The sequence below is a fragment of the Salvelinus namaycush genome, chromosome 22, assembly GCF_016432855.1.
Source record: "Salvelinus namaycush isolate Seneca chromosome 22, SaNama_1.0, whole genome shotgun sequence".
In the NCBI taxonomy this organism is placed as follows: Eukaryota; Metazoa; Chordata; class Actinopteri; order Salmoniformes; family Salmonidae; genus Salvelinus; species Salvelinus namaycush.
Genome location: NC_052328.1, coordinates 436238 through 508326, shown reverse-complemented (window position 1 = coordinate 508326; position 72089 = coordinate 436238). Strand labels below are relative to the sequence as shown.

Below are 72089 nucleotides of genomic sequence, written 5' to 3'. Positions count from 1 at the left end.
TCAGTACAGAGAGAGAACAGAGAGAACAGAGTGTCTCAGTACAGAGAGAGAACAGAGAGAACAGAGAGAACAGTGTCTCAGTACAGAGAGAGAACAGTGTCTCAGTACAGAGAGAACAGAGAGAACAGAGTGTCTCAGTATAGAGAGAGAACAGAGAGAACAGAGAGAACAGAGTGTCTCAGTACAGAGAGAGAACAGAGAGAACAGAGAGTCTCAGTACAGAGAGAACAGAGAGAACAGAGTGTCTCAGTACAGAGAGAGAACAGAGAGAACAGAGAGTCTCAGTACAGAGAGAACAGAGAGAACAGAGTGTCTCAGTACAGAGAGAACAGAGAGAACAGAGTGTCTCAGTACAGAGAGAGAACAGAGAGAACAGTGTCTCAGTACAGAGAGAACAGAGAGAACAGAGTGTCTCAGTACAGAGAGAGAACAGAGAGAACAGAGTGTCTCAGTACAGAGAGAGAACAGAGAGAACAGAGTGTCTCAGTACAGAGAGAACAGAGAGAACAGAGTGTCTCAGTACAGAGAGAGAACAGAGAGAACAGAGAGAACAGAGAGAACAGAGAGAACAGAGAGAACAGAGTCAGGGATATCTTTCCTTTCATCAAAAGAAGCATAAGGCACTATGCACCTTAATAGCTGACTTGAGATTACATGAAGTCCTGAACCACTCTACTGTGTCTACTTCCCAAATGGAACCCTATTCCATACAAAGTGCACTACATTTTACCAGAGCCCTATGGACCCTGGTCAAAAGTAGTGCACTATTTAGAAAATACGGCGACATTTATGAAGCAGCCTGTTTCTACTTACCAGGCGGAGGCAATTTCCCCCTGCTCTTCTCCCCTGTTCTGTCCCTGTCAGGGCTTGGGGAGAGCTAAGATAACACCCAGCTATTACAGACAGTCAAATTATATTTGTTTCTAGTGGCAGGATAATGATGTTGCTGAGGCAGCCAGGGTAGATATATTCTAGAGAATTGCCTAATAGCGCGGCCGTGGGGGATGAAATTGTTTTTCGATAAAATGTAATAGGACATTTCAAATGGGAAATCTGCAGTTGTTCCATCCATTTTTTGACATATAAATGAATGATATGTATCCACTGACTCTTGGAGAACACAACTTTTAAATACCCCATGAGTTTAGTTCCACTGTCGTGCCCTATCAGAACCAGTCAAAACTTTGGACACACTTACTCATTACAGGGTTTTTCTACATTGTAGAATAATAGTGAAGACATCAAAACTATGAAATAACACCTATGGAATCATGTAGTAATGAAAACAGTATTAAACAAATCAAAATATATTTTATATTTGAGATTCTTCAAAGTAGCCACCCTATTGCCTTGATGACAGCTTTGCACACACTTGGCATTCTCTCAACCAGCTTCATGAGGTAGTCACCTGGAATGCATTTCAATTAACAGGTGTGCCTTGTTAAAAGTTAATTTGTGCCATTCAGTTGTGTTGTGACAAGGTAAGGGTGGTATACAGAAGACAGCCCTATTGGGTAAAATACCAGGTCCACATTATGGCAAGAACAGCTCACATAAGAGAAACATGAAGGTCAGTCAATCTGGAAAAGTTCCAGAACTTTTAAAGTTTCTTCAAGTGCAGTTGCAAAAAACATCAAGTGATATTATGAAACTGGCTCTCATGAGGACCGCCACAGGAAAGGAAGACTCTGCTGCAGAGGATAAGTTCCTTAGAGTTACCAGCCTCAGAAATTGCAGCCCAAATAAAATGTTCACGTAACAGACACATCTCAACATCAACTGCTCAGAGGAGACTGTGTGAATCAGGCCTTCATGGACCAATTGCTTCAAAGAAACCACTGCTAAAGGACAACAATAATAATAAGAGACTTGTTTGGGAAAAGAAACAAGCGCAATTGACATTAGACCGGTGGAAATCTGTCCTTTGGTCTGAAGAGTCCAAATGTTTGATTTTTGGTTCCAACCGCCTTGTCTTTATGAGACGCAGAGTAGGTGAACAGATGATCGTGGCATGTGTGGTTCCCACCATGAAGCATGGAGGAGGAGGTGTGATGGTGTGGGGGTGCTTTGCTGGTGACACACTGTGATTCATTTAGAATTCAAGGAACACGTAACGAGCATGGCTACCACAACATTCTGCAGCGATATGTCATCCCATCTGGTTTTGGACTATCATTTGTTATTCAACAGGACAATGACCCAACACACCTCCAGGTTGTGTAAGATCTATTTGTCCAAGAAGGAGAGTGATGGAGTGCTGCATCAGATGACCTGCCCTCTACAATCACCCACCTCAACCCAATTGAGATGGTTTGGGATGAGTCTGACTGCAGAGTGAAGGAAAAGCAGCCAACAAGTGCTCAGCATATGTGGGAACTCCTTCAAGATTGTTGGAAAGCATTCTTTTTCATTTATTTTATTTTATTTCACTTTTATTTAACCAGGTAGGCTAGTTGAGAACAAGTTCTAATTTGCAACTGCGACCTGGCCAAGATAAAGCAAAGCAGTTTGACACATACAACAACACAGAGCTTCGTGGAATAAACAAACATACAATCAATAATACAGTAGAATAATACAGTAGAAAAATCAATATACAGCATGTGCAAATGAGGTAGGATAAGAGAGGTAAGGCAATAAATAGGCCATGGTGGCAAAGTAACTACAATATAGCAATTAAACACTGGAATGGTAGGATGTGCAGAAGATGAATGTGCAAGCATTCCAGGTGAAGCTGGTTGAGAGAATGCCAAGAGTGTGCAAAGCTGTCATCAAGGCAAAGTGTGTCTACTTTGAAGTATCTCAAATCTCAAATATATTTTGATTTGTTTAAAAAAAATTGGTTACTACATGATTTCATACAGTATGTGTTATTTCATAGTTTTGTTGTCTTCACTATTATTCTACAATGTAGTAAATAGTAAAAACTTTTGACTGGTACCGTATGACTCTATGGACGTATAATGGCCTCTCTCTATGGACGTATAATGGCCTCTCTCTCTATGGACGTATAATGGCCTCTCTCTCTATGGACGTATAATGGTCTCGCTCTCTCTCTCTCTCTCTCTCTCTCTCTCTCTCTCTCTCTCTCTCTCTCTCTCTCTCTCTCTCTCTCTCTCTCTCTCTCTCTCTCTATATATATATATATATATATATATATATGTATATACATATGAACTTATAATGGTCTCTCTCTCTATGGACTTATAATGGTCTCTCTCTCTCTCTCTCTCTCTCTCTCTCTCTCTCTCTCTCTCCTCTCGCTCTCCTCTCGCTCTCTCTCGCTCTCTCTCGCTCTCTCTCGCTCTCTCTCGCTCTCTCTCTCTCTCTCTCTCTCTCTCTCTCTCTCTCTCTCTATATATATATATATATATATATGAACTTATAATGGTCTCTCTCTCTACGGCCATATAATGGTCTCTCTCTCTGGGCTTATAATGGTCAGTAAATTGTGTTGTTAATGCAGGTCACATAGACTACTGTCATACGTTACATTGTAACTACTGTATACAGCAATAACATGTGCTTAATACCTCAGACAATGTATCATTATTGTAAGTAACAAAACGAGGTTAACAATCTGAATTGAAGTTATTGGCGTCCCAAATACCAACCTATTCCCTATATAGTGCACTACTTTTGACCAGAGCCCTATGGGGCACGACGTCATTTTATCTTCCCCCAGTAAGTGATATCTTTCCCCCAGTGAGTGATATCTTTCCCCAAGTGAGTGATATCTTTCCCCTAGTAAGTGACATATTTCCCCCAGTGAGTGATCTCTTTCCCCTAGTGAGTGATATCTTTCCCCTAGTGAGTGATATATTTCCCCCAGTGAGTGATATATTTCCCACAGTGAGTGATATATTTCCCCTGGTGAGTGATATCTTTCCCCTGGCGAGTGATATATTTCGCTGAGTGAGTGATATATTTCCCCCAGTGAGTGATATCTTTCCCCTGGCGAGTGATATATTTCGCTGAGTGAGTGATATATTTCCCCCAGTACGTGACATATTTCCCCTGGTGAGTGATATCTTTCCCCTGGTGAGTGATATCTTTCCCCCGGTGAGTGATATCTTTCCCCTAGTGAGTGATATATTTCCCCCAGTGAGTGATATCTTTTGCCCTAGTGAGTAATCTCTTTCCCCCAGTGAGGGATATATTTCGCCTGGTGAGTGATATCTTTCCCCTGGTGAGCGATATCTTTCCCCAGTGAGTGATATCTTTCCCCTAGTGAGTGATTTCTTTCCCCCACTGAGTGATAGCCTTCCCCCAGTGATGGATAACCTTTCCACCTGTGAGTGATACCTTTCCACCTGTGAGTGATACCTTTCCCGAGTGAGTGATATATTTCCCCCAGTGAGTGATATATTTCCCCCAGTGAGTGATAACTTTCCCCAAGTGATATATTTCCCCCAGTGAGTGTTACCTTTCCCCAGTGAGTGATATCTTTCCCCAGTGAGTGATATCTTTCCCCCAGTGAGTGATATCTTTCCCCTAGTGAGTGATCTCTTTCCCCCAGTGAGTGATATCTTTCCCCTAGTGAGTGATTTATTTCCCCCACTGCGTGATAGCCTTCCCCCAGTGATGGATAACCTTTCCACCTGTGAGTGATACCTTTCCACCTGTGAGTGATACCTTTCCCGAGTGAGTGATTATTTCCCCCAGTGAGTGATATATTTCCCCCAGTGATATCTTTCCCCCAGTGAGTGATATCTTTCCCCCAGTAAGTGACATCTTTTCCCCAGTGAGTGACATCTTTCCCCTAGTGAGTGACATATTTCCCCCAGTGAGTGATATTTTCCCCCTAGTGAGTGATTTCTTTCCCCCACTGAGTGATAGCCTTCCCCCAGTGATGGATAACCTTTCCACCTGTGAGTGATACCTTTCCACCTGTGAGTGATACCTTTCCAGAGTGAGTGATATATTTCCCCCAGTGAGTGATAACTTTCCCCAAGTGATATATTTCCCCCAGTGAGTGTTACCTTTCCCCAGTGAGTGATATATTTCCCCAGTGAGTGATATCTTTCCCCCAGTGAGTGATATCTTTCCCCTAGTGAGTGATATCTTCCCCCAGTGAGTGATATCTTTCCCCTAGTGAGTGATTTTTCCCCCCCACTGAGTGATAGCCTTCCCCCAGTGATGGATAACCTTTCCACCTCTGAGTGATACCTTTCCACCTGTGAGTGAAACCTTTCCAGAGTGAGTGATTATTTCCCCCAGTGAGTGATATATTTCCCCCAGTGAGTGATACCTTTCCCCGAGTGATATATTTCCCCCAGCGAGTGTTACCTTTCCCCAGTGAGTGATATATTTCCCCAGTGAGTGATTATTTCCCCCCAGTGAGTGATATATTTCCCTCCTTCTCTTCACCCCTTTCTATATTTATTAATTCCTATGAAGTCGTATTTTGGGGCTTTGAAGTAGAGACTACGCTCCAACTCCCCTGTTAAAATCTCATCAACACCTTCTCCCCTCCCCCTCTCTCGCTCGCCCCCCCCCCTCTCTCTCTCTCTCTCTCCCTCTCGCTCGCTCTCTCTCTCACGCTCTCTCTCTCTCGCTCTCTCTCTCCTCTCTCTCACGCTCTCTCTCTCCTCTCTCTCTCGCTCTCTCTCTCATTGATCAGGTTAAAGAAGATGTTCCAAGCACTGACCATGCAACCCAGCCAGACTCATATCCCTAGTGGTAGCATGTCATTGATCAGGTTAAAGAAGATGTTCCAAGCACTGACCATGCAACCCAGCCAGACTCATATCCCTAGTGGTAGCATGTCATTGATCAGGTTAAAGAAGATGTTCCAAGCACTGACCATGCAACCCAGCCAGACTCATATCCCTAGTGGTAGCATGTCATTGATCAGGTTAAAGAAGATGTTCCAAGCACTGACCATGCAACCCAGCCAGACTCATATCCCTAGTGGTAGCATGTCATTGATCAGGTTAAAGAAGATGTTCCAAGCACTGACCATGCAACCCAGCCAGACTCATATCCCTAGTGGTAGCATGTCATTGATCAGGTTAAAGAAGATGTTCCAAGCACTGACCATGCAACCCAGCCAGACTCATATCCCTAGTGGTAGCATGTCATTGTCAGTCCCTGTATGTGTTGCCTTCTCCTTAATGCATGTCCTGAATATTGTGTTCAGACAGACTGACACAATAAATGCATGCAGGGCATTCTATAGATAGATGTAAACTGTAGATAGATGTAAACTATAAATATGTGTACTCTATAGATAGATGTAAACTATAGAAATATGTAAACCATAGAAATATGTACAGTATAGATATATGTAAAGTATAGAAATATGTACTCTATAGATAGATGTACAGTATAGATATATGTAAAGTATAGATAGATGTACTCTATAGATATATGTAAAGTATAGATATATGTAAAGTATAGATAGATGTACTCTATAGATATATGTAAAGTATAGATATATGTAAACTATAGATAGATGTAAACTATAGATAGATGTAAACTATAGGGTTTGGATACGTTTGAATTGTCACCGTGGGAACAACATCTTCTATGTACTTCCTGATTAACTCAGTCACCGAGTAAGTGTATACATTGACATTATTCTCAGAATCAAGCCTGTGTGATCAAAGCAATCTTGAAGCCTAGATTCCAATTGGTCAGACCAACGTTGAACAGTCCTCACCACTGAATCTTCCTGCTTAAGTTTCTGCCTACAGGTGGGGAGGAGCAGAACGGAGGCGTGATCTGATTTGCCGAAGGGAGGGCGGGGGAGGGCCTTTGAGCCACCCCGGAAGGGAGAAAAGCAATGACCCAGAGTGTTCGAGCACAAGTAGCACAGGAGATGTGTTCATCAAATTTCAGGAACAATGTCCTCAGATGTATGTTATTATTAAAGTCCGCAGCTACAATATGCAGTTTCCAGTTTGCAGAAAGTCCAGTGTAGTTCCTTGAATGCCGTCGTGGTGTCGGTTTGAGGGGAAATATAGATGGCAGTGACGATGACCGAAGAAAATTATCTCGGGAGGTAATGCAATCGGCATTTCATGATGAGGTATTCCAGATCGGAAGAACAAAAGGACTTGAGTTCCTGCAAGTTACCACAATCACACCATGATTTGTAAATCATGAATCATACTCCTCCACCTTACTTTTTCCCATAGAGTTCATTCTTCCTGTCCACACGATGGACAGTGAACCCCGCTGGCTGAATGGATGGGGACAATATATCTGTAGAGAGCCATGATCCCGTAAAACATAATATGTTACAGTCCCTAATGTGTCTCTGGAAGGAGATCCTCGCCCTGAGCTGATCTACTTTATTGTCCAGGGACTGAACGTTAGCGAGTAGTATACTCGGAAGCGGTGGATGCTATGAACGCCGCCAGAGTCTGACTAGGGGCCCGTTTTTTCTTCCTCTTCTCCAGCATCAGCGTTTTGGTGCAGACCCTGGTATAAATAGTGCTGCCTTGGGAAGTTCAAAAATACGATCCAGTTCAGGGAAGTCACATTTCTGGTTGAAATTCTGGTGACTGATCGCCAATCTAATATTCAAAAGTTATTTTAGGCTGTAGGAAATAATACATGAAACATTCTGAGTAAATAATGTAAGAAATAACACACACAAAAAAAACACTGCAAAGTTGGCCAGGAGCTAGAAACAGGGTGACCGTGCCCGCCGGCACCATCTTGTATTGGTCTAAGTGATGCTCATGCATAAGGGAAACATTTTAGGACAACCTCATCAAGCCTCATCCCTACTCAAGAAGGGGTGAGGCTGAGGTTGTCCTAAAATGTACGCCATAATTGAAAACATTTTGCAGACCCAGAGGTCACCCTGCACTCTGTTTCAGCGAGAGATAAATAAGGTCCTGTCTCTTTATAGAGAAAGAGATCTCATTATTATTTTGCGCAGTGATAATGGCAGTAATTGTATTCCTTAATTCACAGCACCATTAGGATAACCAACGTCTGGCTGCGTCCATAATGGCACACTATTCACTATACACACTATAACGCACTACTTTTGACCATAACATATGCATTTTAATGGCAAGCATAGATGTGATAAATCCTGATCAGATAGTGATTGGATCATCTTGATGGGATAATGACAACCACATGTTAGTACCAGGTATAAACAGGGCTAGAGATACACTTCTAGGGTCAATCCTTAGATTATATGTGAAATGCATTGTCAATCGTATTGTGGTTATGAAGATGATATGGGATGGGATGGCTCCAAAAGATCCTTTCTTGTTCTCCATCTAATTATGAAAGCTATTGTGTCATTGAGAAGAACCCACCTGACCGAAAAGGTCCATTTTAGAAGGGTTTTAATTAATCAAACTCACAATCCACAAACATTGCATGTTTAATTGAAAATAAATAAATGAGAAAACATATAACACACATTTTAAGACACTGTTTTGTACAGTAAACTATATTATCTGTAAAACCCAATGTTCAGAACCAAATGAAACAGTCCTTTAGAATCTTCACACAACGTCTTCGACCTGTTACAGAGAATGCACTACGTATGACTTTTACATTAATGACGGTTTCAATGACAAATAAGCAACTTTAACTTATCCTTTTACATCATAAGAAGAACCCACATCATAATAAACACAACATCATTTTTTTTTAGGGAGGGGGGGCCGGACATTTTACAAAATCCATCAATACACAATTACCATCCATTGATTCTCACAGATGCTGTGGAGAATCTTGTTTGAAATAGGTAAAAAATACCAATTGCTCTGCAGGGTTGTTTTCTGTATAATGTACATGATGTCTTTTATAATTGTGAATGGGCTGTGTGATTGTGTACACACATTGATATCTACATACAGGTCATGTGATAACACCAAATAAATACAGAAATAATGCTCAATTCATGTTTGTCACTGTGACTCAAAACATGTGAAATGTTGAATTTCAAAATATACAGTAGCTTCAATATGAAACAGTATTCGATCTCTGAGAGTTATCTGGATTTCCTGCTTAGCATGTGGAGCCAAGCCGTCTCTGACGCAGCTGACTGTAAAATCTGGAGAAGAGTTGGAGTTTGCAAGGCTAATGACTGTCGGCTGCTTTCTCCCCTTTTAGACTGATTCCACAGGGATCCTGATTGCTGTTCCTTTGTTTCTTTATGTTCCCCATGAAACTGCAGTCTCATTTATCAGACCGCTCTATCCAGTCATAGTATTCTGTATTCTGAGAGGCCTATTTCACAGCCTGATGCCTCCTCATACCTCCTCTTCTCATGTTCCTCAGCCTCATACCTTCTCATCTGATCTTCCTCAGCCTCATACCTCCTCTTCTCATCCTCCTCAGCCTCATGCTTCCTCATTCCATGTTCCTCAGCCTCATACTGTACCTCCTCATCTCATCTTCCTCAGCCTCATACCTCCTCATCTCATGTTCCTCAGCCTCATGCTTCCTCATCTCATCTTCCTCAGCCTCATGCTTCCTCATTCCATGTTCCTCAGCCTCATATTGTACCTCCTCAACTCATCTTCCTCAGCCTCATGCTTCCTCATCTCATCTTCCTCAGCCTCATACTTCCTCATTGCATGTTCCTCAGCCTCATACTGTACCTCCTCATCTCATGTTCCTCAGCATCATGTTTCCTCATCTCATCTTCCTCAGCCTCATACCTTCTCAACTCATCTTCCTCAGCCTCATGCTTCCTCATCTCATCTTCCTCAGCCTCATACTTCCTCATGCCATGTTCCTCAGCCTCATACTGTACCTCCTCATCTCATATTCCTCAGCCTCATGCATCCTCATATCATCTTCCTTGGCCTCATACCTCCCCTTCTCATCTTCCTCAGCCTCATACCTCCTCAACTCATCTTCCTCAGCCTCATACCTTCTCAACTCATCTTCCTCAGCCGCATGCTTCCTCATCTCATCTTCCTCAGCCTCATGCTTCCTCATCTCATGTTCCTCAGCCTCATGCTTCCTCATATCATCTTCCTCAGCCTCATACCTTCTCAGCCTCATGCTTCCTCATCTCATCCTCCTCAGCCTCATGCTTCCTCATCTCATCCTCCTCGGCCTCATACTTCCTCAGTTCATCTTCCTCAGCCTCATACCTCCTCATCTCATCTTCCTCAGCCTCATACCTCCTCATCTCATCTTCCTCAGCCTCATGCTTCCTCATCTCATCTTCCTCAGCCTCATACCTCCTCATCTCATCTTCCTCAGCCTCATGCTTCCTCAGTTCATCTTCCTCAGCCTCATACCTCCTCATCTCATCTTCCTCAGCCTCATGCGGTTCTCTTTATCTCTCTTCTTTAGCGCATTGATGAACTGGTTGAAGAAGTGCTCTTGGTCTTTCTTCTTCAGCACTTGCTTGAAGCGCTGGTCGCGGCCGTACTTATCAGAAAACTCTTTGAAAGTTGACCTGGCAATAGAGAAAAGAAGAGATCATCCTAGAGAAAGGTGTGGGAGGGAGGGAGGGAGGGTGGATGGATGGATGGATGGAGGGAGGGAGGGAGGGAGGGAGGGAGGGAGGGAGGGAGGGAGGGAGGGAGGGAGGGAGGGAGGGAGGGAGGGAGGGAGGGAGGGAGGGTGGGATGGAGGGATGGAGTAACAACAACGAGGCTATATACAGGGGGTACCGGTACTGAGTCAGTGTGCGGGTGTACAGGTTAGAGGTAATTTATACATGTAAGTATACATATGGAAGCATGTAGTAACCCAAAAAAAGTGTTAAATAAATCAAAATATATTTTATATTTGAGATTCTTCAAAGTAGCTTTGCCTTGACGACATCTCTGTACACTCTTGACAAAGCATTAGACCGGTGGAAGTCTGTTCACCGTGTCTTTGTAAGACGCAGAGTGTGGTTCCCACCGTAAAGAATGGAAGAGCAGGTGTGATGGTGTGGGGGTGCTTTGCTGGTGACACGCTCAGTGATTTATTTAGAATTCAAGGAACACATAACCAGCATGTCTGCCACAACATTCTGCAGAAATATGCCATCCCATCTAGTTGCGCTTAGTGGGACTATCATTTGTTTTTCAACAGGATAATGACCCAACACACCTCCAGCCTGAGTAAGGGCTATTTGACCAAGAAGGAAAGTAATGGAGTGCTGCATCAGATGACCTGGCCTCCACAATCACTTGACCTCAACCCAATTGAGATGGTTTGGGATGAGTTGGACCGCAGAGTGAATGAATAGCAGCCAACATGTGCTCAGCATATGTGGGAACTCTTTCAAGACGGTCGGAAAAGCATTCCAGGTGAAGCTGGTTGAGAGAATGCCAAGAGTGTGCAAAGCTGTCATCAAGTCAAAGGGTGTCTCCTTTGAAGAATTTAAAATATAAAATATATTTTGATTTGGTTACTACAGTGTACATGATTCTATATGTGTTATTTCATAGCTGTGATGTTTTCACTATTATTCCACAATGTAGAAAATAGTAAAAAATAAGGAAAAACCAACGAGTATGTGGGTCCAAACTTTTAGTATGAAGCTATTTTGTATAAAGCGATTATGAAGCTTAGTTGAATAGTTAAATCCCCTACTGTACTTGCAATTCTATCACACAGTTAGCTTCAGGTTTTACCTGGATGTGATTTTCGACTCCTCTAGAAGTTTTCTATACTGGTCTTTTGCTTGCAGCAGTTTGCTCTGCTTCTCCTTGTGTTCTTCCTTCATCCTCACTTTGACAAACTGGTCAAACACCTGGAGATGAGGAACACGGTTACGATTGGCACAAGAAAATGACTTTGAAGATCCTTTCCGAGACAAAGACGACGGCTGTGTCCTAATCCTCTTTACTGTCGACTTAACTCTCACATTCACTGACAGGATAAATCAAATCAAATCTTATTGGTCGCATACACATATTTATCAGATGTTATTGCGGGTGTAGCAAAATGCTTGTGTTTCTAGCTCCAACAGTGCAGTAATTTCTAACAATTCACAACAATACACACACATCTAAAAGTAAAAGAATGGAATTAAGAAATAGATAAATATTAGTACAAGCAATGTCAGAGTCCGGAGTATAAATATATACATATATACATGTGCATATATATATATATATATATGCAGTATATGTGATGGGATGTATAGATATTATGGACAGTATGTGGATAGAATATGTAGTATATCTGAAGAATACTTGGATAGAATACTATATGTACAGCAATAGTTGAATAGGATGGACTTGACTAGAACACTGTATATACATATGAAATGGGTAAAACAGTATGTAAACATTACTAAAGTGACCAGTGTTCCATGTTTATGTACATAGGGCAATGCGGCAGGTAGCCTAGTGGTTAGAGCGTTGGACAAGTCACCAAAAGGTTGCAAGATCAAATCCCAGACCTGAAAAGGTACAAATCTCTCATTCTGCCCCTGAACAAGGCAGTTAACTGACTGTTCCTAGGCTGTCATTGAAAGGAAGAATTTGTTCTTAACTGACTTGCCTAGTTAAATAAAGGTAAAATGCAACATGACAAAAACCTCAACAATTCATCCCAAAGGTTTTTTGTGGAGTTTTACTAACATAATGCTTTCACCAAGGACAGGACACAAATGACAGTAATCATATATTGGGAGCACATCCATTAGGGGTGTGCTGACCTGACTGTACTCGTATTCCTAATCGGATCCATAAATTGGCACTTGAAAGTCGGATCGGATTTGGCTAAGTAGATGTTATCAAAACACCTATCTCCCTGCATGTTTAGAGACCAAACAACTGCAGATTAGGAGCAGAGGGCTTTGTGTCTGTGTCCTCAACTTGCAGATGAGGTCTTGCTTTGTATGGTTTTGTTTTTGGCTTTCTCATTTGCCTAGTTGACACACACTACCTTTTCATCAAGGTCTATGTACAACATAAACGTTTGCGGTCACTCAGTTAGAATGAACATCGGAGGTTCATATTTATTCCCTACCCTTGGCCCGCTTGTTAGATATTATGCACATTGATAGCTTGCTATATATTATGCACATTGATAGCTTGTTAGATATTATGCACATTGATAGCTTGTTAGATATTATGCACATTGATAGCTTGCTAGATATTATGCACATTGATAGCTTGCTAGATATTATGTACATTGATAGCTTGCTAGATATTATGCACAATGATAGCTTGCTAGATATTATGCACAATGATAGCTTGCTAGATATTATGCACAATGATAGCTTGTTAGATATTATGCACAATGATAGCTTGTTAGATATTATGCACATTGATAGCTTGCTAGATATTATGCACATTGATAGCTTGCTAGATATTATGCACATTGATAGCTTGCTAGATATTATGCACATTGATAGCATGCTATATATTATGAACATTGATAGCTTGCTAGATATTATGCACAATGATAGCTTGCTAGATATTATGCACATTGATAGCTTGTTAGATATTATGCACATTGATAGCTTGCTAGATATTATGCACATTGATAGCATGCTATATATTATGCACATTGATAGCTTGCTAGATATTATGCACAATGATAGCTTGCTAGATATTATGCACATTGATAGCTTGCTATATATTATGCACATTGATAGCTTGCTAGATATTATGCACAATGATAGCTTGCTAGATATTATGCACATTGATAGCTTGCTAGATATTATGCACAATGATAGCTTGCTAGATATTATGCACATTGATAGCTTGTTAGATATTATGCACATTGATAGCTTGCTAGATATTATGCACATTGATAGCATGCTATATATTATGCACATTGATAGCTTGCTAGATATTATGCACAATGATAGCTTGCTAGATATTATGCACATTGATAGCTTATTAGATATTATGCACATTGATAGCTTGCTAGATATTATGCACATTGATAGCTTGCTAGCTAGCAAATGTCCTCGCCATTGTGATTTATCACAGTAGCAGACAAACAGGAGGCAGTAGCAATCTAAAATGATCAGACCCAAACATGAGAGGAAGAGAAGTGATTGGCTGAAATTATGAAGCGAAGCAGTAGACAGAGGAACACTGCTTCCCTTTATCCAATCAGAACGGCAGGATCAACGTACATCCCACCCCCTTCTCTTTACAGACAAGCAAACTAGCCAATTGACTTATTTAGACCACATAGCACCTTGCACTAGATTGAAAGATGCGCACTGCCATCCCACATGTGTTATTTTGGGGGTAGGGGGGGGGGGGGGGGGGGGGGGGGGTCATGGATAATTACAAAATCAAAATTGGATCATAATCGTATCAGGAAACTTGCCCGTTAGGTGTTTGTATTGTCTTACTTCGCGGGACACCCCTAATATCCATGCTGTCTTGTACTTTAAAGGTAAATTGGATTGGTCATTTTTGAGTCAACCTCATTCACAATCTGTCAATCATGACCAATTAATCAATCATGACCAATTAATCAATCATCAGTCATTATTTAATCATAGCAAATTACAAAAAAATAAAATCAATCATGACCAATTAACAAATCATGACCAACCGATAAATCAATCATGGCCAATTAACCAATCATGACCAACCGATAAATCAATCATGGCCAATTAACCAATCATAACAAACCAATAAATCAATCATGACCAATTAACCAATCATGACCAACCGATAAATCAATTATGACCAATTAACCAATCATGACCAACCGATAAATCAATCATGACCAAATTAACCAATCATGACCAACCGATAAATCAATCATGACCAATTAACCAATTATGACCAACCGATAAATCAATCATGACCAATTAACCAATCATGAGCATTTAAAGGAGGACAACCAGCAGAGTTCACCTGTTTCCTCTCCTCTGCAGAGTTTAGCAGAAGATACCGTGGATCAAACACGATCTTGTGCAGTTCTTTCTCCCATGTAGAAAACGCTGAAACCTGAAGAGACGAGAAAACGTATTCAAGAAAACATTCAGTACATCCAACCTGTTACATGATGTAGGTCTTTCCGTCGTACATCCAACCTGTTACATGATGTAGGTCTTTCCGTCGTTCATCCAACCTGTTACATGATGTAGGTCTTTCCATCATACATCCAACCTGTTACATGATGTAGGTCTTTCCATCATACATCCAACCTGTTACATGATGTAGGTCTTTCTATCATTCATCCAACCTGTTACATGATGTAGGTCTTTCCATCATACATCCAACCTGTTACATGATGTAGGTCTTTCCATCGTTCATCCAACCTGTTACATGATGTAGGTCTTTCCATCATACATCCAACCTGTTACATGATGTAGGTCTTTCCATCATACATCCAACCTGTTACATGATGTAGGTCTTTCTATCGTTCATCCGACCTGTTACATGATGTAGGTCTTTCCATCATACATCCAACCTGTTACATGATGTAGGTCTTGCGTCATTCATCCAACCTGTTACATGATGTAGGTCTTTCTATCGTTCATCCAACCTGTAACATGATGTAGGTCTTTCTATCGTTCATCCAACCTGTAACATGATGTAGGTCTTTCTATCGTTCATCCGACCTGTTACATGATGTAGGTCTTGCGTCATTCATCCAACCTGTTACATGATGTAGGTCTTTCCATCATTCATCCAACCTGTAACATTTTTTTTTATTTATTTATCCGTTATTTTACCAGGTAAGTTGACTGAGAACACGTTCTCATTTGCAGCAACGACCTGGGGAATAGTTACAGGGGAGAGGAGGGGGATGAATGAGCCAATTGTAAACTGGGGATTATTAGGTGACCGTGATGGTTGAGGGCCAGATTGGGAATTTAGCCAGGATACCGGGGTTCACACCCCTACTCTTACGACAAGTGCCATGGGATCTTTAATGACCTCAGAGAGTCAGGACACCCGTTTAACGTCCCATCCGAAAGACGGCACCCTACACAGAGCAGTGTCCCCAATCACTGCCCTGGGGTATTGGGATCTTTGTTTAGACCAGAGGAAAGAGTGCCTCCTACTGGCCCTCCAACACCACTTCCAGCAGCATCTGGTCTCCCATCCAGGGACTGACCAGGATCAACCCTGCTTAGCTTCAGAAGCAAGCCAGCAGTGGTATGCAGGGTGGTATGCTGCTGGCAAATGATGTAGGTCTTTCTATCGTTCATCCAACCTGTTACATGATGTAGGTCTTTCTATCATTCATCCAACCTGTTACATGATGTAGGTCTTTCCATCATTCATCCAACCTGTTACATGATGTAGGTCTTTCCATCATTCATCCAACCTGTTACACGATGTAGGTCTTTCCATCATTCATCCAACCTGTTACATGATGTAGGTCTTTCCGTCATAAATCCAACCTGTTACATGATGTAGGTCTTTCTATCGTTCATCCAACCTGGTACATGATGTAGGTCTTTCTATCGTTCATCCAACCTGTTACATGATGTAGGTCTTTCCATCATACATCCAACCTGTTACATGATGTAGGTCTTTCCATCATACATCCAACCTGTTACATGATGTAGGTCTTTCCGTCATAAATCCAACCTGTTACATGATGTAGGTCTTTCTATCGTTCATCCAACCTGTTACATGATGTAGGTCTTTCCATCATACATCCAACCTGTTACATGATGTAGGTCTTTCCATCGTTCATCCAACCTGTTACATGATGTAGGTCTTTCTATCATTCATCCAACCTGTTAAATGATGTAGGTCTTTCCGTCATTCATCCAACCTGTTACATGATGTAGGTCTTTCCATCATTCATCCAACCTGTTACATGATGTAGGTCTTTCCATCATACATCCAACCTGTTACATGATGTAGGTCTTTCCATCATTCATCCAACCTGTTACATGATGTAGGTCTTTCCATCATTCATCCAACCTGTTACACGATGTAGGTCTTTCCATCATACATCCGACCTGTTACATGATGTAGGTCTTTCTATCGTTCATCCAACCTGTTACATGATGTAGGTCTTTCCATCATACATCCAACCTGTTACATGATGTAGGTCTTTCCATCGTTCATCCAACCTGGTACATGATGTAGGTCTTTCTATCATTCATCCAACCTGTTACGTGATGTAGGTCTTTCCATCATACATCCAACCTGTTACATGATGTAGGTCTTTCTGTCATTCATCCAACCTGTTACGTGATGTAGGTCTTTCCATCATACATCCAACCTGTTACATGATGTAGGTCTTTCCATCGTTCATCCAACCTGGTACATGATGTAGGTCTTTCTGTCATTCATCCAACCTGTTACATGATGTAGGTCTTTCTATCATTCATCCAACCTGTTACATGATGTAGGTCTTTCCATCATTTAGTGTTTTTGCTGCCTTTGCAGTTGCTGGTCTCTGTGTGCCTTGATGATTAGTTGCAATACAGGGATTTGAGTCCCCATATTGCCACTTTGAAAAGTATGGTTTAAATTCCTTTCTCATGGTTAACTGTTAGAGTCTAGGTCCGTCTCTGTGGCAGCCCAAATCATATATTTTTTTCACCAATTGGTCTTTTGACCAATCAGATCACGTCTGAAAAAGATCTGATGTGATTGGTCAAAAGACCAAATAGTGGATAAGAAATATCAGAATTGGGCTGCCTGTCTAAACGCAGCCTAAGTGCATTTGATTTGATATTCCGTTCAATATGCCTTTACCCCTCTTTCAAGGAGCATGTCCCTGAAGTGTGTGATGCGTAGTCCTAAGGGTAGAACAGTCCGATGGGGAGGAGTGTCACATGTGTCTGCGCCTGCCCTCTCTCTCAGGTCCTCATTACCATCCGCCGGTTCCTCCAGTCTGAGGAGGACAGAAACATAGAATCAGTTGTAGGATGTATCTCAAAGGGAACCCTATTCCCTATATAGTGCACTACTCTTGACCAGGGTCCATAAAGTTTTGGTCAAAACTAGGGTACTGTACTGTGCAGTGGTATTTGCACAGTAAAGTATTGTTTTTTAGTTTTAATACAAAAAAGTACTTCAAAATCGGATTATTATTCTGTAGAGAAGTATCATTGTAATGTTAAACTATGAGTATGGTTAAGATGGGGTTGGGGAAACTTTCTGATACTCACTTGTTCCTCTTGGTTTTTAAATAATACTCATCTTCATCATCAGCAGCATCATCGTCATCAGCAGACGGAGAGTTAGAACCGTCCTCTGCTGAGATAACGGACACACAGACAGAAGAGTTAGAACCGTCCTCTGCTGAGATAACGGACACACAGACAGAAGAGTTAGAACCGTCCTCTGCTGAGATAATGGACACACAGACAGAAGAGTTAGAACCGTCCTCTGCTGAGATAACGGACACACAGACAGAAGAGTTAGAACCGCCCTCTGCTGAGATAACGGACACACATACAGAAGAGTTAGAACCGTCCCCTGCTGAGATAACGGACACACAGACAGAAGAGTTAGAACCGTCCTCTGCTGAGATAACGGACACACAGACAGAAGAGTTAGAGCCGTCCACTGCTGAGATAACGGACACACAGACAGAAGAGTTAGACCCGTCCTCTGCTGAGATAACGGACACACAGACAGAAGAGTTAGAACCGTCCTCTGCTGACATAACGGACACACAGACAGAAGAGTTAGAACCGTCCTCTGCTGAGATAACGGACACACAGACAGAAGAGTTAGAACCGTCCACTGCTGAGATAACGGACACACAGACAGAAGAGTTAGAGCCGTCCACTGCTGAGATAACGGACACACAGACAGAAGAGTTAGAGCCGTCCACTGCTGAGATAACGGACACACAGACAGAAGAGTTAGAGCCGTCCTCTACTGAGATAACGGACACACAGACAGAAGAGTTAGAACCGTCCTCTGCTGAGATAACGGACACACAGACAGAAGAGTTAGAACCGTCCTCTGCTGAGATAACGGACACACAGACAGAAGAGTTAGAACCGTCCTCTGCTGAGATAACGGACACACAGACAGAAGAGTTAGAACCGTCCTCTGCTGAGATAACGGACACACAGACAGAAGAGTTAGAGCCGTCCACTGCTGAGGTAACGGACACACAGACAGAAGAGTTAGAACCGCCCTCTGCTGAGATAACGGACACAAAGACAGAAGAGTTAGAGCCGTCCACTGCTGAGATAACGGACACAAAGACAGAAGAGTTAGAGCCGTCCACTGCTGAGATAACGGACACACAGACAGAAGAGTTAGAGCCGTCCTCTGCTGAGATAACGGACACACAGACAGAAGAGTTAGAACCATCGTCTGCTGAGGTAACGGACACACAGACAGAAGCATAGCACACATCCTTTTTTGAGTGGACTCCAACAGACGCATAGTGTAACAAACATCCCTTTCAATGGACTCCGACTTCATATAACTGGTCATTAAAAACCACTTTGAGAGAACCTATCAGACTAGAGTAGCATTGCTGCTCATCGTCTTATCAGCCACAAGTCAACGTTCAGTTCATTGGGGTTGTCCACATATTTACCAAAGTTAATTTGCCAGACATGCTTTGTTGGAACAGTGTGGTTCAGGTAGAAGGTCATCGATACATAATCAGCTGGTAACTGCAATAAGGCTAAATCAATAAAGACCAACCAACCTCTGGGAAATCTAGTCCGGGGAGATAATATCATCGCTGACAAGATCCAATGTAATTCAATATTTACAGAGCCAGTCACACACAGGACTTACAAATGATCTATTCTATTAGAACACAAAGGAGATGGTGTGCATCCCGAATGGGACCCTAATACCTATATAGTTCACTTCGTTGGACCAGGGCCCATAGGGAACAGGGTGCCATTGGACCAGGGCCCATAGGGAATAGGGTGCCATTGGACCAGGGCCCATAGGGAATAGGGTGTCATTGGACCAGGGCCCATAGGGAATAAGGTGCCATTGGACCAGGGCCCATAGGGAATAGGGTGCCATTGGACCAGGGCCCATAGGGAATAGGGTGCCATTGGACCAGGGCCCATAGGGAACAGGGTGCCATTGGACCAGGGCCCATAGGGAATAGGGTGCCATTGGACCAGGGCCCATAGGGAATAGGGTGCCATTGGACCAGGGCCCATAGGGAATAGGGTGCCATTGGACCAGGGCCCATAGGGAATAGGGTGCCATTGGACCAGGGCCCATAGGGAATAGGGTGCCATTGGACCAGGGCCCATAGGGAATAGGGTGCCATTGGACCAGGGCCCATAGGGAATAGGGTGCCATTGGGAATGCAACCATGAGATGGTTTCACATCCTAAAGGTTCCACGTTCCATTCATGATCATCTCCTTCAATTAACACAGACATCATGATCCTCTGGTAGTCTGGGATCGACAGGTAATGGAACTGACATACTGTACATAGGATCTAGTATATCAGGCCATTTCATTGGCTTCCGTATTATCAGATCATTAAAAAACATGTTTATTAACATCATTAGGAAAATAGCGGACTGATAATGAGCTTTTCAGTTCCATCTGAAGCCACGGCCTGGTAAATACCCGCTTTTAAATTAAGGAGAGTTCTAACTAGGCCAACTAAACGGAGGGATGAAGACAAGCCAATGGGGAAGAATTACCACAAACTTACTGGACAAAGAATCCTTTTTGCGTTTATGTGGAGGATCTTCTATAATCCTGTTGAGATCCTCTCCACGGTCCTTCAGATCTACTGGCTGATCCCAAACAGAGAGTTGTATCGTTGGGTTGAAGAAAAATACTCTGTCGTCCCCCGTCCACACCACACACCTGAGGAGAAATGATCATAATAACGTAAGGATGAGAGTTGAATTAGTAATGCATGTCCGGTTCCCTACTGGTGTGTGTCAACGCAAGATAGCTGAGATGGTGTTTGCCTGTCAAGATGAAACGTGTGTTTTGTAGACTAGAGAGCCAGTATGCTGCCTCTGTCAGGTCTTAACTTTCCTTAAAGTTGATGCTCCACTCTCTGAACCCTTCAAACATCACACTGCAACAATAATAATAACATTCTAAACACACATCTGGGGAGAAGGCAGGCAGAACCAGAAGTATTGCATGAAATGATGAACACAGTATTACAGGAAATTATCTGGGGAGAAGGGGTCAGAACCAGAAGTATTGCATGACATGATGAACACAGTATTACAGGAAATGATCTGGGGAGAAGGGGGGTAGAACCAGAAGTATTGCATGACATGATGAACACAGTATTACAGGAAATGATCTGGGGAGAAGGGGTCAGAACCAGAAGTATTGCATGACATGATGAACACAGTATTACAGGAAATGATCTGGGGAGAAGGGGCCAGAACCAGAAGTATTCCATGACGAACACAGTATTACAGGAAATGATCTGAGGAGAAGGGGGGCAGAACCAGAAGGGGGCACCCGCTGGACCTACCCACTGGGGCTACCTACTGGGGCTACCCGCTGGACCTACCCGCTGGACCTACCCGCTGGGGCTACCCGCTGGACCTACCCGCTGGGGCTACCTGCTGGACCTACCCGCTGGACCTACCCACTGGACCTACCCGCTGGACCTACCCGCTGGACCTACCCACTGGGGCTACCCGCTGGACCTACCCGCTGGACCTACCCGCTGGACCTACCCGCTGGGGCTACCCGCTGGGGCTACCCGCTGGACCTACCCGCTGGGGCTACCCGCTGGACCTACCCGCTGGACCTACCCGCTGGGGCTACCCGCTGGACCTACCCGCTGGACCTACCCGCTGGGGCTACCCGCTGGACCTACCCGCTGGACCTACCCGCTGGGGCTACCCGCTGGACCTACCCGCTGGGGCTACCTGCTGGACCTACCCGCTGGACCTACCCACTGGGGATACCCGCTGGACCTACCCACTGGGACTACCCACTGGACCTACCCGCTGGACCTACCCACTGGACCTACCCGCTGGGGCTACCCGCTGGACCTACCCGCTGGGGCTACCTGCTGGACCTACCCGCTAGGGCTACACGCTGGGGCTACACGCTGGGGCTACACGCTGGGGCTACACGCTGGGGCTACACGCTGGACCTACCCACTGGGGCTACACGCTGGACCTACCCGCTGGACCTACCCGCTGGGGCTACCCGCTGGACCTACCCGCTGGGGCTACCCGCTGGACCTACACGCTGGACCTACACACTGGGGCTACATGCTGGACCTACCCGCTGGGGCTACCCGCTGGACCTACCCGCTGGGGCTACCCGCTGGACCTACACGCTGGACCTACACACTGGGGCTACACGCTGGACCTACACACTGGGGCTACCCACTGGACCTACACGCTGGACCTACACACTGGGGCTACACGCTGGACCTACACACTGGGGCTACCCACTGGACCTACACGCTGGACCTACACACTGGGGCTACCCACTGGACCTACACGCTGGACCTACACACTGGGGCTACACGCTGGACCTACACACTGGGGCTACATGCTGGACCTACACACTGGACCTACACGCTGGGGCTACCCACTGGACCTACACACTGGGGCTACATGCTGGACCTACACACTGGACCTACACGCTGGGGCTACCCACTGGACCTACACACTGGGGCTACATGCTGGACCTACACACTGGGGCTACCCACTGGACCTACACGCTGGACCTACACACTGGGGCTACCCACTGGACCTACACGCTGGACCTACACACTGGGGCTACACGCTGGACCTACACACTGGGGCTACATGCTGGACCTACACACTGGACCTACACGCTGGGGCTACCCACTGGACCTACACGCTGGGGCTACCCACTGGACCTACACACTGGGGCTACATGCTGGACCTACACACTGGACCTACACGCTGGGGCTACCCACTGGACCTACACACTGGGGCTACATGCTGGACCTACACACTGGGGCTACACGCTGGACCTACACACTGGGGCTACCCACTGGACCTACACACTGGGGCTACATGCTGGACCTACACACTGGACCTACACGCTGGGGCTACCCACTGGACCTACACACTGGGGCTACATGCTGGACCTACACACTGGACCTACACGCTGGACCTACACACTGGGGCTACCCACTGGACCTACACGCTGGACCTACACACTGGGGCTACACGCTGGACCTACACACTGGGGCTACCCACTGGACCTACACGCTGGACCTACACACTGGGGCTACCCACTGGACCTACACGCTGGACCTACACACTGGGGCTACACGCTGGACCTACACACTGGGGCTACATGCTGGACCTACACACTGGACCTACACGCTGGGGCTACCCACTGGACCTACACACTGGGGCTACATGCTGGACCTACACACTGGGGCTACCCACTGGACCTACACGCTGGACCTACACACTGGGGCTACACGCTGGACCTACACACTGGGGCTACCCGCTGGACCTACACACTGGGGCTACACGCTGGACCTACACACTGGGGCTACACGCTGGACCTTCACACTGGGGCTACATGCTGGACCTACACACTGGGGCTACATGCTGGACCTACACGCTGGACCTACACACTGGACCTACCCACTGGACCTACACGCTGGGGCTACCCACTGGACCTACACACTGGGGCTACATGCTGGACCTACACGCTGGACCTACACACTGGACCTACACGCTGGACCTACCCACTGGCGCTACCCGCTGGACCTACACGCTGGGGCTACACACTGGACCTACACGCTGGACCTACCCACTGGACCTACACGCTGGGGCTACCCGCTGGACCTACCCGCTGGGGCTACCCGCTGGACCTACACGCTGGACCTACACACTGGGGCTACACGCTGGACCTACACACTGGGGCTACCCACTGGACCTACACGCTGGACCTACACACTGGGGCTACACGCTGGACCTACACACTGGGGCTACCCACTGGACCTACACGCTGGACCTACACACTGGGGCTACCCACTGGACCTACACGCTGGACCTACACACTGGGGCTACACGCTGGACCTACACACTGGGGCTACATGCTGGACCTACACACTGGACCTACACGCTGGGGCTACCCACTGGACCTACACACTGGGGCTACATGCTGGACCTACACACTGGACCTACACGCTGGGGCTACCCACTGGACCTACACACTGGGGCTACATGCTGGACCTACACACTGGGGCTACCCACTGGACCTACACGCTGGACCTACACACTGGGGCTACCCACTGGACCTACACGCTGGACCTACACACTGGGGCTACACGCTGGACCTACACACTGGGGCTACATGCTGGACCTACACACTGGACCTACACGCTGGGGCTACCCACTGGACCTACACACTGGGGCTACATGCTGGACCTACACACTGGACCTACACGCTGGGGCTACCCACTGGACCTACACACTGGGGCTACATGCTGGACCTACACACTGGGGCTACACGCTGGACCTACACACTGGGGCTACCCACTGGACCTACACACTGGGGCTACATGCTGGACCTACACACTGGACCTACACGCTGGGGCTACCCACTGGACCTACACACTGGGGCTACATGCTGGACCTACACACTGGACCTACACGCTGGACCTACACACTGGGGCTACCCACTGGACCTACACGCTGGACCTACACACTGGGGCTACACGCTGGACCTACACACTGGGGCTACCCACTGGACCTACACGCTGGACCTACACACTGGGGCTACCCACTGGACCTACACGCTGGACCTACACACTGGGGCTACACGCTGGACCTACACACTGGGGCTACATGCTGGACCTACACACTGGACCTACACGCTGGGGCTACCCACTGGACCTACACACTGGGGCTACATGCTGGACCTACACACTGGGGCTACCCACTGGACCTACACGCTGGACCTACACACTGGGGCTACACGCTGGACCTACACACTGGGGCTACCCGCTGGACCTACACACTGGGGCTACACGCTGGACCTACACACTGGGGCTACACGCTGGACCTTCACACTGGCGCTACATGCTGGACCTACACACTGGGGCTACATGCTGGACCTACACGCTGGACCTACACACTGGACCTACCCACTGGACCTACACGCTGGGGCTACCCACTGGACCTACACACTGGGGCTACATGCTGGACCTACACGCTGGACCTACACACTGGACCTACACGCTGGACCTACCCACTGGCGCTACCCGCTGGACCTACACGCTGGGGCTACACACTGGACCTACACGCTGGACCTACCCACTGGACCTACACGCTGGGGCTACCCGCTGGACCTACCCGCTGGGGCTACCCGCTGGACCTACCCGCTGGGGCTACCCGCTGGACCTACCCGCTGGACCTACCCGCTGGGGCTACCCGCTGGACCTACCCGCTGGGGCTACCCGCTGGACCTACCCACTGGGGCTACCCGCTGGACCTACCCGCTGGGGCTACCCGCTGGACCTACACGCTGGACCTACCCACTGGGGCTACCCGCTGGACCTACCCACTGGACCTACACGCTGGACCTACACACTGGACCTACACGCTGGACCTACACGCTGGGGCTACACACTGGACCTACACGCTGGACCTACACACTAGACCTACACGCTGGACCTACCCACTGGACCTACACGCTGGGGCTACCCGCTGGACCTACCCGCTGGGGCTACCCGCTGGACCTACCCGCTGGACCTACCCGCTGGGGCTACCCGCTGGACCTACACGCTGGACCTACACACTGGGGCTACACGCTGGACCTACACACTGGGGCTACACGCTGGACCTACACACTGGGGCTACCCGCTGGACCTACCCACTGGGGCTACCCGCTGGACCTACCCGCTGGACCTACCCGCTGGGGCTACACACTGAGGCTTCCCATAAGAACATGTATGAACGCACTACTGTAAGTCACTTTGAATAAAAGTGTCTTTGAAATGGCATATATGATTATATATTGTATATTATACAGTGGCATAATGTAAATAAGAAATATGTTGATGAATATATGCTCTATGTAACAGGAATAGAACCACTGTAGTTATCTGTCACTTAGTCTGACATGACATGTTATAGAAAGTGCTAGAATCTAATAGTTGTATTTTCAGTTGCTGGTTTCTGAGGCATATTTGTTCCTGTTGTCGTGTATCACTTCAGAGCTCTTCCTCCTTAAAGACGTTATGTATTTAAAGCCACAGGAGTATTAACAGCTGCTACAGTCTATGAATCCCTGGAATAATTCAATAATGTCTTCACGCTCAACACCATATCAAATGAGTTGTGAAGCTCTACTTCTTCGTATTATCCGGTCGTAAGCTGTCCCGTTATATGATATCATATTTCATTGGTATGGCGAGCTCTCTCTCAGCCAGGATATGATATTCACACAGCAGAAAGGTGTTGGAATATCTGGATAATACGTCACGATGCATCTTTCGTGAGACTTTTCAATATTAGAATCGTCAAACAAAATAGGTTGGATTCGATTTGTTTACCAAATCTTTTTAAAAAGTTTTTACAATTTGCTTTGTTAAAAATGTATTTTGATATTTTAATCCAATAGTCACATAATAAAAGCTGATGAATGATAAAAGGTTAACACGTACGGGTTATGGTATTAAAAGGAACATGCCGTTTAGGTGTTGAGCTGAGAAAGTGTTGTAAATTACAGGTTTCATGTAGAGTCTTTAAAGTCTCGTCTCAGCATCAACACACGCTGACAGATCAGAAGGCTGTTACATGTGGAGGACAACAAAACAAGTCCATTTAAAAACCAGATTGCACTGCTCTGCAGACAGACATGGCTTATTGTACTAGTGTCCCTGATATGAGTTGTTCATTGTCGGGACTGAAATGATTTTTCTATCAAAAGTTTGCTAACGGTGTGTTTTTTTTCTGTCGTTTTTGAAAATAGTTTCTACATACAGCGAGCGATTATTCCTCACGGTTATGAAGACCCTGATTACAGCGCTTTCCTGAGACTCTCAATCAATATGAGATCAGGAATAATAACCAGATATAAAAATATGGTTTTCAAGAACAAGTGAAGAAAGTAGAGACCTGATTCCACTTTAACATTATAGCTGATAATGTTTTATGAACTTTAGCTAAACGTCTTGTTCATGTTTGGTGTCAGGGACTGACTGGAACGGGACAGATTCTTAAAGAGCTGAAATGTTCTGACGTGTTTCTTCAAAACATTGACCAATCCTGGCAAGAGAACGTCATAATATTGTGTAAAGGAACGTTACCATGGAGATCCGGGAACAGGGGTGGAAGCTACAGGACGCTTGTCTTTAGGGTCGACGTCCTCCTCCTCCATGGGGACCTCTACCATCTCCTGCTACAACACACACAACACACACACACACACACACACACACACACACACACACACACACACACACACACACACACACACACACACACACACACACACACACACACACACACAGGTCAGAGGGCAGGATTAACACAACGCACCATGCAGATACCATTTTCACACTGTGGAGTCATCATAAACCGTAGTGTGGAGTCATCATAAACCGTACTGTGGAGTCATCATAAACCGTACTGTGGAGTCATCATAAACCGTACTGTGGAGTCATCATAAACCGTACTGTGGAGTCATCATAAACCGTACTGTGGAGTCATCATAAACCGTACTGTGGAGTCATCACAAACCGTACTGTGGAGTCATCACAAACCGTACTGTGGAGTCATCATAAACCGTACTGTGGAGTCATCATAAACCACACTGTGGAGTCATCACAAACCGTACTGTGGAGTCATCATAAACCGTACTGTGGAGTCATCATAAACCGTACTGTGGAGTCATCATAAACCGTACTGTGGAGTCATCACAAACCGTACTGTGGAGTCATCATAAACCGTACTGTGGAGTCATCATAAACCGTACTGTGGAGTCATCATAAACCGTACTGTGGAGTCATCATAAACCGTACTGTGGAGTCATCATAAACCGTACTGTGGAGTCATCATAAACCGTACTGTGGAGTCATCACAAACCGTACTGTGGAGTCATCATAAACCGTACTGTGGAGTCATCATAAACCGTACTGTGGAGTCATCATAAACCGTACTGTGGAGTCATCATAAACCGTACTGTGGAGTCATCATAAACCGTACTGTGGAGTCATCACAAACCGTACTGTGGAGTCATCACAAACCGTACTGTGGAGTCATCATAAACCGTACTGTGGAGTCATCATAAACCGTACTGTGGAGTCATCACAAACCGTACTGTGCTTGGTCAGAGAGGTGTGGCTTGATGTGTTACCAGGTCAGCTCAGTACAGAGAGGTGTGGCTTGATGTGTTACCAGGTCAGCTCAGTACAGAGAGGTGTGGCTTGATGTGTTACCAGGTCAGCTCAGTACAGAGAGGTGTGGCTTGATGTGTTACCAGGTCAGCTCAGTACAGAGAGGTGTGGCTTGATGTGTTACCAGGTCAGCTCAGTACAGAGAGGTGTGGCTTGATGTGTTACCAGGTCAGCTCAGTACAGAGAGGTGTGGCTTGATGTGTTACCAGGTCAGCTCAGTACAGAGAGGTGTGGCTTGATGTGTTACCAGGGCAGCTCAGTACAGAGAGGTGTGGCTTGATGTGTTACCAGGTCAGCTCAGTACAGAGAGGTGTGGCTTAATGTGTTACCAGGTCAGCTCAGTACAGAGAGGTGTGGCTTGATGTGCCTCTGTCTCTGTCTGGTATCTGTCTCTGTCTCTGTCTGGTATCTGTCTCTATCTGCTATCTGTCTCTGTCTGCTATCTGTCTCTGTCTGCTATCTGTCTCTGTCTGCTATCTGTCTCTGTCTGCTATCTGTCTCTGTCTCTGTCTGGTATCTGTCTCTGTCTGGTATCTGTCTCTGTCTCTGTCTCTGTCTGGTATCTGTCTCTGTCTCTGTCTGGTATCTGTCTCTGTCTCTGTCTGGTATCTGCCTCTGTCTCTGTCTGGTATCTGCCTCTGTCTGCTCTCTGTCTATATCTCTGTCTGCTACCTGTCTATATCTCTGTCTGCTATCTGTCTCTCTTTCTGTCTGCTACCTGTCTCTCTCTCTGTCTGCTACCTGTCTCTGTCTGCTATCTGTCTCTCACTCTGTCTGCTACCTGTCTCTATCTCTGTCTGCTATCTGTCTCTCTCTGTCTGCTACCTGTCTCTCTCTCTGTCTGCTATCTGTCTCTGTCTGGTATCTGTCTCTCTTTCTGTCTGCTACCTGTCTCTCTCTCTGTCTGCTATCTGTCTCTGTCTGCTATCTGTCTCTCTCTCTGTCTGCTGCCTGTCTCTCTCTCTGTCTGGTATCTGTCTCTGTCTGGTATCTGTCGCTGTCTCTGTCTCTGTCTCTGTCTGCTATCTGTCTCTGTCTCTGTCTCTGTCTCTGTCTGCTATCTGTCTCTGTCTCTGTCTGCTATCTGTCTATACTCTGTCTGCTATCTGTGCATCCAAAATGGAGATGTTGGAATAACAGAATAACCTGAAATCAAATTGGTCTGACTTCAGCGTGTAGATATAGAGGCCTACATCCCAAATGGCACCCTATTCCCGATTTTGGAGGAGATTAAGTGTTTTCGAAAATCTCATTAAAAAAGTGAATTGCATACTTTGCAGCAATGTAGTATGACAACAATGTCAACAACATGGAGAAATCAACACGAGCTGAATAGTAAAACTTCAGCGCTGGAAGGAACATGTTATGGGCGATTTAAAGCATGCAAACGCCTTTCTAGTTTATAACCCAGTGTGTCTTTAAACATCCATTTTTGTTTATTCATACTGAGATCTAGTGGAGGAAAATGAACGTTCAATTAATTTCACTTCAATTTGTTTTTTTTAATCCTGGGTTAATACTGAAATAAGGAGTGTTGATTAAGGTGTGACAAATGCTTTACCCTTGTAATGTCCACAACACCGTCACAGATACAGCCAGAGCCATTCAATTACTAAGGCAACGCATGACCAACCACTTAGATTACTGAACCCCTTCACAGAGGGGGAGACGATTGGTCACAAATGGCACCCTATTCCCCCTATGTAGTGCACTACTTTTGATCAGAGCCCAGGTCAAAAGAAGTGCACTATAAAGGGACTAGGGAGCCATTTGGAACCAATAAAGAGGCTGGTGTGCAGAGAACAGCAGCAGGCGAGTCTGTAGACGGACCGCCCCACAGCATTCATCCTCCTTTTAATGATTTACACATCCTCTCCTTCTGGGGGAGTTCCACTAATTAATACAGCTGGGAGGGTTTTGCAAACAATTACCAGTGGAGGAATTAAATTGACCTCTCTTCCTATCAGAGCCAAGATGAAGCAGTGCTATTTGGACCCTAAATGTTACCGACTCTGTCCTGGTGCCCTTTGCAACATCTAATTTGGCGAGCAGGAAGAAGTTTTATGCTGGTAGGTAGAGTGAACAAAGCAGCATGAACCAAAATCTCTCCAATCAGGAAGAACCAACCTCTTATCTCAGCAGCCAGAAGCAAATCAGCTACTCAGCTGTGAGCAGAGACTTCTCATTATCAGCGGTGGAAAAAAGTACCCAACTGTCATACTTGAGTAAAAGTAAAGATACCTTAATAGAAAATGACTCAAGTAAAAGTGAAAGTCACCCGGTAAAATACTACATGAGTAAAAGTCTAAAAGTATTTGGTTTTAAATATACTTAAAAGTAAATGTAATTTCTAAAATATACTTAAGTATGAAAGGTAAAAGTATAAATCATTTCAAATTCCTTATATTTAGCAAACCAGACGGCACCATTTTCTTGTTTTGTTTAATTTACGGATAGCCAGGGGCACGCTCCAACACTCAGACATCATTTACAAAGGAAGCATGTGTGTTTAGTGAGTACACCAGATCAGAGGCAGTAGGGACAACCAGGGATGTTCTCTGTTTAGTGAGTCCACCAGATCAGAGGCAGTAGGGACGACCAGGGATGTTCTCTGTTTAGTGAGTCCACCAGATCAGAGGCAGTAGGGACGACCAGGGATGTTCTCTGTTTAGTGAGTCCACCAGATCAGAGGCAGTAGGGACGACTAGGGATGTTCTCTGTTTAGTGAGTCCACCAGATCAGAGGCAGTAGGGACGACCAGGGATGTTCTCTGTTTAGTGAGTCCACCAGATCAGAGGCAGTGGGGATGATCAGGGATGTTCTCTGTTTAGTGAGTCCACCAGATCAGAGGCAGTAGGGATGACCAGCGATGTTCTCTGTTTAGTGAGTCCACCAGATCAGAGGCTGTAGGGACGACCAGGGATGTTCTCTGTTTAGTGAGTCTGCCAGATCAGAGGCAGTAGGGACGACCAGGGATGTTCTCTGTTTAGTGAGTCTACCAGATCAGAGGCTGTAGGGACGACCAGGGATGTTCTCTGTTTAGTGAGTCTACCAGATCAGAGGCAGTAGGGATGACCAGGGATATTCTCTGTTTTAGTGAGTCTACCAGATCAGAGGCAGGGGACGACCAGGGATGTTCTCTGTTTAGTGAGTCCTCCAGATCAGAGGCAGTAGGGACGACCAGGGATGTTCTCTTGATAAGTGCGTGAATTAGACAATTTTTCTTGTCCTGCTAAGGATTCAAAATGTAACGAGTACTTTTGGGTGTCAGGGAAAATGTATGGAGTAAAAAATACATTATTTTCTTTATGAATGTAGCGAGGTAAAAATAAAAGTTGTCAAAAATATAAATTGTAAAGTACCAGATACCCCCAAAAACTAATTAAGTAGTACTTTCAAATATTTTTTACTAAAGTACTTTATACCACTGTTCATCATCTGACATCGATTATCAAAGTAAAACTCTTCCTCTGTTCCACCGGATCCATTTGTCACGTCTCACTACGACAGGACTAAAACCTTGATTTCAGCTGGTGTGGTTGGATACGGCCCAGGTTTGGTTGATGTAGTTATGCCACAGCTTCAGTGTAAGTTAATGAACATTGTACGTCCTAAATGAAACCCCTTATTTCCCTATATAGTGCCCTACTTTTGACCAGTGCCCATAGTGCTCTGGTAAAAAGTAGTGCACTACATAGGGAATAGGGCGCTGTTTGAGGTCACACGTGACCACCTACCTCTGTATGTTTCTCCTGGGTTGTCTTCTGCTCTGTATGCAGCACCAACGTCGCAGCACACGACGCTCTTCTCCTGGACAACCGCTTATCTGCAGAGTAAAGAGAGACAGCTAAATTAGCTTGTGGACTGGATTTGTTGTTGTTGATGTTGTTGTTGGTATAATATGATGATAAAATTGCAAATCTATCTTAATGGAATTAGGCAGCTGAGTAATCACCTCAAAGTATATGTTCAGGAGCCACATCAAATCAAATGTTATTTGTCACATGTGCCGAATACAACAGGTGTAGACCTTACAGTGAAATGCCGACTTACGAGCCCCTAACCGACAGCGCAGTTAAAAAGAAATACGGATAAGAATAAGAGATAAAAGTAACAAGTAAATAAAGAGGAGCAGTAAATAAGAACAATATATACAGGGGGGGGTACAGAGTCAATGTGCCGGGGCAGCGCTTAGCTGAGGTACATCACATCAATCTAGTTGAGGATGACTTGTCCTGTCCTCCCAGGCAGGTCTTTACAGCCGGAGGTTGAGAGTAGTGGAGAACACAAGAAGATCAAGCAGACAGACGGACACACGTACTGGGTGATGATGGGGATGGTGATGATGATGATGAATGGAGACAACAGTTAGTGGAGTAGCGGCCAAAGATTAATCAAATTCAATGAAACACTCAAATGTTTTACATTACTGTCTGTGTCAAAGCTTTCATTTTAAACCCTCCAGGTTCCATGCTAACACACACACACACACACACACACACACACACACACACACACACACACACACACACACACACACACAGACACACACACACACACACACACACACACACACACACACACACACACACACACACACACACACACACACACACACACAGAGACACACACACAGAGACACACACACACATGCACACACTCTCTCTTTGTTGAAATAATGGTAGCATTTTTATCTTGTGGAAAATTACCAGGTGGAAAATGTAGCAATTATACAAATGACTTCTTCATCTTTTGGGGATTCATTACAAAATGCACAACCAGGCTGAGTTTGGTACCAAGTTAGTAACCAATTATAGGAGTATATGTCTATTAAATAGCAGAAGAATACCAGTGAAAACTGTCAGGTCAAGTGCCTCTGAAATAACTGTAGCTGTAACTTTTTAATACCAACAAAAGCTTTACTGCCTCTGCGGTAGAGTACAATGTTAAACTGGTGTTAATATCTTCCACATTCCTTTCAGGGATACAGAGGTAATGTTGAACTGGTGTTAATATCTTCTACATTCCTTTCAGGGATACAGAGGTAATGTTGAACTGGTGTTAATATCGTCTACATTCCTTTCAGGGATACAGAGGTAATGTTGAACTGGTGTTAATATCTTCTACATTCCTATCAGGTATACAGAGGTAATGTTGAACTGGTGTTAATATCTTCTACATTCCTATCAGGTATACAGAGGTAATGTTAAACTGGTGTTAATATCTTCTACATTCCTTTCAGGGATACAGAGGTAATGTTGAACTGGTGTTAATATCTTCTACATTCCTTTCAGGGATACAGAGGTAATGTTGAACTGGTGTTAGTATCCTCTACATTCCTTTCAGGGATACAGAGGTAATGTTGAACTGGTGTTAATATCTTCTACATTCCTTTCAGGGATACAGAGGTAATGTTGAACTGGTGTTAGTATCGTCCACATTCCTTTCAGGGATACAGAGGTAATGTTGAACTGGTGTTAATATCTTCTACATTCCTTTCAGGGATACAGAGGTAATGTTAAACTGGTGTTAGTATCGTCTACATTCCTTTCAGGTATAGCTCTTCTCTCCTCTTCAGGGACAACAGAGGTAATGTTGAACTGGTGGTAATATCTTACACAGATATGTTATTGAATGTATTGCAGCTGGAACATAACAAATCAGGGATATTTATTGCAGCCTGATGGCGGTGTGAATATTGATGGGGCACAATAGCAAAATCAATACCAGTTCTCTGCAGTCTAATTAGGAGTCACGCGCACACACACACACACACACACGCAAACGCACATGTACACACACACACACACACACACACACACACACACACACACACACACACACACACACACACACACACACACACACACACACACACACACACACACACACACACACACACAGAGCTATAATGAAGGAAAATACACAATGGGTAGCCTAAAAGGTGAACAAATTGGATTCTACCACTACCCATGTTCCAGTTGTGTCAATATTTACTAAACACTAAACATAGTAAGGAATGAGACTAACAAATTAATATGCAGCTTAGAGTGATCTATAGAACGAGCATAGAAATATGCAGTTTAGAGTGATCTATAGAACGAGCATAGAAATATGCAGTTTAGAGTGATCTATAGAACGAGCATAGCAATATGCAGTTTAGTGTGAGGTGGATGAATCAGAATTAGTTGGGTAACATAGCTAATTAAGATGTCTTATCAGCATAATATGCTTATGTGATATATACATGTTATTAGGATGTATCCCTTTGGACTCTGGTGTTGGCAGTTGTACTTCCTCCCTCAGCTGGGGCTCAGTCACCTGGGGCTCAGTCACCTGGGGCCCAGAGAGGGCAGAGGTCAGGCTCGTCTTTCACATGTCTCTGGTGCTATGCAGAATATCAGAAAGGGAAGAGGACAGGAGGGAACATTGTCTTCCTGTGTGAATGTATCTGTTAAACCATGTGAAGGGATGGTGTGATTAATGGGGAACCAATTACTGGTTTCCACAATGTCTGTGCGCCAGTCACTTCCTCCTTTGGCCTTGGGTGATGTGTGCGGAAGTGTCTGGAGTTGACAATTGATTTATGCCGTTGGTCGAGTTGGTGTTTTTGTGCTCGGAGTAACAGGAACGAGATGGGAATCTCGTCTTAGGGACCAAACTGAACGATAATTTATAGCGAATGCTATCTGGCTACGGGATACTCCTTTCTCATTTAAAAAGTCTCACCTTGTGACGCATTCTATGTATCTGTTGTGGGTTGAACGGGGTGTATCTTGGTTATAAAAGATCTTTGTACTTTTGTGTTGTCACTCTCAAGGGATCATTAGAAATGGTGCATCGTTGAACGTCATTGCTATTGCAAAGCTCTTATTATTAAAGATGTAGTATAACTCTGACTGGTGTGTGAAGTTTGTCCACCACAAGAGATATCTATAGTACGAGCATAGAAATATGCAGCTTAGAGTGATCTATAGTACGAGCATAGAAATATGCAGCTTAGAGTGATCTATAGTACGAGCATATAAATATGCAGCTTAGAGTGATCTATAGTACAAGCATAGAAATATGCAGCTTAGAGTGATCTATAGTACAAGCATAGAAATATGCAGCTTAGAGTGATCTATAGTACGAGCATAGAAATATGCAGCTTAGAGTTATCTATAGTACAAGCATAGAAATATGCAGCTTAGAGTGATCTATAGTACGAGCATATAAATATGCAGCTTAGAGTGATCTATAGTACAAGCATAGAAATATGCAGCTTAGAGTTATCTATAGTACAAGCATAGAAATATGCAGCTTAGAGTTATCTATAGTACGAGCATATAAATATGCAGCTTAGAGTTATCTATAGTACGAGCATAGAAATATGCAGCTTAGAGTTATCTATAGTATGAGCATAGAAATATGCAGCTTAGAGTTATCTATAGTACGAGCATAGAAATATTTAGCTTAGAGTGATCTATAGTACGAGCATAGAAATATGCAGCTTAGAGTGATCTATAGTATGAGCATGGAAATATGCAGCTTAGAGTTATCTATAGTATGAGCATAGAAATATGCAGCTTAGAGTTATCTATAGTACGAGCATAGAAATATGCAGCTTAGAGTTATCTATAGTACGAGCATAGAAATATGCAGCTTAGAGTGATCTATAGTATGAGCATGGAAATATGCAGCTTAGAGTGATCTATAGTACGAGCATAGAAATATGCAGCTTAGAGTGATCTATAGTACGAGCATAGAGATATGCAACATAAGGATGTCCATGGTAAGAGCATAGAGGTATACACTGAGTGGACAAAACATTAGGAACACCTTCCTAATACTGAGTTACACCCCCTTTTGCCTTCAGAACAGCTTGAATTCATCGGCTCATGGACTCTACAAGACTCTCCAAAGCATTCCACAGGGACGTTGGCCCGTGATGCTTCCCTCAGTTGTGTCAAGTTGGCTGGGTCAAATCAAATCAAATGTTATTAGTCACATGCGAATACCTTAAAGTGAAATGCTTACTTACGAGCCCCTAACCAACAACGCAGTAAAAAAATAATTAGAAATAAGTAACAAGTCATTAAAGAGCAGCAGTAAAATAACAGTAGCGAGATTATATACAGGGGGGGTACCGGTACAGAGTCAATGTGCTGGGGCACCGGTACAGAGTCAATGTGCCGGGGCACCGGTACAGAGTCAATGTGCTGGGGCACCGGTACAGAGTCAATGTGCCGGGGCACCGGTACAGAGTCAATGTGCCGGGGTACCGGTACAGAGTCAATGTGCCGGGGCACCGGTACAGAGTCAATGTGCCGGGGCACCGGTACAGAGTCAATGTGCCGGGGCACCGGTACAGAGTCAATGTGCCGGGGTACCGGTACAGAGTCAATGTGCCGGGGCACCGGTACAGAGTCAATGTGCCGGGGCACCGGTACAGAGTCAATGTGCCGGGGCACCGGTACAGAGTCAATGTGCCGGGGCACCGGTACAGAGTCAATGTGCCGGGGTACCGGTACAGAGTCAATGTGCCGGGGTACCGGTACAGAGTCAATGTGCAGGGGTACCGGTACAGAGTCAATGTGCCGGGGCACCGGTACAGAGTCAATGTGCCGGGGCACCGGTACAGAGTCAATGTGCCGGGGTACCGGTACAGAGTCAATGTGCCGGGGTACCGGTACAGAGTCAATGTGCCGGGGTACCGGTACAGATTCAATGTGCCGGGGCACCGGTACAGAGTCAATGTGCCGGGGCACCGGTACAGAGTCAATGTGCCGGGGTACCGGTACAGAGTCAATGTGCCGGGGTACCGGTACAGATTCAATGTGCCGGGGCACCGGTACAGAGTCAATGTGCCGGGGCACCGGTACAGAGTCAATGTGCAGGGGCACCGGTACAGAGTCAATGTGCCGGGGCACCGGTACAGAGTCAATGTGCCGGGGCACCGGTACAGAGTCAATGTGCCGGGGCACCGGTACAGAGTCAATGTGCCGGGGTACCGGTACAGAGTCAATGTGCCGGGGTACCGGTACAGAGTCAATGTGCCGGGGCACCGGTACAGATTCAATGTGCCGGGGCACCGGTACAGAGTCAATGTGCCGGGGCACCGGTACAGAGTCAATGTGCTGGGGTACCGGTACAGAGTCAATGTGTGGGGGTACCGGTACAGAGTCAATGTGCTGGGGCACCGGTACAGAGTCAATGTGCTGGGGCACCGGTACAGAGTCAATGTGCTGGGGTACCGGTACAGAGTCAATGTGTGGGGGTACCGGTACAGAGTCAATGTGCTGGGGCACCGGTACAGAGTCAATGTGCTGGGGCACCGGTACAGAGTCAATGTGCTGGGGCACCGGTACAGAGTCAATGTGCTGGGGCACCGGTACAGAGTCAATGTGCTGGGGCACCGGTACAGAGTCAATGTGCTGGGGCACCGGTTAGTCGAGGTAATTGAGGTAATATGTACATGTAGGTTGAGTTATTTTTCAATTAATTTTTTTAACCTTTATTTAAGTAGGCAAGTCAGTTAAGAACAAATTCTTATTTTCAATGACGGCCTAGGAACAGTGGGTTAACTGCCTTGTTCAGGGGCAGAACGACAGATCTGTACCTTGTCAGCTCGGGGATTCGAACTTGCAACCTTTCGGTTACTAATCCAACGCGCTAACCACTAGGCTACCCTGCCTAGTGACTATGCAGAGATGATAACAACAGAGAGTAGCAGCGGTGTAAAAGAGAGGGGCAATACAGATAGTCTGGGTAGCCATTTGATTATATGTTCAGGAGCCTTATGGCTTGGGGGTAGAAGCTGTTAAGGAGCCTCTTGGACCTAGACTTGGTGCTCCGGTACTGCTTGCCGTGCGGTAGCAGAGAGAAAAGTCTATGACTAGGGTGGCTGGAGTCTTTTAGGGCCTTCCTCTGACACCGCCTGGTAGAGGCGGGTAGAGACTACAGACACCCTAGTGTCCTTTGGGTGGCGGCATGTCTTTTGAGTGTGAAAAACTCAGCAGCGTTGTAGTTCTTGACACACTCAAACCAGCGGAGGCTGCTGAAGGGAGGACGGCTCCGAATAACAGAACGGTTAAAATGGAATGGCCTCAAACACATAGTAACTATAGAAACCATGTGTTGGATATCATTCCAACAACTCCGCTCCAGCCATTAGCATGAGCCCGTCCTCCCCAATTAAGGTTCCACCAACCTCCTGTGACTCAAACCCGGTGCGCCTGGAACCTACTACCATACCCCATTCAAAGGCACTTAAATATTTGTTCTTGCCCGTTCACCCGCTGATTAGCACACACATACACAATACATGTCTCAATTGTCTCAAGGTGTAAAAATCCTTCTTTAACCTGTCTCCTCTCCCTTCATCTACACTGATTGGAAGTGGATTTGACATCAATAAGTGACATCACTAAGGTATGATAGCGTTCACCTGGATTCACCTGGTCAGTCAGTGTCATAGAAAGAGTGTATACTGTTAGGATCTCTTCAAAAACACAAACGCTCCCTCATCTCAGCTTGGTAGGAAACAAAGCCCTAGTTTCCCGTCTGGTGACTGGTAATTCTCCTGTGGCCTTCAGAAGGCAGTTTCCTAGTGTCCCGTCTGGTGACTGGTAATTCTCCTGTGGCTTTCAGAAGGCAGTTTCCTAGTTTCCCGTCTGGTGACTGGTAATTCTCCTGTGGCTTTCAGAAGGCAGTTTCCTAGTTTCCCGTCTGGTGACTGGTAATTCTCCTGTGGCCTTCAGAAGGCAGTTTCCTAGTTTCCCGTCTGAGACTGGTAATTCTCCTGTGGCTTTCAGAAGGCAGTTTCCTAGTTTCCTGTCTGAGACTGGTAATTCTCCTGTGGCCTTCAGAAGGCAGTTTCCTAGTTTCCCGTCTGATACTGGTAATTCTCCTGGCCTTCAGAAGGCAGTTTCCTAGTTTCTCGTCTGAGACTGGTAATTCTCCTGGCCTTCAGAAGGCAGTTTCCTAGTTTCTCGTCTGAGACTGGTAATTCTCCTGGCCTTCAGAAGGCAGTTTCCTAGTTTCCCGTCTGATACTGGTAATTCTCCTGGCCTTCAGAAGGCAGTTTCCTAGTTTCCCGTCTGAGACTAGTAATTCTCCTGTGGCTTTCAGAAGGCAGTTTCCTAGTTTCCCGTCTGAGACTGGTAATTCTCCTGTGGCCTTCAGAAGGCAGTTTCCTAGTTTCCCGTCTGGTGACTGGTAATTCTCCTGTGGCTTTCAGAAGGCAGTTTCCTAGTTTCCCGTCTGAGACTAGTAATTCTCCTGTGGCTTTCAGAAGGCAGTTTCCTAGTTTCCCGTCTGGTGACTGGTAATTCTCCTGTGGCTTTCAGAAGGCAGTTTCCTAGTTTCCCGTCTGAGACTAGTAATTCTCCGGTGGCTTTCAGAAGGCAGTTTCCTAGTTTCCCGTCTGAGACTGGTAATTCTCCTGGCCTTCAGAAGGCAGTTTCCTAGTTTCTCGTCTGAGACTGGTAATTATCCTGTGGCCTTCAGAAGGCAGTTTCCTAGTTTCCCGTCTGAGACTGGTAATTCTCCTGTGGCTTTCAGAAGGCAGTTTCCTAGTTTCCCGTCTGAGACTGGTAATTCTCCTGTGGCTTTCAGAAGGCAGTTTCCTAGTTTCCCGTCTGGTGACTGGTAATTCTCCTGTGGCTTTCAGAAGGCAGTTTCCTAGTTTCCCGTCTGGTGACTGGTAATTCTCCTGTGGCTTTCAGAAGGCAGTTTCCTAGTTTCCCGTCTGGTGACTGGTAATTCTCCTGTGGCTTTCAGAAGGCAGTTTCCTAGTTTCCTGTCTGGTGACTGGTAATTCTCCTGTGGCTTTCAGAAGACAGTTTCCTAGTTTCCTGTCTGAGACTGGTACTTCTCCTATGGCTTTCAGAAGGCAGTTTCCTAGTTTCCCGTCTGGTGACTGGTAATTCTCCTGTGGCTTTCAGAAGGCAGTTTCCTAGTTTCCTGTCTGAGACTGGTACTTCTCCTATGGCTTTCAGAAGGCAGTTTCCTAGTTTCCCGTCTGGTGACTGGTAATTCTCCTGTGGCTTTCAGAAGGCAGTTTCCTAGTTTCCTGTCTGAGACTGGTACTTCTCCTATGGCTTTCAGAAGGCAGTTTCCTAGTTTCCCGTCTGAGACTGGTAATTCTCCTGTGGCTTTCAGAAGGCAGTTTCCTAGTTTCCCGTCTGAGACTGGTAATTCTCCTGTGGCTTTCAGAAGGCAGTTTCCTAGTTTCCCGTCTGGTGACTGGTAATTCTCCTGTGGCTTTCAGAAGGCAGTTTCCTAGTTTCCCGTCTGGTGACTGGTAATTCTCTTGTGGCCTTCAGAAGGCAGTCAAGTGAAGCTGACATCAAGATGAAGAGAGATGACAAGAGGAAGCCTGGGAAATATTAAAGCTATTGGCACCAAAATATGCTTCCATGAGTCCTTCCTTCCTTCCGTGAACTGGGAGTTGTTGTGTGTGTTAGTGTGTGTGTGTGTGTGTGTGTGTGTTAGTGTGTGTTTGTGTGTGTATGGAAAATAAAATGTGTTTTACAGCACTTTCCACTTGCTCAAACATGTTAAAATGTTAAAATGTTGCACTCAAGGATTGTAGATGATGAACAAACAGATGTAATAATGTATACTGAGATGATCTGATACCTTACTAGTCTGAGACACACACGCACACACACACACAACCTGTTTCTATAGTACTCATAGGAGATGTATTTATTTGGCTGAGAGTGGCCTGAAGGAGGTGCTGTCTGTCACAACACAGAGATGTGTCAATTTATTATTATTTTTATTTTACCTTTATTTAACTAGGCAAGGCAGTTAAGAACAAATTCTTATTTTCAATGACGGCCTAGGAACAGTGAGTTAACCTGCCTTGTTCAGGGGAACAGTGAGTTAACCTGCCTTGTTCAGGGGAACAGTGAGTTAACCTGCCTTGTTCAGGGGCAGAACGACAGATTTTTACCTCGTCAGCTCTGCGATTCGATCTAGCAACCTTTTGGTTATTAGTCCAAACCTCTAACCACTAGGCAACCTGCTGGTTACTAGTCCAAACCTCTAACCACTAGGCTACCTGCTGGTTACTAGTCCAAACCTCTAACCACTAGGCTACCTGCTGGTTACTAGTCCAAACCTCTAACCACTAGGCAACCTGCTGGTTACTAGTCCAAACCTCTAACCACTAGGCTACCTGCTGGTTACTAGTCCAAACCTCTAACCACTAGGCAACCTGCTGGTTACTAGTCCAAACCTCTAACCACTAGGCAACCTGCTGGTTACTAGTCCAAACCTCTAACCACTAGGCTACCTGCTGGTTACTAGTCCAAACCTCTAACCACTAGGCTACCTGCTGGTTACTAGTCCAAACCTCTAACCACTAGGCAACCTGCTGGTTACTAGTCCAAACCTCTAACCACTAGGCAACCTGCTGGTTACTAGTCCAAACCTCTAACCACTAGGCTACCTGCTGGTTACTAGTCCAAACCTCTAACCACTAGGCTACCTGCTGGTTACTAGTCCAAACCTCTAACCACTAGGCTACCTGCTGGTTACTAGTTCAAACCTCTAACCACTAGGCTACCTGCTGGTTACTAGTCCAAACCTCTAACCACTAGGCTACCTGCTGGTTACTAGTCCAAACCTCTAACCACTAGGCTACCTGCTGGTTACTAGTCCAAACCTCTAACCACTAGGCTACCTGCTGGTTACTAGTCCAAACCTCTAACCACTAGGCTACCTGCTGGTTACTAGTCCAAACCTCTAACCACTAGGCTACCTGCTGGTTACTAGTCCAAACCTCTAACCACTAGGCAACCTGCTGGTTACTAGTCCAAACCTCTAACCACTAGGCTACCTGCTGGTTACTAGTCCAAACCTCTAACCACTAGGCTACCTGATGGTTACTAGTCCAAACCTCTAACCGCTAGGCAACCTGCTGGTTACTAGTCCAAACCTCTAAACACTAGGCTACCTGCTGGTTACTAGTCCAAACCTCTAACCGCTAGGCAACCTGCTGGTTACTAGTCCAAACCTCTAACCACTAGGCTACCTGCTGGTTACTAGTCCAAACCTCTAACCACTAGGCTACCTGCTGGTTACTAGTCCAAACCTCTAACCACTAGGCTACCTGATGGTTACTAGTCCAAACCTCTAACCACTAGGCTACCTGCTGGTTACTAGTCCAAACCTCTAACCACTAGGCTACCTGATGGTTACTAGTCCAAACCTCTAACCACTAGGCAACCTGCTGGTTACTAGTCCAAACCTCTAACCACTAGGCTACCTGCTGGTTACTAGTCCAAACCTCTAACCACTAGGCTACCTGCTGGTTACTAGTCCAAACCTCTAACCACTAGGCTACCTGCTGGTTACTAGTCCAAACCTCTAACCACTAGGCTACCTGCTGGTTACTAGTCCAAACCTCTAACCACTAGGCTACCTGCTGGTTACTAGTCCAAACCTCTAACCACTAGGCTACCTGCTGGTTACTAGTCCAAACCTCTAACCACTAGGCAACCTGATGGTTACTAGTCCAAACCTCTAACCACTAGGCAACCTGCTGGTTTCTAGTCCAAACCTCTAACCACTAGGCAACCTGCTGGTTTCTAGTCCAAACCTCTAACCACTAGGCTACCTGCTGGTTACTAGTCCAAACCTCTAACCACTAGGCTACCTGCTGGTTACTAGTCCAAACCTCTAACCACTAGGCTACCTGCTGGTTACTAGTCCAAACCTCTAACCACTAGGCTACCTGCTGGTTACTAGTCCAAACCTCTAACCACTAGGCTACCTGCTGGTTACTAGTCCAAACCTCTAACCACTAGGCTACCTGCTGGTTACTAGTCCAAACCTCTAACCACTAGGCAACCTGATGGTTACTAGTCCAAACCTCTAACCACTAGGCAACCTGATGGTTTCTAGTCCAAACCTCTAACCACTAGGCAACCTGCTGGTTTCTAGTCCAAACCTCTAACCACTAGGCTACCTGCTGGTTACTAGTCCAAACCTCTAACCACTAGGCTACCTGCTGGTTACTAGTCCAAACCTCTAACCACTAGGCAACCTGATGGTTTCTAGTCCAAACCTCTAACCACTAGGCTACCTGCTGGTTACTAGTCCAAACCTCTAACCACTAGGCAACCTGATGGTTACTAGTCCAAACCTCTAACCACTAGGCTACCTGCTGGTTACTAGTCCAAACCTCTAACCACTAGGCAACCTGATGGTTTCTAGTCCAAACCTCTAACCACTAGGCTACCTGCTGGTTACTAGTCCAAATCTCTAACCACTAGGCTACCTGCTGGTTACTAGTCCAAACCTCTAACCACTAGGCTACCTGCTGGTTACTAGTCCAAACCTCTAACCACTAGGCAACCTGATGGTTTCTAGTCCAAACCTCTAACCACTAGGCAACCTGCTGGTTACTAGTCCAAACCTCTAACCACTAGGCAACCTGCTGGTTACTAGTCCAAACCTCTAACCACTAGGCAACCTGCTGGTTACTAGTCCAAACCTCTAACCACTAGGCAACCTGATGGTTTCTAGTCCAAACCTCTAACCACTAGGCTACCTGCTGGTTACTAGTCCAAACCTCTAACCACTAGGCAACCTGCTGGTTACTAGTCCAAACCTCTAACCACTAGGCAACCTGATGGTTTCTAGTCCAAACCTCTAACCACTAGGCTACCTGCTGGTTACTAGTCCAAACCTCTAACCACTAGGCAACCTGATGGTTTCTAGTCCAAACCTCTAACCACTAGGCTACCTGCTGGTTACTAGTCCAAACCTCTAACCACTAGGCAACCTGATGGTTACTAGTCCAAACCTCTAACCACTAGGCTACCTGCTGGTTACTAGTCCAAACCTCTAACCACTAGGCAACCTGATGGTTTCTAGTCCAAACCTCTAACCACTAGGCTACCTGCTGGTTACTAGTCCAAACCTCTAACCACTAGGCTACCTGCTGGTTACTAGTCCAAACCTCTAACCACTAGGCTACCTGCTGGTTACTAGTCCAAACCTCTAACCACTAGGCAACCTGATGGTTTCTAGTCCAAACCTCTAACCACTAGGCAACCTGCTGGTTACTAGTCCAAACCTCTAACCACTAGGCAACCTGCTGGTTACTAGTCCAAACCTCTAACCACTAGGCAACCTGCTGGTTACTAGTCCAAACCTCTAACCACTAGGCAACCTGATGGTTTCTAGTCCAAACCTCTAACCACTAGGCTACCTGCTGGTTACTAGTCCAAACCTCTAACCACTAGGCTACCTGCTGGTTACTAGTCCAAACCTCTAACCACTAGGCTACCTGCTGGTTACTAGTCCAAACCTCTAACCACTAGGCAACCTGATGGTTACTAGTCCAAACCTCTAACCACTAGGCTACCTGCTGGTTACTAGTCCAAACCTCTAACCACTAGGCTACCTGCTGGTTACTAGTCCAAACCTCTAACCACTAGGCTACCTGCTGGTTACTAGTCCAAACCTCTAACCACTAGGCTACCTGCTGGTTACTAGTCCAAACCTCTAACCACTAGGCTACCTGCTGGTTACTAGTCCAAACCTCTAACCACTAGGCTACCTGCTGGTTACTAGTCCAAACCTCTAACCACTAGGCAACCTGATGGTTTCTAGTCCAAACCTCTAACCACTAGGCTACCTGATGGTTTCTAGTCCAAACCTCTAACCACTAGGCAACCTGATGGTTTCTAGTCCAAACCTCTAACCACTAGGCTACCTGCTGGTTACTAGTCCAAACCTCTAACCACTAGGCTACCTGCTGGTTACTAGTCCAAACCTCTAACCACTAGGCTACCTGCTGGTTACTAGTCCAAACCTCTAACCACTAGGCTACCTGCTGGTTACTAGTCCAAACCTCTAACCACTAGGCAACCTGATGGTTTCTAGTCCAAACCTCTAACCACTAGGCAACCTGATGGTTTCTAGTCCAAACCTCTAACCACTAGGCTACCTGATGGTTTCTAGTCCAAACCTCTAACCACTAGGCTACCTGCTGGTTACTAGTCCAAACCTCTAACCACTAGGCTACCTGCTGGTTACTAGTCCAAACCTCTAACCACTAGGCTACCTGCTGGTTACTAGTCCAAACCTCTAACCACTAGGCAACCTGCTGGTTACTAGTCCAAACCTCTAACCACTAGGCTACCTGCTGGTTACTAGTCCAAACCTCTAACCACTAGGCAACCTGCTGGTTACTAGTCCAAACCTCTAACCACTAGGCTACCTGCTGGTTACTAGTCCAAACCTCTAACCACTAGGCAACCTGCTGGTTACTAGTCCAAACCTCTAACCACTAGGCTACCTGATGGTTTCTAGTCCAAACCTCTAACCACTAGGCAACCTGATGGTTTCTAGTCCAAACCTCTAACCACTAGGCTACCTGCCGCCCCGGAGTGGAGGAGGTGCTGTCTGTCACATCACAGTGATACATTTCATCTCTTTACATGGTACACTTTAAATCAACGATGGACAGATTGGTTCAGCCTTTATCCAGACATGAGGAATGAAGAAAGATAAAAGCATTTTGATGTTGAGATGACAACCTCCCTGAAACAAAGATATAAATGATACGGAGCTCACGGTACAGAAGGTCTGTTCTCCTACTGTAACAAGAGGTACGTTTATTACAATGATATGAAGGTCTGTTCTCCTACTGTAACAAGAGGTACGTTTATTACAATGATATGAAGGGCTGTTCTCCTACTGTAACAAGAGGTACGTTTATTACAATGATATGAAGGGCTGTTCTCCTACTGTAACAAGAGGTACGTTTATTACAATGATATGAAGGTCTGTTCTCCTACTGTAACAAGAGGAACGTTTATTACAATGATATGAAGGTCTGTTCTCCTACTGTAACAAGAGGTACGTTTATTACAATGATATGAAGGGCTGTTCTCCTACTGTAACAAGAGGTACGTTTATTACAATGATATGAAGGGCTGTTCTCCTACTGTAACAAGAGGAACGTTTATTACAATGATATGAAGGTCTGTTCTCCTACTGTAACAAGAGGAACGTTTATTACAATGATATGAAGGGCTGTTCTCCTACTGTAACAAGAGGTACGTTTATTACAATGATATGAAGGGCTGTTCTCCTACTGTAACAAGAGGAACGTTTATTACAATGATATGAAGGGCTGTTCTCCTACTGTAACAAGAGGTACGTTTATTACAATGATATGAAGGGCTGTTCTCCTACTGTAACAAGAGGAACGTTTATTACAATGATATGAAGGTCTGTTCTCCTATTGTAACAAGAGGAACGTTTATTACAATGATATGAAGGGCTGTTCTCCTACTGTAACAAGAGGAACGTTTATTACAATGATATGAAGGTCTGTTCTCCTACTGTAACAAGAGGAACGTTTATTACAATGATATGAAGGGCTGTTCTCCTACTGTAACAAGAGGTACGTTTATTACAATGATATGAAGGTCTGTTCTCCTACTGTAACAAGAGGAACGTTTATTACAATGATATGAAGGGCTGTTCTCCTACTGTAACAAGAGGTACGTTTATTACAATGATATGAAGGGCTGTTCTCCTACTGTAACAAGAGGAACGTTTATTACAATGATATGAAGGTCTGTTCTCCTACTGTAACAAGAGGAACGTTTATTACAATGATATGAAGGTCTGTTCTCCTACTGTAACAAGAGGAACGTTTATTACAATGATATGAAGGTCTGTTCTCCTACTGTAACAAGAGGAACGTTTATTACAATGATATGAAGGGCTGTTCTCCTACTGTAACAAGAGGAACGTTTATTACAATGATATGAAGGTCTATTCTCCTACTGTAACAAGAGGTACATTTATTACAATGATATGAAGGTCTGTTCTCCTACTGTAACAAGAGGAACGTTTATTACAATGATATGAAGGTCTGTTCTCCTACTGTAACAAGAGGAACGTTTATTACAATGATATGAAGGTCTGTTCTCCTACTGTAACAAGAGGAACGTTTATTACAATGATATGAAGGTCTGTTCTCCTACTGTAACAAGAGGAACGTTTATTACAATGATATGAAGGACTGTTCTCCTACTGTAACAAGAGGTACGTTTATTACAATGATATGAAGGTCTGTTCTCCTACTGTAACAAGAGGTACGTTTATTACAATGATATGAAGCCCACGGTACAGTAGGTCTGTTCTCCTACTGTAACAAGAGGTACGTTTCTTACAATGATGACATATTTTGAGATATTCAAGGGTTGTGTTATGAAATATATTCTTCACAGAGTGTAGGACTAAATCCATGCTTATTTCAAGCGCCAACTATTCAGTCTGATGAATACAAAATGAGACTCTACGTGTGTATTATACGGTACACTATTTTCATAAATACACGAATTTACAATATGGTCAAAAACATGAAACGGTGTATTAATTGATAGATGAATTGATGGATTGACTGACATATCCAACCTGATGAATTGATTGATTGATTGATTGACAGGGCCTAACCTGATGTTGAGTGGGGTCTCCAGTCTCCAGTCATGAGAGCAACACCTGGCGCTGACAGTGATGTCATCCGGGCAAACTGGGCTGGCAGCATGGGTCCCATCAGGCCCTCCCAGGTGGCACTGGATCCTGCAGGTCAAACAACCGGGACAGGGTTAGTTACCAGACATATACTGGGGTCAAACAGGGACAGGGTTAGTTACCAGACATATACTGGGGTCAAACAGGGACAGGGTTAGTTACCAGACATATACTGGGGTCAAACAGGGACAGGGTTAGTTACAGGGTTAGTTACAGGGTCAGGGACAGGGTTAGTTACAGGGTAAGTTACAGGGTTAGTTACAGGGTTAGTTACAGGGTTAGGGTTAGGATCCCATGGGTTAGGCCCCAGGTTGCACGGGATCCTCAGTAGTACATGGCGTGACAATAACCATAGGAGTTATCCAGACAGAAACACACAAACAGACAGATCTGGGACCAGGCTACTGGTAAGGGACGGGGTTGGGCAGTGAGTCGGCACAAAGGCAGCCCCACTACATGAAACCCAGTCGGCCGGCACTGTGTGTGAAGCTCCTGGGACAGCCGGTGGAGTGGTCACATCAGTTAACTCTCTAGCACCCTGGATTTATCCCAAAGAGCACCTTATACCTATATAGTTCACTACTTTAGACCAGGGTACAAAGGGAAAATGATGCTAATTAGTATGCACACTTTGTGTTTCAGCTACTGGCTCAATGTACTGGCTCATATCTACTGGCTCATATCTACTGGCTCATATCTACTGGCTCATATCTACTGGCTCATATCGACTGGCTCATATCTACTGGCTCATATCTACTGACTCATATCTACTGACTCATATCTACTGTCTCATATCTACTGACTCATATCTACTGACTCATATCTACTGACTCATATCTACTGGCTCATATCTACTGACTCATATCTACTGGCTCATATCTACTGACTCAAATCTACTGGCTCATATCTAGTCAGGCTGGGTCTGTGTAGGAGAGGGTATTTGCCTTGTTAACAGACATTATGTTTGAGACAAAACATTGACAGATACACACACACACACACACACACACACACACACACACACACACACACACACACACACACACACACACACACACACACACACACACACACACACACACACACACACACACACACACACACTGGACGTCCATGTTTTTAAAATGTATGTCAATTCCAAAGTGTTTTGTCTGTAATATCTTTTGGGCGATGTGTCGGTCCCCAGTAAAAACTAGCTGTCGTCGTTGGCGTCAGATAATGGCGATTATAATAAATAAAATAAATAAAAATCAAACATATTCAAAACTGTATCAGAAACAGCGTGGTAGCAATCCATCAGTACGTCAAGTTGAGACAACTCATTAAGTTAACTCACCTTTATAACGGATTATAACTAAAGATACTGCATCACTTCAACTCCATTATCCACAGTAGATGTTTATTTAGCCTTTATTTAACCAGGCAAGTCATTTAGAATACATTACTTTGTTGTTTTTTTTACAATAAGGACAACATATTGATTGCAGAGTTTCTTTCAAAGAAGATTTTTTTTTATATACAAATGTCAACACAGCCTCAGGCTCATTTTGCAAAAACGCAACATGTGGTCTCTTTTCTATTCCTCCCATCCCGTCTGCCTGGTGAATTCTCCCTGATAAGTGCAGTTTGTTTGGAAAGGTTAATTATGTTTGGAATTAGCCAAGGGTTGATGAAAATTACCCGAGCTCAGTTAATCCAGCTGCTTGTCTGCCTGTCTTTATGAATATGTATAGTGGTTTCTTTTTGTCTGTTGTCAAAAGGCAGGAACCGACGTATATAATGCAAATTAGGAATTTTATAACAATCGCTACAAAAACCCAGCAACAACATCATCAACAACAACAACAAAACACACTGCAATGTGGAGAAACAAAATGTTTCCACAAAAGTCAACATATTTCAACTTCATGGGAACAATCAAAACATGAAATAGTACACAGTTTGCTGATGTTGTATAATTGTTAGAGCTGGTGTGTGAACTGCTAAGCCATCAACCCACAATAGGAATACAACAGCCATGCGTCCATGGTCTGGGATACGGTCTGTTCAATGGAATGGTTGAGTGTCAAATTATGCCCCATTCAATATATAGTGTCGTTATCGCTGAGGGTAAAAACATTATGAACACTGGCCTAATATTTTGTTTCACCCTGTAGGTGGGCAGGACTGGGGTCTGAACAGAGAGGACAGAGATTCTGTTCTTTACTAGAACCTGTAGGTGGGCAGGACTGGGGTCTGAACAGAGAGGACAGAGATTCTGCTCTTTACTAGAACCTGTAGGTGGGCAGGACTGGGGTCTGAACAGAGAGGACAGAGATTCTGTTCTTTACTAGAACCTGTAGGTGGGCAGGACTGGGGTCTGAACAGAGAGGACAGAGATTCTGTTCTTTACTAGAACCTGTAGGTGGGCAGGACTGGGGGTCTGAACAGAGAGGACAGAGATTCTGTTCTTTACTAGAACCTGTAGGTGGGCAGCACTGGGGTCTGAACAGAGAGGACAGAGATTCTGTTCTTTACTAGAACCTGTAGGTGGGCAGGACTGGGGTCTGAACAGAGAGGACAGAGATTCTGTTCTTTACTAGAACCTGTAGGTGGGCAGGACTGGGGTCTGAACAGAGAGGACAGAGATTCTGTTCTTTACTAGAACCTGTAGGTGGGCAGGACTGGGGGTCTGAACAGAGAGGACAGAGATTCTGTTCTTTACTAGAACCTGTAGGTGGGCAGGACTGGGGTCTGAACAGAGAGGACAGAGATTCTGTTCTTTACTAGAACCTGTAGGTGGGCAGGACTGAGGGTCTGAACAGAGAGGACAGAGATTCTGTTCTTTACTAGAACCTGTAGGTGGGCAGGACTGGGGTCTGAACAGAGAGGACAGAGATTCTGTTCTTTACTAGAACCTGTAGGTGGGCAGGACTGGGGTCTGAACAGAGAGGACAGAGATTCTGTTCTTTACTAGAACCTGTAGGTGGGCAGGACTGGGGTCTGAACAGAGAGGACAGAGATTCTGTTCTTTACTAGAACCTGTAGGTGGGCAGGACTGGGGGTCTGAACAGAGAGGACAGAGATTCTGTTCTTTACTAGAACCTGTAGGTGGGCAGGACTGGGGGTCTGAACAGAGAGGACAGAGATTCTGTTCTTTACTAGAACCTGTAGGTGGGCAGGACTGGGGTCTGAACAGAGAGGACAGAGATTCTGTTCTTTACTAGAACCTGTAGGTGGGCAGGACTGGGGTCTGAACAGAGAGGACAGAGATTCTGTTCTTTACTAGAACCTGTAGGTGGGCAGGACTGGGGTCTGAACAGAGAGGACAGAGATTCTGTTCTTTACTAGAACCTGTAGGTGGGCAGGACTGGGGTCTGAACAGAGAGGACAGAGATTCTGTTCTTTACTAGAACCTGTAGGTGGGCAGGACTGGGGTCTGAACAGAGAGGACAGAGATTCTGCTCTTTACTAGAACCTGTAGGTGGGCAGGACTGGGGTCTGAACAGAGAGGACAGAGATTCTGTTCTTTACTAGAACCTGTAGGTGGGCAGGACTGGGGGTCTGAACAGAGAGGACAGAGATTCTGTTCTTTACTAGAACCTGTAGGTGGGCAGGACTGGGGTCTGAACAGAGAGGACAGAGATTCTGTTCTTTACTAGAACCTGTAGGTGGGCAGGACTGGGGTCTGAACAGAGAGGACAGAGATTCTGCTCTTTACTAGAACCTGTAGGTGGGCAGGACTGGGGTCTGAACAGAGAGGACAGAGATTCTGTTCTTTACTAGAACCTGTAGGTGGGCAGGACTGGGGGTCTGAACAGAGAGGACAGAGATTCTGTTCTTTACTAGAACCTGTAGGTGGGCAGGACTGGGGTCTGAACAGAGAGGACAGAGATTCTGTTCTTTACTAGAACCTGTAGGTGGGCAGGACTGGGGTCTGAACAGAGAGGACAGAGATTCTGTTCTTTACTAGAACCTGTAGGTGGGCAGGACTGGGGTCTGAACAGAGAGGACAGAGATTCTGTTCTTTACTAGAACCTGTAGGTGGGCAGGACTGGGGGTCTGAACAGAGAGGACAGAGATTCTGTTCTTTACTAGAACCTGTAGGTGGGCAGGACTGGGGGTCTGAACAGAGAGGACAGAGATTCTGTTCTTTACTAGAACCTGTAGGTGGGCAGGACTGGGGGTCTGAACAGAGAGGACAGAGATTCTGTTCTTTACTAGAACCTGTAGGTGGGCAGGACTGGGGGTCTGAACAGAGAGGACAGAGATTCTGTTCTTTACTAGAACCTGTAGGTGGGCAGGACTGGGGTCTGAACAGAGAGGACAGAGATTCTGTTCTTTACTAGAACCTGTAGGTGGGCAGGACTGGGGTCTGAACAGAGAGGACAGAGATTCTGTTCTTTACTAGAACCTGTAGGTGGGCAGGACTGGGGTCTGAACAGAGAGGACAGAGATTCTGTTCTTTACTAGAACCTGTAGGTGGGCAGGACTGGGGTCTGAACAGAGAGGACAGAGATTCTGTTCTTTACTAGAACCTGTAGGTGGGCAGGACTGGGGGTCTGAACAGAGAGGACAGAGATTCTGTTCTTTACTAGAACCTGTAGGTGGGCAGGACTGGGGTCTGAACAGAGAGGACAGAGATTCTGTTCTTTACTAGAACCTGTAGGTGGGCAGGACTGGGGTCTGAACAGAGAGGACAGAGATTCTGTTCTTTACTAGAACCTGTAGGTGGGCAGGACTGGGGTCTGAACAGAGAGGACAGAGATTCTGTTCTTTACTAGAACCTGTAGGTGGGCAGGACTGGGGTCTGAACAGAGAGGACAGAGATTCTGTTCTTTACTAGAACCTGTAGGTGGGCAGGACTGGGGTCTGAACAGAGAGGACAGAGATTCTGTTCTTTACTAGAACCTGTAGGTGGGCAGGACTGGGGTCTGAACAGAGAGGACAGAGATTCTGTTCTTTACTAGAACCTGTAGGTGGGCAGGACTGGGGGTCTGAACAGAGAGGACAGAGATTCTGTTCTTTACTAGAACCTGTAGGTGGGCAGGACTGGGGTCTGAACAGAGAGGACAGAGATTCTGTTCTTTACTAGAACCTGTAGGTGGGCAGGACTGGGGTCTGAACAGAGAGGACAGAGATTCTGTTCTTTACTAGAACCTGTAGGTGGGCAGGACTGGGGTCTGAACAGAGAGGACAGAGATTCTGTTCTTTACTAGAACCTGTAGGTGGGCAGGACTGGGGTCTGAACAGAGAGGACAGAGATTCTGTTCTTTACTAGAACCTGTAGGTGGGCAGGACTGGGGTCTGAACAGAGAGGACAGAGATTCTGTTCTTTACTAGAACCTGTAGGTGGGCAGGACTGGGGTCTGAACAGAGAGGACAGAGATTCTGTTCTTTACTAGAACCTGTAGGTGGGCAGGACTGGGGTCTGAACAGAGAGGACAGAGATTCTGTTCTTTACTAGAACCTGTAGGTGGGCAGGACTGGGGTCTGAACGGAGAGGACAGAGATTCTGTTCTTTACTAGAACCTGTAGGTGGGCAGGACTGGGGGTCTGAACAGAGAGGACAGAGATTCTGTTCTTTACTAGAACCTGTAGGTGGGCAGGACTGGGGGTCTGAACAGAGAGGACAGAGATTCTGTTCTTTACTAGAACCTGTAGGTGGGCAGGACTGGGGTCTGAACAGAGAGGACAGAGATTCTGCTCTTTACTAGAACCTGTAGGTGGGCAGGACTGGGGTCTGAACAGAGAGGACAGAGATTCTGTTCTTTACTAGAACCTGTAGGTGGGCAGGACTGGGGGTCTGAACAGAGAGGACAGAGATTCTGTTCTTTACTAGAACCTGTAGGTGGGCAGGACTGCGGTCTGAACGGAGAGGACAGAGATTCTGTTCTTTACTAGAACCTGTAGGTGGGCAGGACTGGGGGTCTGAACAGAGAGGACAGAGATTCTGTTCTTTACTAGAACCTGTAGGTGGGCAGGACTGGGGTCTGAACAGAGAGGACAGAGATTCTGTTCTTTACTAGAACCTGTAGGTGGGCAGGACTGGGGTCTGAACAGAGAGGACAGAGATTCTGCTCTTTACTAGAACCTGTAGGTGGGCAGGACTGGGGTCTGAACAGAGAGGACAGAGATTCTGTTCTTTACTAGAACCTGTAGGTGGGCAGGACTGGGGTCTGAACAGAGAGGACAGAGATTCTGTTCTTTACTAGAACCTGTAGGTGGGCAGGACTGGGGTCTGAACAGAGAGGACAGAGATTCTGTTCTTTACTAGAACCTGTAGGTGGGCAGGACTGGGGTCTGAACAGAGAGGACAGAGATTCTGCTCTTTACTAGAACCTGTAGGTGGGCAGGACTGGGGTCTGAACAGAGAGGACAGAGATTCTGTTCTTTACTAGAACCTGTAGGTGGGCAGGACTGGGGTCTGAACAGAGAGGACAGAGATTCTGTTCTTTACTAGAACCTGTAGGTGGGCAGGACTGGGGTCTGAACAGAGAGGACAGAGATTCTGTTCTTTACTAGAACCTGTAGGTGGGCAGGACTGGGGTCTGAACAGAGAGGACAGAGATTCTGTTCTTTACTAGAACCTGTAGGTGGGCAGGACTGGGGTCTGAACAGAGAGGACAGAGATTCTGTTCTTTACTAGAACCTGTAGGTGGGCAGGACTGGGGTCTGAACAGAGAGGACAGAGATTCTGTTCTTTACTAGAACCTGTAGGTGGGCAGGACTGGGGTCTGAACAGAGAGGACAGAGATTCTGTTCTTTACTAGAACCTGTAGGTGGGCAGGACTGGGGTCTGAACAGAGAGGACAGAGATTCTGTTCTTTACTAGAACCTGTAGGTGGGCAGGACTGGGGTCTGAACAGAGAGGACAGAGATTCTGTTCTTTACTAGAACCTGTAGGTGGGCAGGACTGGGGTCTGAACAGAGAGGACAGAGATTCTGTTCTTTACTAGAACCTGTAGGTGGGCAGGACTGGGGTCTGAACAGAGAGGACAGAGATTCTGTTCTTTACTAGAACCTGTAGGTGGGCAGGACTGGGGTCTGAACAGAGAGGACAGAGATTCTGTTCTTTACTAGAACCTGTAGGTGGGCAGGACTGGGGTCTGAACAGAGAGGACAGAGATTCTGTTCTTTACTAGAACCTGTAGGTGGGCAGGACTGGGGTCTGAACAGAGAGGACAGAGATTCTGTTCTTTACTAGAACCTGTAGGTGGGCAGGACTGGGGTCTGAACAGAGAGGACAGAGATTCTGCTCTTTACTAGAACCTGTAGGTGGGCAGGACTGGGGTCTGAACAGAGAGGACAGAGATTCTGTTCTTTACTAGAACCTGTAGGTGGGCAGGACTGGGGTCTGAACAGAGAGGACAGAGATTCTGCTCTTTACTAGAACCTGTAGGTGGGCAGGACTGGGGTCTGAACAGAGAGGACAGAGATTCTGTTCTTTACTAGAACCTGTAGGTGGGCAGGACTGGGGTCTGAACAGAGAGGACAGAGATTCTGTTCTTTACTAGAACCTGTAGGTGGGCAGGACTGGGGGTCTGAACAGAGAGGACAGAGATTCTGTTCTTTACTAGAACCTGTAGGTGGGCAGGACTGGGGGTCTGAACAGAGAGGACAGAGATTCTGTTCTTTACTAGAACCTGTAGGTGGGCAGGACTGGGGTCTGAACAGAGAGGACAGAGATTCTGTTCTTTACTAGAACCTGTAGGTGGGCAGGACTGGGGTCTGAACAGAGAGGACAGAGATTCTGTTCTTTACTAGAACCTGTAGGTGGGCAGGACTGGGGTCTGAACAGAGAGGACAGAGATTCTGTTCTTTACTAGAACCTGTAGGTGGGCAGGACTGGGGTCTGAACAGAGAGGACAGAGATTCTGTTCTTTACTAGAACCTGTAGGTGGGCAGGACTGGGGTCTGAACAGAGAGGACAGAGATTCTGTTCTTTACTAGAACCTGTAGGTGGGCAGGACTGGGGTCTGAACAGAGAGGACAGAGATTCTGTTCTTTACTAGAACCTGTAGGTGGGCAGGACTGGGGGTCTGAACAGAGAGGACAGAGATTCTGTTCTTTACTAGAACCTGTAGGTGGGCAGGACTGGGGTCTGAACAGAGAGGACAGAGATTCTGTTCTTTACTAGAACCTGTAGGTGGGCAGGACTGGGGTCTGAACAGAGAGGACAGAGATTCTGTTCTTTACTAGAACCTGTAGGTGGGCAGGACTGGGGTCTGAACAGAGAGGACAGAGATTCTGTTCTTTACTAGAACCTGTAGGTGGGCAGGACTGGGGTCTGAACAGAGAGGACAGAGATTCTGTTCTTTACTAGAACCTGTAGGTGGGCAGGACTGGGGTCTGAACAGAGAGGACAGAGATTCTGTTCTTTACTAGAACCTGTAGGTGGGCAGGACTGGGGGTCTGAACAGAGAGGACAGAGATTCTGTTCTTTACTAGAACCTGTAGGTGGGCAGGACTGGGGTCTGAACAGAGAGGACAGAGATTCTGTTCTTTACTAGAACCTGTAGGTGGGCAGGACTGGGGGTCTGAACAGAGAGGACAGAGATTCTGTTCTTTACTAGAACCTGTAGGTGGGCAGGACTGGGGGTCTGAACAGAGAGGACAGAGATTCTGTTCTTTACTAGAACCTGTAGGTGGGCAGGACTGGGGTCTGAACAGAGAGGACAGAGATTCTGTTCTTTACTAGAACCTGTAGGTGGGCAGGACTGGGGGTCTGAACAGAGAGGACAGAGATTCTGTTCTTTACTAGAACCTGTAGGTGGGCAGGACTGGGGTCTGAACAGAGAGGACAGAGATTCTGTTCTTTACTAGAACCTGTAGGTGGGCAGGACTGGGGGTCTGAACAGAGAGGACAGAGATTCTGTTCTTTACTAGAACCTGTAGGTGGGCAGGACTGGGGTCTGAACAGAGAGGACAGAGATTCTGCTCTTTACTAGAACCTGTAGGTGGGCAGGACTGGGGGTCTGAACAGAGAGGACAGAGATTCTGTTCTTTACTAGAACCTGTAGGTGGGCAGGACTGGGGTCTGAACAGAGAGGACAGAGATTCTGTTCTTTACTAGAACCTGTAGGTGGGCAGGACTGGGGTCTGAACAGAGAGGACAGAGATTCTGTTCTTTACTAGAACCTGTAGGTGGGCAGGACTGGGGGTCTGAACAGAGAGGACAGAGATTCTGTTCTTTACTAGAACCTGTAGGTGGGCAGGACTGGGGTCTGAACAGAGAGGACAGAGATTCTGCTCTTTACTAGAACCTGTAGGTGGGCAGGACTGGGGTCTGAACAGAGAGGACAGAGATTCTGTTCTTTACTAGAACCTGTAGGTGGGCAGGACTGGGGTCTGAACAGAGAGGACAGAGATTCTGTTCTTTACTAGAACCTGTAGGTGGGCAGGACTGGGGTCTGAACAGAGAGGACAGAGATTCTGTTCTTTACTAGAACCTGTAGGTGGGCAGGACTGGGGTCTGAACAGAGAGGACAGAGATTCTGTTCTTTACTAGAACCTGTAGGTGGGCAGGACTGGGGTCTGAACAGAGAGGACAGAGATTCTGTTCTTTACTAGAACCTGTAGGTGGGCAGGACTGGGGTCTGAACAGAGAGGACAGAGATTCTGTTCTTTACTAGAACCTGTAGGTGGGCAGGACTGGGGTCTGAACAGAGAGGACAGAGATTCTGTTCTTTACTAGAACCTGTAGGTGGGCAGGACTGGGGTCTGAACAGAGAGGACAGAGATTCTGTTCTTTACTAGAACCTGTAGGTGGGCAGGACTGGGGTCTGAACAGAGAGGACAGAGATTCTGTTCTTTACTAGAACCTGTAGGTGGGCAGGACTGGGGTCTGAACAGAGAGGACAGAGATTCTGTTCTTTACTAGAACCTGTAGGTGGGCAGGACTGGGGTCTGAACAGAGAGGACAGAGATTCTGCTCTTTACTAGAACCTGTAGGTGGGCAGGACTGGGGGTCTGAACAGAGAGGACAGAGATTCTGTTCTTTACTAGAACCTGTAGGTGGGCAGGACTGGGGTCTGAACAGAGAAGACAGAGATTCTGTTCTTTACTAGAACCTGTAGGTGGGCAGGACTGGGGTCTGAACAGAGAGGACAGAGATTCTGTTCTTTACTAGAACCTGTAGGTGGGCAGGACTGGGGTCTGAACAGAGAGGACAGAGATTCTGTTCTTTACTAGAACCTGTAGGTGGGCAGGACTGGGGGTCTGAACAGAGAGGACAGAGATTCTGTTCTTTACTAGAACCTGTAGGTAACGTATTATATAGTCTGTACTTGGCATGTAGGTTTCTCACCTATGGATGGCACAAACTGCATTATGGGGGAAGGGAATGGGCAGTGTTGTATGTATATTAAATACTGTAGTATTTACTATAGTTGTTTAAAAAGTGTAATGTTTTTGAGGACAGTAGTCTTTTTGCAGACATTACTGTAGTATTTACTATAGTATTCTACAGTATACTGCAACATTTTATAGTACGTACTACACATGATCGAGGGATACTACAGAGTGTAGTATAGTATTCTATAGTATATTACAGTTTACTGCAGAATTCTATAGTATGTAGTAAATTGTAATATGTTTTAATGTGGGGGTATAACAATACATTATGCCACCCAGTCAGCCATCCCATTATATCACACTATTCACAGACGGCAAAAGAAATGCAGAAGAATTAAAAAAAACTCAAGAGTGGATATCAGTAATAACAGATTATTACCGGGACACGTTCATTATGCTCATTCAGAAGCATCTTCAGTCCAGCGTTTAGGGCTCGGTGTGAAAACAGCCTGGTGACTACACCATAGAGAACCATCAACAGGCTTAGGGCCGCATCCCAAATGGAATTCTTTACCCAGAGTGCACTATGTTTGACCAGGGGACTATAGGGGGACTATATAGAGAATAGGGTACCGTTTGGCATGTGTTCTTAATCTCCTTAATTCCTCTGAGACTACTCTGTGCTCTGTAGGAGGTCTCTTCAAGGATCATGAATACCACCGCTGTGTGCACAGAGTGTGATCTGATTGACCCAATTTAACAGAACTCCCACGTCAGCCTAATAGGACTACGTATGAAAGACTGACTGTCACAGTGACGGGAGTGTGCTGCATTCCAAGTGGCACCCTATTCCCTATACAGTACACTACTTTTAACCATGACCCATAGGGCTCCTGTCAAATATAGTGCACTATATAGGGAATAGGGTGCGATTTCGGACGCACACTATGAAAGTAGTCGAGAAAGTCCCTGATCCGAAAGATTATTCTTCTGAGGAGATAGCAGCAGCTATTGATGAAAGTCTGAGATGAGAGGAGGCCTTGAGACGACAGAACGCCCCATCATAGATCAATACCATCTATTTTCTATTCTGACTCTACTTCTATGGACCACGCCATCATAAAGTCATCTTCACGCTCTCAAAGACCAGAGGAGAGACTTCTATCATCATGGAGCACCGTGATGTCTGTCTCTGGCTGCATTCAGGGCGTAATACATCGAATTTAGCAGACGCTTTCATCCAAAGCGACTTACAGAGATTGTGTACGTGCATTTTATATATCGGTTTCACCCACCGGGAATCGAACACAGAACCGTGCCGTTGCAAACGCCTTGTTCGACCAACTGAGTCATACAGGACCACCTCATAGCGTGTGGAAATCAGCTCGTCACAAACGGACTGACAGAGAGAGGAGAGAGGAGAGAGGAGAGAACCCACACCCCGCTGGGAACAGCCAGGTCTTCAGTACACCACTGAGTCATACAGGACCACCTCATAGCGTGTGGAAATCAGCTCGTCACAAACGGACTGACAGAGAGGAGAGAGGAGAGAGGAGAGAGGAGAGAGGAGAGAGGAGAGAACCCACACCCCGCTGGGAACAGCCAGGTCTTCAGTACACCACTGAGTCATACAGGACCACCTCATAGCGTGTGGAAATCAGCTCGTCACAAACGGACTGACAGAGAGGAGAGAGGAGAGAACCCACACCCCGCTGGGAACAGCCAGGTTTTCAGTACACCACTGAGTCATACAGGACCACCTCATAGCGTGTGGAAATCAGCTCGTCACAGACAGACTGACAGAGAGGAGAGAGGAGAGAACCCACACCCCGCTGGGAACAGCCAGGTCTTCAGTACACCACTGAGTCATACAGGACCACCTCATAGCGTGTGGAAATCAGCTCGTCACAGACAGACTGACAGAGAGGAGAGAGGAGAGAACCCACACCCCGCTGGGAACAGCCAGGTCTTCAGTACACCACTGAGTCATACAGGACCACCTCATAGCGTGTGGAAATCAGCTCGTCACAAACGGACTGACAGAGAGGAGAGAGGAGAGAGGAGAGAGGAGAGAGGAGAGAGGAGAGAGGAGAGAGGAGAGAACCCACACCCCGCTGGGAACAGCCAGGTCTTCAGTACACCACTGAGTCATACAGGACCACCTCATAGCGTGTGGAAATCAGCTCGTCACAAACGGACTGACAGAGAGGAGAGAGGAGAGAACCCACACCCCGCTGGGAACAGCCAGGTCTTCAGTACACCACTGAGTCATACAGGACCACCTCATAGCGTGTGGAAATCAGCTCGTCACAAACAGACTGACAGAGAGGAGAGAGGAGAGAGGAGAGAACCCACACCCCGCTGGGAACAGCCAGGTCTTCAGTACACCACTGAGTCATACAGGACCACCTCATAGCGTGTGGAAATCAGCTCGTCACAAACGGACTGACAGAGAGGAGAGAGGAGAGAGGAGAGAACCCACACCCCGCTGGGAACAGCCAGGTCTTCAGTACACCACTGAGTCATACAGGACCACCTCATAGCGTGTGGAAATCAGCTCGTCACAAACAGACTGACAGAGAGGAGAGAGGAGAGAGGAGAGAACCCACACCCCGCTGGGAACAGCCAGGTCTTCAGTACACCACTCGCACACTATCAGATTGACAATGTGCTGTTGGTTGTCTCGTTGTATAAATCAGGCTGCGACCCAAATAGCACACTATAGTCCCTATGTAGTGTGCTACTTTTGACCAGCGCCCTATGAGCCCCTGGTTAGTAGAACTGCACTATAAAATAGAGAATAGGGGTCCATTTTTGGACACAGACTCAGTCAGAACGGAACGGTGCCACCGACCAGGAGAGATGGGTTTGGGCTTTAGAAATATAAACTCCTCATAATCTGCTTTACTTTAATACATTCTTCTATTAATAGATGTAGTTCGTATGTTCATAAATATTGAATGATAAAATGCTCCTCTGTAAATACCCACCACCCTTGCAGTCAACATGTAAATACTGCTTGCTTCCCAAATGGCACCCTATTCCCTACAAAGTGCACCCCTTTTGACCAGAGCCCTATGGGACCTACAGGTTAACTATAGGTGAATATGAACTACCATGTTGCCATGGGATATAACAGCAAAGGACCCCCTCCAGGCTTTGCTCTCTCTCTCTCTCTATGAAAACAGACAGAAAACGCAGTGTAACAATGAATAGGACGTACTGTATGCATTTCAGTAATCTGCTACAATTAACCCGCAGGCACTTATCGTGGGCGTTGTACATTAGCAAAATACATAATGCAGTATTCATAAGACTTCATTGGAATGGAATTCAAATGAAACTGAAAAAAAAAGCATTGAAAGAAGATTGTAATTCCAAAGTATGGCGTAAGTAAAGATTTAACTAGGCTGCTGCCCCATCTGCTTCTGCTTTTAATCATGGAGGTACAGCTTCTATATGTTGTACCACTGTATTTCTCTCTTGCCATTTGACAAATCAACTGTCAAATGACCTCACATCCCCAAGACACAGATGTGTGAAGTTGCCAGCTCCAACTGAAATAAGCCTGAATGTAAATAAAAACAAATGCCTCGTGCATCTCCGACGTTTAGCACCGCTGACTTTTCTATTCCGTCTTTAAATCGAGGAGAACATTTAATCAGGATCTTGTTGAAATACAGGCTTTATAACAAACCACATTTACTACAGTGGGATACACAGTACTACATAGTACTATATACATAGATACATAATATATACATAGATCCATAGTATTATAACAGATGTTCAGACTCCAGAACATCATAGACACTCACCTAGTATTAACGTCTGACAGAGTAAAGGATTTAACTTCTGACAGAGTAAAAGATTTAACGTCTAACAGAGTACAGGATTTAACTTCCAGGCCCCCCCTATCATTTTGCTTGAGATTTATGACTATACATGCACTTCATACGCCTTCTACTAGATGTCAATAGGCTGTGAGAGGTGAAATGGGGTCTCAATCTCTTTCTATGGGCAAAAGAGACAGCTTGGAATGACATGACCCCAGAATTCCTTTGTTCAGGAAGCGCATAAAGGTCACCAGTATTGGCTTCTGAAAAGCAATCGTTATAGACGTCTTATATCTCCGGCTTTGATTTTATTTGATAAATGTGAAAATATCATCGTAAAGTATGTTTTTTCAATATAGTTTTATTAGATTATTGAAATTTTTTCGGGAGTTTAGACGTGTTGCGTTCTTTGCGTTTGGTGACGAAGGAGAGCTTAGCGCCACTTAGCTAGTTTTGCTTGCTCAATCGAGAGGGAAAAATGCCATTCTAAAACCAAACAACGATTGTTCCCGACAAAGGACCCCTTGTACAACATTCTGATGGAAGCTCAACAAAAGTAGGACCCATTTATGATGCTATTTCATATATCTGTCGGAACATGTTTACTAATAGTTTGCGCCCAGATTTTGGGCACTCTCTCGCCATAACGTAAACTGCATGTCGTAATGAAGTTATTTTTAAAATTCTAACACGGCGATTGCATTAAGAACTAGTGTATCTATCATTTCCTATACAACATGTATTTTTTAGTAATGTTTATGAATAGTTATTTGGTCAGAATATGTGAGTGTCAGCAAAATATCCGGACGTTCTGGGAAAAAGATGCTACGTTAGCACAATGTATAACCACTGATTTCAGCTCTAAATATGCACATTTTCGAACAAAACATAAGTGTATGTATAACCTGATGTTATAGGACTGTCATCTGATGAAGCTTATCAAGGTTAGTCAAAAATTATATATCTTTTGCTGGTTTGTTACGATCGCTAACTTTTGCTGCTGGTAAATAGCTTGTGTTTCTGGCTATTGTGGTAAGCTAATATAATGCTATATTGTGTTTTCGCTGTAAAACACAAGAAATCGGAAATATTGGCTGGATTCACATGATGCTTGTCTTTCATCTGCTGTACACCATGTATTTTTCAGAAATGTTTTATGATGAGTATTTAGGTATTTCACGTTGGTGTCTGTAATTACTCTGGCTGCTTCGGTGCTATTTGTGACGTAGCTGTGATGGTAGCTGCAATGTAAAACTGATTTATAGCTCAAATATGCAAATTTTTCGAACAAAACATAGATTTATTGTGTAACATGTTATAAGACTGTCATCTGATGAAGTTGTTTCTTGGTTAGTTTGGTTGGTTCTTGGTTAGTTTGGTTGGTTTTGTGCATGCTACCTGTGCTGTGAAAAATGTCTGTGCTTTTTTGTATTTGGTGGTGAGCTAACATAAATATACGTGGTGTTTTCGCTGTAAAACATTTAAAAAATCGGACATGTTGACTGGATTCACAAGATGTTTATCTTTCATTTGCTGTATTGGACTTGTTAATGTGTAAAAGTTAAATATTTCTCAAAAATATTTTTTGAATTTCGCGCTCTGCCTTTTCAGTGGAATGTGGGAGGAGTTCCGGCTAGACAGGTTAACGTCTAACAGAGTAAATGATTTAACGTCTAACAGAGTAAAGGATTTAACGTCTAACAGAGTAAATGATTTAACATCTAACAGAGTAAATGATTTAACGTCTAACAGAGTAAAGGATTTAACGTCTAACAGAGTAAATGATTTAACGTCTAACAGAGTACAGGATTTAACGTCTAACAGAGTAAATGATTTAACGTCTAACAGAGTACAGGATTTAACTTCTGACAGAGTAAAGAATTTAACATCTGACAGAGTAAAGGATTTAACGTCTAACAGAGTAAATGATTTAACGTCTAACAGAGTAAAGGATTTAACGTCTAACAGAGTAAAGAATTTAACTTCTGACAGAGTAAAGGATTTAACGTCTAACAGAGTAAATGATTTAACGTCTAACAGAGTAAAGGATTTAACATCTGACAGAGTAAAGGATTTAACTTCTGACAGAGTAAATTATTTAACTTTTGACAGAGTAAATGATTTAACTTCTGACAGAGTAAATTATTTAACTTCTGACAGAGTAAAGGATTTAACGTCTGACAGAGTAAATTATTTAACTTCTGACAGAGTAAAGGATTTAACGTCTAACAGAGTAAAGGATTTAACGTTTAACATATTAAAGGATTTAACGTCTAACAGAGTAAAGGATTTAACGTCTAACAGAGTAAAGGATTTAACGTCTAACAGAGTAAATGATTTAACGTATAACATAGTAAAGGATTTAACGTCTAACAGAGTAAAGGATTTAACGTCTAACTGTAATGAGTGTGTGCTGGGGGCAGGGAAGTCAGGCGCAGGAGAGTGAACTTGGTATAAACGGAGCAGTTTAATAAATGCTAAAAAACTCAGAAAACCAAAATATACAAAAATAATATACAAGGGTACAAAACCCGTCGCACCCAGAACATGACATCAGAACATGACACCAGAAACAAACAATCACCGACAAAGACATGAGGGGAAAGGGGGTTAAATATACAACATGTAATTGATGGGATTGAAACCAGGTGTGATGGAAGACAAGACAAAACCAATGGAAAATGAAAAATGGATCAGCGATGGCTAGAAGGTCGATGACGTCGACCGCCGAACACCGCCCGAACAAGGAGAGGGACCAACTTCGGGCGGAAGTCGTGACACTAACAGAGTAAAGGATTTAACTTCTGACAGAGTAAAGGATTTAACTTTTGACAGAGTAAAGGATTTAACTTTTGACAGAGTAAAGGATTTAACGTCTGACAGAGTAAAGGATTTAACTTTTGACAGAGTAAAGGATTTAACTTCTGACAGAGTAAATGATTTAACGTCTAACAGAGTAAAGGATTTAACTTTTGACAGAGTAAATGATTTAACGTCTAACAGAGTAAAGGATTTAACTTTTGACAGAGTAAATGATTTAACGTCTAACAGAGTAAAGGATTTAACTTTTGACAGAGTAAAGGATTTAACTTCTGACAGAGTAAAGGATTTAACGTCTAACAGAGTAAAGGATTTAACTTTTAACAGAGTAAATGATTTAACGTCTAACAGAGTAAAGGATTTAACATCTGACAGAGTAAAGGATTTAACTTTTGACAGAGTAAATGATTTAACTTTTGACAGAGTAAATTATTTAACTTCTGACAGAGTAAATTATTTAACTTCTGACAGAGTAAAGGATTTAACGTCTGACAGAGTAAATTATTTAACTTCTGACAGAGTAAAGGATTTAACGTCTAACAGAGTAAAGGATTTAACGTTTAACATATTAAAGGATTTAACGTCTAACAGAGTAAAGGATTTAACGTCTAACAGAGTAAAGGATTTAACGTCTAACAGAGTAAATGATTTAACGTATAACATAGTAAAGGATTTAACGTCTAACAGAGTAAAGGATTTAACGTCTAACTGTAATGAGTGTGTGCTGGGGGCAGGGAAGTCAGGCGCAGGAGAGTGAACTTGGTATAAACGGAGCAGTTTAATAAATGCTAAAAAACTCAGAAAACCAAAATATACAAAAATAATATACAAGGGTACAAAACCCGTCGCACCCAGAACATGACATCAGAACATGACACCAGAAACAAACAATCACCGACAAAGACATGAGGGGAAAGGGGGTTAAATATACAACATGTAATTGATGGGATTGAAACCAGGTGTGATGGAAGACAAGACAAAACCAATGGAAAATGAAAAATGGATCAGCGATGGCTAGAAGGTCGATGACGTCGACCGCCGAACACCGCCCGAACAAGGAGAGGGACCAACTTCGGGCGGAAGTCGTGACACTAACAGAGTAAAGGATTTAACTTCTGACAGAGTAAAGGATTTAACTTTTGACAGAGTAAAGGATTTAACTTTTGACAGAGTAAAGGATTTAACGTCTGACAGAGTAAAGGATTTAACTTTTGACAGAGTAAAGGATTTAACTTCTGACAGAGTAAATGATTTAACGTCTAACAGAGTAAAGGATTTAACTTTTGACAGAGTAAATGATTTAACGTCTAACAGAGTAAAGGATTTAACTTTTGACAGAGTAAATGATTTAACGTCTAACAGAGTAAAGGATTTAACTTTTGACAGAGTAAAGGATTTAACTTCTGACAGAGTAAAGGATTTAACGTCTAACAGAGTAAAGGATTTAACTTTTAACAGAGTAAATGATTTAACGTCTAACAGAGTAAAGGATTTAACATCTGACAGAGTAAAGGATTTAACTTCTGACAGAGTAAATTATTTAACTTTTGACAGAGTAAATGATTTAACTTCTGACAGAGTAAATTATTTAACTTCTGACAGAGTAAAGGATTTAACGTCTGACAGAGTAAATTATTTAACTTCTGACAGAGTAAAGGATTTAACGTCTAACAGAGTAAAGGATTTAACGTTTAACATATTAAAGGATTTAACGTCTAACAGAGTAAAGGATTTAACGTCTAACAGAGTAAAGGATTTAACGTCTAACAGAGTAAATGATTTAACGTATAACATAGTAAAGGATTTAACGTCTAACAGAGTAAAGGATTTAACGTCTAACTGTAATGAGTGTGTGCTGGGGGCAGGGAAGTCAGGCGCAGGAGAGTGAACTTGGTATAAACGGAGCAGTTTAATAAATGCTAAAAAACTCAGAAAACCAAAATATACAAAAATAATATACAAGGGTACAAAACCCGTCGCACCCAGAACATGACATCAGAACATGACACCAGAAACAAACAATCACCGACAAAGACATGAGGGGAAAGGGGGTTAAATATACAACATGTAATTGATGGGATTGAAACCAGGTGTGATGGAAGACAAGACAAAACCAATGGAAAATGAAAAATGGATCAGCGATGGCTAGAAGGTCGATGACGTCGACCGCCGAACACCGCCCGAACAAGGAGAGGGACCAACTTCGGGAGGAAGTCGTGACACTAACAGAGTAAAGGATTTAACTTCTGACAGAGTAAAGGATTTAACTTTTGACAGAGTAAAGGATTTAACTTTTGACAGAGTAAAGGATTTAACGTCTGACAGAGTAAAGGATTTAACTTTTGACAGAGTAAAGGATTTAACTTCTGACAGAGTAAATGATTTAACGTCTAACAGAGTAAAGGATTTAACTTTTGACAGAGTAAATGATTTAACGTCTAACAGAGTAAAGGATTTAACTTTTGACAGAGTAAATGATTTAACGTCTAACAGAGTAAAGGATTTAACTTTTGACAGAGTAAAGGATTTAACTTCTGACAGAGTAAAGGATTTAACGTCTAACAGAGTAAAGGATTTAACTTCTGACAGTTGCCTGTTTGTTTTTTGTTTTTATTCATAGGTATTCTAAACTCTCGCTCTCTGGAGAGACCGCCCCCTGAATATAAACTGGAGAGACCGCCCCCTGAATATAAACTGGAGAGACCGCCCCCTGAATATAAACTGGAGAGACCGCCCCCTGAATATAAACTGGAGAGACCGCCCCCTGAATATAAACTGGAGAGACCGCCTCCTGAATATAAACAGGAGAGACCGCCCCCTGAATATAAACTGGAGAGACCGCCCCCTGAATATAAACTGGAGAGACCGCCCCCTGAATATAAACTGGAGAGACCGCCCCCTGAATATAAACTGGAGAGACCGCCCCCTGAATATAAACTGGAGAGACCGCCCCCTGAATATAAACTGGAGAGACCGCCCCCTGAATATAAACAGGAGAGACCGCCCCCTGAATATAAACTGGAGAGACCGCCCCCTGAATATAAACAGGAGAGACCGCCCCCTGAATATAAACAGGAGAGACCGCCCCCTGAATATAAACAGGAGAGACCGCCCCATGAATATAAACTGGAGAGACCGCCCCCTGAATATAAACAACAGGAGAGACCGCCCCCTAAATATAAACACGAGAGACTGCCCCCTGAATATAAACTGGAGAGACCGCCCCCTGAATATAAACAGGGGAGACCGCCCCCTGAATATAAACAACAGGAGAGACTGCCCCCTAAATATAAACAGGAGAGACTGCCCCCTGAATATAAACTGGAGAGACCGCCCCCTGAATATAAACTGGAGAGACCGCCCCCTGAATATAAACTGGAGAGACCGCCCCCTGAATATAAACTGGAGAGACCGCCCCCTGAATATAAACTGGAGAGACCGCCTCCTGAATATAAACAGGAGAGACCGCCCCCTGAATATAAACTGGAGAGACCGCCCCCTGAATATAAACTGGAGAGACCGCCCCCTGAATATAAACTGGAGAGACCGCCCCCTGAATATAAACTGGAGAGACCGCCCCCTGAATATAAACTGGAGAGACCGCCCCCTGAATATAAACTGGAGAGACCGCCCCCTGAATATAAACAGGAGAGACCGCCCCCTGAATATAAACTGGAGAGACCGCCCCCTGAATATAAACAGGAGAGACCGCCCCCTGAATATAAACAGGAGAGACCGCCCCCTGAATATAAACAGGAGAGACCGCCCCATGAATATAAACTGGAGAGACCGCCCCCTGAATATAAACAACAGGAGAGACCGCCCCCTAAATATAAACACGAGAGACTGCCCCCTGAATATAAACTGGAGAGACCGCCCCCTGAATATAAACAGGGGAGACCGCCCCCTGAATATAAACAACAGGAGAGACTGCCCCCTAAATATAAACAGGAGAGACTGGCTCTGTAGAGTTCTGGGTTCTGGTACTGTAGAGTTCTGCGCCCTGGTACTGTAGAGTTCTGGGCTCTGGTACTGTAGAGTTCTGCGCCCTGGTACTGTAGAGTTCTGGGCTCTGGTACTGTAGAGTTCTGGGCTCTGGTACTGTAGAGTTCTGGGCTCTGGTACTGTAGAGTTCTGGGCCCTGGTACTGTAGAGTTCTGGGCTCTGGTACTGTAGAGTTCTGGGTTCTGGTACTGTAGAGTTCTGGGCTCTGGTACTGTAGAGTTCTGGGTTCTGGTACTGTAGAGTTCTGGGCTCTGGTACTGTAGAGTTCTGGGCTCTGGTACTGTAGAGTTCTGGGTTCTGGCTCTGTAGAGTTCTGGGCTCTGGTACTGTAGAGTTCTGGGTTCTGGTACTGTAGAGTTCTGCGCCCTGGTACTGTAGAGTTCTGGGCCCAGATTCACAAAACCTTCTTAAGAAGAAATGTCTTCTTAAATGCCATTTTATTTCTTAACTATAGACGTAAGAAGAACGTTAAGGAAAGTTACTATTCATCAAAAAGGTTATAGGACATTTTATTGCGCAATTTCTTATGTTTCTCCTTAAGCAAAAAGTTAAGAAGAAATTTGATTCCTGAAAATAAAGTCCTTGGAAATATTATTAATTCCAAGATAGATAAACCCTGGTCTTAAACTCAGGGCCAGTGAGAGAAAAAACTCATGAAAGCAATTGAACCTGTTTAATTCAATCACAAACTTCATCTGAAAGTTTCAGTATTGATTATTTTAAACCCAAGAACATGTTTTAGAACAGTAATCTCAGTAAGAAATATGCTAACACAATTGCCATTGCTAGCTAGATAGCTAGCTAAAACGGTTGCCTAGCAACAAACATCTTAAGAAGATTTGTAAGAAGATATTTGAGAAGTTCCTAAGAAAATCATTAAATCTTAAGATATTGTTGAGGTTATGCACTTACGAACTATCTTATGAACCTATTTTTTTTTCTTAACCTCTCTAGGGTAGGGGGCGGTATTTTCATGTCCGGATGAAAGGTGTCCCGAAAGTAAACTACCTGCTACTCAGGCATTGTTTACGTAAGAAGTGTTTTGTGAATCTGGGCCCTGTGCTGTGGCTCTATAGAGTTCTGGGCTGTGGTTCTGTAGAGTTCTGGGCTGTGGCTCTATAGAGTTCTGGGCTGTGGCTCTGTAGAGTTCTGGGCTGTGGCTCTATAGATTTCTAGGCTGTGGCTCTATAGAGTTCTGGGCTGTGGCTCTATAGATTTCTAGGCTGTGGCTCTGTAGATTTCTAGGCTGTGGCTCTATAGATTTCTGGGCTGTGGCTCTGTAGATTTCTGGGCTGTGGCTCTATAGATTTCTGGGCTGTGGCTCTATAGATTTCTGGGCTGTGGCTCTGTAGATTTCTGGGCTGTGGCTCTATAGATTTCTGGGCTGTGGCTCTGTAGATTTCTGGGCTGTGGCTCTATAGATTTCTAGGCTGTGGCTCTATAGATTTCTGGGCTGTGGCTCTGTAGATTTCTGGGCTGTGGCTATATAGATTTCTGGGCTGTGGCTCTGTAGATTTCTAGGCTGTGGCTCTATATATTTCTGGGCTGTGGCTCTATATATTTCTGGGCTGTGGCTCTATATATTTCTGGGCTGTGGCTCTATAGATTTCTGGGCTGTGGCTCTATATATTTCTGGGCTGTGGCTCTATATATTTCTGGGCTGTGGCTCTATAGATTTCTGGGCTGTGGCTCTATAGATTTCTGGGCTGTGGCTCTATAGATTTCTAGGCTGTGGCTCTATATATTTCTAGGCTGTGGCTCTGTAGATTTCTGGGCTGTGGCTCTATATATTTCTGGGCTGTGGCTCTATAGATTTCTAGGCTGTGGTTCTATATATTTCTGGGCTGTGGCTCTATAGATTTCTAGGCTGTGGCTCTATAGATTTCTGGGCTGTGGCTCTATAGATTTCTGGGCTGTGGCTCTATAGATTTATAGGCTGTGGCTCTATAGATTTCTGGGCTGTGGCTCTGTAGATTTTTAGGCTGTGGCTCTATAGATTTCTAGGCTGTGGCTCTGTAGATTTCTAGGCTGTGGCTCTGTAGATTTCTAGGCTGTGGCTCTATAGATTTCTGGGCTGTGGCTCTGTAGATTTCTGGGCTGTGGCTCTATAGAGTTCTGGGCTGTGGCTATATAGATTTCTGGGCTGTGGCTCTATAGATTTCTGGGCTGTGGCTCTGTAGATTTCTAGGCTGTGGCTCTGTAGATTTCTAGGCTGTGGCTCTATAGATTTCTGGGCTGTGGCTCTATAGATTTCTAGGCTGTGGCTCTATAGATTTCTGGGCTGTGGCTCTGTAGATTTTTAGGCTGTGGCTCTATAGATTTCTGGGCTGTGGCTCTATAGATTTCTGGGCTGTGGCTCTATAGATTTTTAGGCTGTGGCTCTATAGATTTTTAGGCTGTGGCTCTATAGATTTCTGGGCTGTGGCTCTATAGATTTCTGGGCTGTGGCTCTGTAGATTTTTAGGCTGTGGCTCTGTAGATTTCTAGGCTGTGGCTCTATAGATTTCTGGGCTGTGGCTCTATAGATTTCTAGGCTGTGGCTCTATAGATTTCTAGGCTGTGGCTCTGTAGATTTCTGGGCTGTGGCTCTGTAGATTTCTGGGCTGTGGCTCTATAGATTTCTGGGCTGTGGCTCTGTAGATTTCTAGGCTGTGGCTCTGTAGATTTCTAGGCTGTGGCTCTATAGATTTCTGGGCTGTGGCTCTATAGATTTCTAGGCTGTGGCTCTATAGATTTCTGGGCTGTGGCTCTATAGAGTTTTGGGCTGTGGCTCTATAGATTTCTGGGCTGTGGCTCTGTAGATTTCTAGGCTGTGGCTCTATAGATTTCTAGGCTGTGGCTCTATAGAGTTTTGGGCTGTGGCTCTATAGATTTCTGGGCTGTGGCTCTGTAGATTTCTAGGCTGTGGCTCTATAGAGTTCTGGGCTGTGGCTCTATAGATTTCTAGGCTGTGGCTCTATAGATTTCTGGGCTGTGGCTCTATAGAGTTTTGGGCTGTGGCTCTATAGATTTCTAGGCTGTGGCTCTATAGATTTCTAGGCTGTGGCTCTATAGATTTCTGGGCTGTGGCTCTGTAGATTTCTAGGCTGTGGCTCTGTAGATTTCTGGGCTGTGGCTCTATAGATTTCTGGGCTGTGGCTCTATAGATTTCTAGGCTGTGGCTCTATAGATTTCTAGGCTGTGACTCTATAGATTTCTGGGCTGTGGCTCTATAGAGTTCTGGGCTGTGGCTCTATAGAGTTCTGGGCTGTGGCTCTATAGAGTTCTGGGCTGTGGCTCTATAGAGTTCTGGGCTGTGGCTCTATAGAGTTCTGGGCTGTGGCTCTATAGATTTCTGGGCTGTGACTCTATAGATTTCTGGGCTGTGACTCTATAGATTTCTGGGCTGTGGCTCTATAGATTTCTAGGCTGTGGCTCTATAGATTTCTGGGCTG

At 45.1% G+C, this 72089-nt stretch overlaps 1 protein-coding gene across 1 annotated transcript; it reads left to right on the top strand.

Annotated features, from left to right (window-relative positions):
* The first annotated feature begins 32390 nt into the window (after window positions 1–32390).
* Window positions 32391–68619, top strand: LOC120066968 (early nodulin-75-like). Its single transcript, XM_039018306.1, has 2 exons — window positions 32391–32532; window positions 67271–68619. Exons 1-2 carry the CDS (start codon window positions 32391–32393, stop codon window positions 68617–68619), a joined length of 1491 nt encoding a protein of 496 aa, XP_038874234.1.
* The last annotated feature ends 3470 nt before the right edge of the window (window positions 68620–72089 follow it).

What these genes read in the sequence shown, in the direction of transcription:
- LOC120066968 (XM_039018306.1), top strand. Translation starts at nt 32,391, where the DNA reads ATGACTTGTCCTGTCCTCCCAGGCAGGTCTTTACAGCCGGAGGTTGAG. An exon ending in GATGATGAATGGAGACAACA is followed by an intron (nt 32,533 to 67,270) that starts GTTAGTGGAGTA and finishes TTTTATTCATAG; the next exon opens with GTATTCTAAACTCTCGCTCT.